The 72,089-nt window shown below is 40.1% G+C and overlaps 1 protein-coding gene across 2 annotated transcripts; it reads right to left on the bottom strand.

Moving 5' to 3' along the window:
* Positions 1–37,512: 37,512 nt before the first annotated feature.
* Positions 37,513–63,642, bottom strand: MSANTD4 (Myb/SANT DNA binding domain containing 4 with coiled-coils). Of its 2 annotated transcripts, XM_063430244.1 has the most exons (4): positions 63,321–63,641; positions 47,206–47,798; positions 42,555–42,656; positions 37,513–39,264 (listed from the first exon to the last, which is right to left on the bottom strand). In XM_063430244.1, exons 2-4 carry the CDS (start codon positions 47,665–47,667, stop codon positions 38,689–38,691), a joined length of 1,140 nt encoding a protein of 379 aa, XP_063286314.1. In that variant the 5' UTR covers positions 47,668–47,798; positions 63,321–63,641; the 3' UTR covers positions 37,513–38,688. The 2 variants fall into 2 exon arrangements, with proteins under 2 accessions (XP_063286314.1, XP_063286324.1); XM_063430254.1 differs by lacking the exon at positions 42,555–42,656 and having other exon boundaries at positions 63,321–63,642.
* Between the last annotated feature and the right edge of the window lie 8,447 nt (positions 63,643–72,089).

The raw sequence follows: 72,089 nt of genomic DNA, 5'->3' as shown, positions 1-72,089 counted from the left end.
TATTTCAGGTGCTAGTTGTTTTGATATGCGGACAGGTTACCATGCCAGAGTCCTTTCACCTTTTTCTTTTTCTTTCAGCGTGAACGTATTCCCTATGGGATGAAGTTTCGTCGTCCTTACTGCTGCATCATGGACATACCAGAGTTTCTTTTGTTCTAATATGTTGTCATTTGGTTATTATGACTTGTTTGTAATTTGATTGTTACTTATATTTTACGCCTCAAAGAAAGAGGAAGTGATGTCGTCATAGACAGGCCCTTTTATGGGCGGCATATCTTTTTTATGATTGGTTGTTACTGTTTCTATGCTGCTGGAGTTTTGAGTAAAGAAAGATATGCAAATATTCACCTCCTGTCATTACTAAAATTAAGATTATTAGTACACTAAAGCTAATATAATCTTCAATTATTGTTTATACGTATAATATTTTTGTAGGTATTGTATTGGAGTAACCTTATTATCCATTTGGTATAATATATTGTTATAATATATATTATCTCTGATTACTTTATTACTCTATAAAATATTATTCACTTCTTAGTTACTCTCATTTAAACTCTGTACCTCAAGCTTATCTCAAAAAAGCTATTTGTTTCCCCTCAAATTCCATATATTTTGTGAAGCTGGATAATAAATTGACATTCAAGATCTTCTGCTGAAGAATATTTGTGGTGAAATGTTGTTTAATGTAATATTTAGGGAGGGTTGCCTTATCTGAAGCTTCAGTATTGCCAGATGACAATGTACGCATAATTTCTATGATCATAAATCTGTTTTTAGAGTAATCAATCAAAACAATATATCTGAAGACAAATCATTAGCTTTTCCAATATAATTACTTGATCAAAAGTGTTTTATTATACAACATGCCAATAAATAGACTCATCCATCTTGTTAGCTGTGAGAGACTCTATCATGATTGAATGCAATAATTAGAAAGGATGGATATAATGAGTCAAACTATGTTGCTGTCTGCTAAGATGATGAATAACGTGTTGATTCTGTAAACTTTCGACCGCGTTCTCCAATTTTTTTAAATTCTTGTTCCACCAGCAATTTCCAGGTTCCGATTTCAGCAACACAGTGCTTAAAACACATTGCTTTGTAATCTATTTTGTAGCAATACACTGTCAAATGCTTATTAATAATATGGTTCTCACAATTCAATTGTTCAAGTAGATCCGTCACCCACCTTAACTTTTTACAGTTCCAGGTAGTGAGGGAACTACTGACTATTTATTGGCTCAACCTTTTTCTCGTTTTGAAGACATATTTTGGAGAAAATCGGGACTGAAATCCCGCAGAGGGATATTTACTACATTTTGAATTTTTAAGAATTAACTTCAAATATAACTCACAAGGTGATTATTTTTTTTTTCGAATATTGGCTGTTTTGGTCTAAAGGTCACTATTCCCTGGTAAGTCCCAGTAATCACTGTTTTATTTAACAACTGTGTGTGTCTTTTTTGGGGGAAGTGGGAGGACGCAAATTATAGCACAAAATAGCGGAATTAAAATAAAAATAAACTAAATGTCAGTCGTTTTTTTCAGCGTTTACATTTTGCCTTGAAATATATAAGTCCCTGATCATTTCCTGAAAATCCAAGTGTAGAGATAACCCCCAATATGTTTCAGCAAATACAATACATAAATTATACAAATTAGATCCCAGAATGCATTTACTGCTAAGTAATATACACAAATATTACTTGAGCACACATTACCACTTATGACAACTGTGACTAAACGTATACATGTTATTGGCAGAAGTGTATTGTCCCCGGCATCTGGTCTCATAAACTTGTAATGCAGCGTGTTTGTGCATCCAACCAGCACATGTACAATATTTAATGACCACACTAATAAAATAAATTCACACGTGCATGTTCTTGTGCATAGCCTGTTCATTTTTGGTTTCTGTGTTAGTAATAATTGTTGGTGTGTGATCTGTACGTGTTGGAGGACTTATTGTGTGCTCTATGCTGTCTATGGCGCTGGAGAGGAAGTATATTGTTTGATCATTCTTCTCTTCCTCTCCCTTTCTACAGCCATTTTGAATTTCAGATCTTTATATGTTTGCTCTGCCCTGACGTACACATGCTGTTGCAGTGCTAATACATGTCTGCTAAATGTTAACATTCTGCAGAATTCATAATCTCTTTATTGCGTAAAGGCATTGATTTGCAAATCAGTCAGCTATATTTCTTGGACAAATTAGTAATTTGATGGGAAGACTAGCAACAATATTGCAGCCTTGGGCATCTGCAGGAAATTTTCCGGGGGAGGGGCATAATTGTAATGACATTCATGCTCTGCCCCTTTTTGACAGTGTCATAAAGGGGAGGGGCATAGTTATTATTAGACATGCAAAAGATTGAGAAACCTGATGCAAAAGATTAATAAAAGCATCAAGTTGCCATTGTCTGATTTGAGTGTTGCAATTTCTAATCTGTTTTAATGTTAACACTATTCAATGCACCCCATTAGTCATACACACATGATCAAGGTACTGTAACTAAATTATAAAATTGACTGCACACAAAGCTACTGCCGCAGCCCTACGTAGCATGCACATCAGTTGCCAAAGTACAAGGAGACACTCACAGCATTAGCTACAGCACCAGAATATCACAAAGTACCAGATTGCACCCACAACACTTCCCAAACCTTATAAATGCCGGTAATAATAATAATAATGGGCCCTGGAGGGGGGCCCTATAAAAGAGGCCTTCTCAGCATCCATTACAGAGTCTGTTATCATTTTTTTACCGGTGTGTCTCTTAACCCCTGTTTTGTGTTTCTTGTTCCATCTTTTGAATGTCTTACCCCTCTTAGTGTATCTACCCCCATTAGTTTACTTTATTCTCCATTTTTTCCCTTTGTGTCTCTTACTTTCCCCTTTGTGTGTTTTACTTTTCCCCCAACTCCTTTGTGTGTCATTGTTCCCTTCCCCAGTTCCTCTGTGTGTCTCAGTCACATCCTGCTCTGTTCTGCGGAGATGGATGGTCTTGGCTTCTGGTATCCAGTACTCTTTTTAACAATTCTTGTTTAGTTTTTCTTGGTTTTTCTGGTTTTCTATTCTGTGTCTGGTTTTCTTTATGCTTTATGGTTTTCTGGGTTCATTCCTGTATACCGTTCCTGGATTTCCCAGTCTCCTGGATTCCTTTATATGTTTGTTTTATGTTGCCACACCCTTTCCTTTTCCATTAATCCTTTTGTTTCAGTTGGTTCCTGCAGGCAGTTGTTCCAAGTCCTCTGCCCTTTCTTTGCAGGTAAGTACTGTGTGTGTTTTATTATTGTTTATTTAGTCATACATATCTAGGCAGATAGGAACCCACCGTAATTGGAGTACTTTGGCGCAGTGGTGGCCATTTATGTATGTCTAAATCTCCAATGTTTTACATATATAGTACTTAGTTATGTCTCCTCTTGTATCTCTTGTCTTGTTTTATTTTTTCTTGTATTCCCAGTTCATGTACAGTCCTGTCCTGTCCTGTTCATGTTACTCTCATGTATTGTGTACATGTTCTGGGTTCTGCTTTCTGTCCTGCTCCGGTTCTGGGTTCTCCTAGTTTTGTCTTGTTTTCCTGTTTGGTGTCTATTCTAGTCTTACCTTGTTTCTTTACTGGATATATATCTACTGCAGAGCCTCCCTATTCAGATCCTTGGAGATCTGCTTATTGTCATCTGGCACCTGGGCTCCGCAGAAGCTGCATCAGGGCCCTGGTATGTGGCCGCACAAACGCTTGTGCTCAACACAAAGGGGCTTGTGGTTACCCAGCACCAGGCACTGATAATCCATTTCCACACAGTGACTCCTACTATCAAGATCAAGCATACTGGGTCCCGGTCACCAGACTGCCACCCCTGACAGTCTCTTGATCTTCTTCCCAGTATTTCCATGTCACTGTCCCCTTCTCCAGCTCCTCGGTGTGTGTCATTGACCTCTTCCCCAACCCTCTTGTGTCCCTACCCCTATCACAATCTCCTGTGTGTCATTGTCACCTACTCCAGCGCCTCTGTGTGTTCCTATCTGCTTCCCAGCCCCCAGTGTGTCATTGCCCCCTTCCCCAGCTCCTCTCTTTGCCATTGTCTTCTTATCTATTCCCTCTGTGTTTCTGCTACCCACCCCATGACTGCTAAATACATATGCAGAGACTGCTGAATACACAGATGCTGAGTACACAGACTGCTGAGTACTACACACACAATGCTAAACACACATACACACAGACTGCTGAATACATACACACAGACTGCTGAATACATACACTCACTGCTGAATACACAAACACACACAGCAAGCAACCCTTCTCATTCAGTGGCAACACCAATGATCCAGTCCCTACAATAGGTTCAATATTAAATTTTTCAAAGGCTAGGATATGGTTATAAGGTTATTAAATATAGAGAAGATAGAGAAGTTTGATATGACCTGCTAGAAAGACTATAGGTTTATCGTGATTCACAGCTGCAGTCTAGGAGTGAGACAACATGTTTCTGACATGTTGGACATTAGAAAAGGGTATACTGCCCAGTGTATTTTGTATGCTTGGTGCAGCCCCAAAACACACTGTGGGCAGAAGTAATGCACCTAGTTAACCCTTTCATGACTGTAACCATTTCCCTTTTCTCTAATTTATCATAGTCCACATATGTAGTAATAGTGAATCTGACTACATGGGACATGCAGCAGAGATGGAACTTAAATTTGTTTTATTTTTTTTAAATAGGGACTAAATCCTTCTACTCTGACTTCATACATGAAGTCCTGAATTATTTTCTATAATCCCTATGCCTCACATACCTAATCTATAGGCTGCCCCCAATGCCTCACTTACCTGATCTTATGCTGTCCCATCACTCACTTCCCTGATCTGTAGGCTGCCCCCCCACATCCCTCACTTACCTGATCTGTAGGCTGCCCCCACATCCTTCACTTACCTGATCTGTATGCTGCCCCCACAGCCCTCACTTACCTGATCTGTATGCTGCCCTCACTTACCTGTTCTGTAGGCTGCCCCCACATCCCTCACTTACCTGATCTGTAGGCTGTCCCCCGTGCCTCACTTACCTGTTCTGTAGGCTGTCCCCATGTCTCACTTACCTGATCTGTAGGCTGCCCCCCCGTGCCTCACTTACCTGGTATGTAGGCTGCCTTCCATCCCTTACTTGCCTGATCTGTAGGCTGCCTCCCCCCCCATCCCTCACTTACCTGATCTGTAGGCTGTCTCTGCAGGCTGGGAGTTGCTGGTTGCACTCTGTACTGCTCCCCTGCGGATTCAGTCAGGAGAGAGAAGCAGGGATAAGATGTAGATAAGATGGTATTTAAAAGTATTTTCAATCTCATAAGAAACATACCAGCACAATTTGAATAATCCAGGGGGGAGAGCAAGTGTCCCCTCTTGCCCCTCCTGCGGACATCCATGATTGCAGCTGAAGCTGCATATCTTACTTTCCTCTATCCTCTTTCAGGGCTGTCCAACTTTAGGTAATCTAAGGGGCACATTTAAAAACAAGACTTATCATGTGTGTGTGAGGGATGTAATGTGTGTTAGGTGTGCAATGTGTGTATATTAATAAAAAAATAAAAAAATAAAACTTCATGTGCCCCTTCCTTTTTCTTATCTTTTTCTCAGCTACGCTCTGAATAGCACAGCTTGCGGAAGGAACATTCACACTCCCGGCTCCTCCTCTACCCTCACTATGCTCTGCTGCAACAAAGTGCCAGTGAGTCATTGAGGGAGATCTTTGTTCTCCCCACTGGCCTGTGTAGACACACAGCAAGGCCGGCAGATCAAAGAGCACGCCGTGGAGATTAAAGGACTGCCAATGAGATTTCATACGGCCATATATTAGACAGCCCTGCTCTATGTTATCAGCAGCGGAAACAGTTACATGGTGCTTGTTCCTGCGTAAAACTTGATGCATGTGAAGGGTGCAAGTATTACGTGGAGTAAGTTGGCTCCAGAGATACTTGTTTTGATTTTATTACAATTCCTGAATCTTTCTTGTTTTCAAAACGTGCACATAGAATTCACACGCTGCAATCTGCATTCATTTGCAACATTTACATTCTATATTCTGCATTCACATTAAGCGCAGGCCAATGAAAGCTGCTGGAGGTGGAGTTTCAAATCTGGCAGCATCATAAAATATCCTAGTATGTTCGGCATATCATACTAAAATGCTACATTTAGAGGCTTTTAGCACTATGACCATTTCAAAACACTGGGTTGGTTATGATGATTGGAGTTACCCTTTGAGTTTTCTTTAACCTAAGCCCCCTAAACCCCTGGAACCCTGTATCCCTCTAATACTAGCCAATTCCCGGAAGGTAACCACAACCCTAAAGCCTCCACTAAATTTAAACCTTAGCAATGCTATTTTTAAATATAATTACTTTTTTGTAGTGTTTTAATGATGCTGTAATCATATGAACACTGCATTATTATAGCGTTGCTAGATTTCAAACTTACGTAGTTAAAGTCAGTATTTAAAATGTGAATTTGCCTCCTTAATTCCACTCCCAATCTCTCTTCATCCCTATCCACTGTTTTTTTCATCCCCCTCTCAGTCTCTCTTCATCTCCATTTTATTTGCCTTAAAATCCCTAATAAACTAAATAAAATCAACATGTGAGGGGTTAATAACGAAGTGGAAGGTTAGGAAGGGAGAAGTGGGGATAGGATGCAGACAACAGCTCTAAGACGGAGGTGGAAGGCTGCTTCCTTACTGCTGCTTAGAAAGAAGCAGAGAGAGAATATCCTTACTGCAAACCGTATCACCTGCTGTGAGATGGCACTAAATCTTCATCTGACTGCAGCTCCTATAATGCCCTATTTAAATTTAGTGATAGAAGAGGATAGTCGGATGTATGTGGAGCGCCAGGAGGTTATTCTAAGAAAAAAAGGACTGCCACTCTTATTACTCACATCTAGCAATGGCTTAACCTCTGGATTTAATTTTGCACGATTAGGCACTGCTACGTAATTCAGCATAGTCAAATCATAGGGACCTGTGTTATAAATTACATCAATAAGTCTTTATATGGCATTTTTGTTTAATATTTTGATAACATTTAACCGGGTACGGTATTGTACAGTATTGTGCTGGTAGTTCATATGCAATCCTGAAATTGTCCTGAAAAAAATAATTTCATGGGTTTTGTGATTCAAACTATACGGCAGTGATAGGAGCACGATGGATAGAAAAATAAACAGGTTGTTCAGTTCTTGCCAGCTGAGTCTTCTCAACTGAAAAACAATATCCCGAGAGCAAATCAAATTAAATCATATGTTAAAAAAGAAATTAGCACTCAATGACAGAAAAGCTTATTATCTTTATTCTTCTGACACCCCAAGTCAATTATTGTGCCAATTCACCCCTTGACGATATTTCCTCTTTTGTAAACCTCATACAAATGTATTTCTCTGAATCCCCTTAACCCCTTAAGGACACATGACATGTGTGACATGGCATGATTCCCTTTTATTACAGAAGTTTGGTCCTTAAGGGGTTAAATAGACACTATAGTCACCAAAGCAGCTTTAGCTTAATGAAGCAGTTTTGATGTATAGATCATGCCTCTGGAGTCTCACTGCTCAATTCTCTGACATTTAGGCGTTAAATCACTTTAGTCTCTGTTTATGCAATAAATTGTTCTAACCACCCTGCATGTGACCTACACAGCCTCCCTAAACATTTCCTGTAAATAATATTTAAACTTCCTTCATTGCATTATCTTTTTTAATATAAAAGAGCTTCATTGGATCATTGTTAAGTTTGGCGACAAATTTCAATTTAGTTTTAGTCATCGTTTTTGGCCAAAAAGCCGTTTTAGTTGTAGTCTAGTTTTAATCGACTAAATCTCAAAATGTTTAGTCGACTAATATCTGATTAAAATTGTTAGTCAACAAGATTAACACTGCATTGGAAAGACCTCGGCTCACGTTAACCATTAACCTCAGCTCCCGTTAACTCTTTCGCTTTTGTATTGGTCTGTATGTATTGTCTTCCACCCCCAAATTGTACAGCGCTGTGTAATATGCTGGCGCTTTATAAATGCCAGTAATAATAATAATAATAATTTAGAATTTCTTATCTCCTGGTCTGTTAATAGCATGCTAGAATCTGCAGGAATCTCCTGTGTGCTATTAAAGTTCAATATATAGAATGGCAAATAAAAACCTCTAAAATAAACACACTGCTCTTCCATCTGAAAAGGAAACCAGATTTTCATGTTGGCAGTGTGAAGTACAGTTGGCAGTGATTAGTCCTGCATAAACAGAAAAAAAAGTGAGTCAACTCCTCAATGGCATAAAATTGAGCAGATAGATTGCAGGAGCATGGTCTGTAAAAATGCTCATTAAGTTAAAGTTGTTTTGTTGCGTACAGTCTACCTTTAAGTCACTTTTCCTCCCTCCCATCCAAAGTCACTTTTCCATACCTTCCAGCAATATGGAGGAAACAATCAGGACCCATATCATGGTGGGCCCACATGGAAAAGGGACGTGACAGCACACTGACAGGCCCCGTGACCTCCTCCCATACTTTAGGACCATACTCCATACCTCATACTTTAGGTCTTAGCTCGAGTGCATTATACTGTGCAGCCCTGAGACAGTTCCTTGTTGCCCCCTGATGTGGGACATTATAGAACTGAAGCCTTTATTTCCTCTCCCTTACGCAAAAAGCCTTATAGCCTCCCTCATCATCCTTACTATCCTTCCAAAAGCATTTTCTCAGTCACCACCTGGCCATACCATTTCCCTAATTCTCCAAACCATATCTTCTCCTTTCTGTGTCGTTTCAAGAAAGAGATAAAGAGAGACAGAAGGGATATATTATTCCATGCAAACTGCATTTATTCAACTTTTTTTTTGGCATGTAATACACTATAGATAATTACGGGGAAGTTAAATTTGCAGAGTAAATAGTAGAAATATGAATCTGTGTAATTATTGGCCAAACATCCTAATACATTTTTAATTAATAACCTGGTAGTAGACTGCTGCTGCATATTCCTTATGAATAAAAAATTACCATGTTCTCTCAGCCTACTCATCAAATATATTAAATGGATAAAGTACGGTAATCGCATACACAAAGAGCTGAGAGTTGAAAGAGTGCCTTTTTTTCCCTCTAAAATTACAATATTTACTGAAAAAAACATGTTTTCACCGAGTAAGGAATTTAAACCATACTCTAGAGAATAGAAAGTAAAAAAAGGGATATACAGATTTTAATCCCAGGTCTATATCTAACATAGAAATTCAAGTCTATATTTCTAATAATATAACTTATAAAGAATGAAAGTCATTCACTAAAATTATATGCTACAGATAACATTATTAGGATTTGGCTTATACCAATATATGTGACCTCTCTGTGGCATGAGGACACGATAAAGTAGTTAGTGAGAGATCGCTTTTCCTGTATGTGTATTTTTTTTCCCCAACAGATGGGGTATTTAGCCTTTACAAGGGATTAGTTTGTAACCGTTTAATTAACTTTGTAAATAATGAATGGATAGCTTACTGATACTACAGTATAACTATAATTCTAATAGTATTTACAGATCCCTTTCTCTCTTTATAAATTGAGTAGCTCAAGGTTATGCCCTAAACTGGTTCTAGTATCGGCAGGACTGAATTAAGCTAACTTTTAGTTCAGCATAAAGTTTTTTTATAGACACATTAAAAGCTTTCATTCAAACACATCTTAAAGTACTGAGTTAGCCAACGCTCACACAGGGGGCTAAAGGACCTCTCAAGGAACTTTCAGCTTTTTAGTTTTAACTTTTATGCACCAACCAATAAAAGTCAAGGTAAGCGTGGTCCAGAGTTCCAAGATAGCGACTTGTGCTTGAGCCTCTAACAGATCGAGAACAAAATTCAGCAATAAACTAGCTAAAACGAAATACTTTATGCCTACATTGATGCGGGCTAAGCCAGAAAAGGCCAGGCGCAACTAAACCCGTATTTGTTACCTTAACAGAGAAGATCCTTGCCTTCAGCGATAGTTTCCCCAGCTTCCATGCCACCATAGCTGGAAGAGCAGGCTGCAGAACCAGTTTTAACAGCGTTGGCCTTGCTGAAGTAAGATGTGTACACAGCAAAAATAAGAGAAATGCTGCAGGGCTTCAGGAAGGATTTCCAAACTGACATCTACCATTTCGAACCTGGAATATGAAACCTGCCAAAAAAATGTAAGACCAACAGGCAATGGCCAACCTGTGTCCCTGGTTTAATAGCTCCCTGTATAATCTACAAAAGATTTCACAAACAAATCACCCCAGTTTCTAGGCAACATTCAGCTGCCTAGAGGTTAACACAGTAAAGGAGTTTAAGCATGCGTGGGATAGGCATAAGGCTATCCTAACTATAAGAGAAGGCCAGGGACTAATGAAAGTATTTAGAAAACTGGGCAGACTAGATGGGCCAAATGGTTCTTGTCTGCCGTCACATTCTATGTTTCTATGTTTCTATGTTTCTTATATCACACTTGCTCAATCAGAGATGCTTTCTAATTAATTCATAACAAATTTGATAGAAAAGGCTATACAACCTCTCCCGCAAGGAAAGTCCCAAGGCACAGATGGCTATACAGTCATATATTACAAGAAGATGGCAACCACACACAACCCAAATATGCTTCATATGTTTAACTAAGGTATATCATAAAGGTGCTTACCAGAAGAAGCCCGTCATACTGTCTTTGAAGCAAGGATATGTCTCCAATAGAGAAATTCATTTTCAGACTGCCTCTCAACAAGGAGTCCATCTCAATTTGTTATAATGTCATACAGAAATCCACCTATATTGGGTATCCATAATACAAAACAGAGATGGGAACTGGAGTTGGGTATCAAGTTCATGGAAAGCAATTAGCAACAGATTATGCAAATCAAAAAAGGTGTTGTGAAGGCTACCAACTGTTATGAATTACTATGAAAAATACTGTTCCGCTGGCAACTGGTGCCAGTTAGATTCTCTCATTTGCATCTGGGTGCTTCTAGGCAATGCTGGAGGGGCTGTGGATCGGAGGAGACATATTTTCATATCTGGTTCAATGGTCCGCTTATAACGCCATTATGAAATGCAGTATTTGCTTGTATACAGGATGAGGGTTCTTATACCTTTATGACTTGAATGGGCTCTTTGGGGCTTATACCAAGTGAGTGTTTCTATTGTACAACAAAAGAAGAAATCTATAATAGTCCAAGCTCTAAAATTATTGATCACAAGAGAATGGAAATCTATCTGTATGCCTGGGCTTTCATAGGTCCTGGATTGTGTACAACACATTTGTCAAATGGGATATGCATCCCATCTGGTGACAGATTCCCCCTAAGCCTTTTGGGTGTCTGGGATTTTAATATATCACTGTATGTCACTGTGTTTTAATTTTACAAAATAAATGGAGTACTGCACACAAGTGGTGTGCAAATTGACAGGCGTCACAAAGTAGGGTGAAAGTAAATTTAGTATTTAAACTAGCTTTTGAAAACTCTAGAATTACAATTAAAGGTTTTTTATTTTCAACGCTGGAGTGTTCCTTTAAATATTGAGAAGTCATATTCTCACGGATACAATCTTTTCTGTATATCAATTTGTAATCTTCAGAATAAAGCAGTGGTCATAATCTGTGTCAAACATAAAGTCTGTTTGTGGCATTAAATAATTATTTTCACTTAGAATGACCATACATTTCTGTACGTACTGACAAAAACAATTATTTTGCTAAATTAGGCCTACTGACATTAATTACTCGAGTTCACAAAATGCAATTTCATGATTATAGCATGAAATTAGTCTGTAGACATGTCAGTGACATTTTCATATTCAACTGCATGAAATGAATAGCAGATGGAAATGCATTGCCATTTAAATTTCAAAAGACATAAATGGGTGCATCCCTCAATGATAATATTAAATATGACCTCATCAAGTTTATGTAATAAAAAAACTACAGGAAAATCAGCCATAGTGGTACATATACCACAGCGTAAACATTTTCCATATCTCTAAGTTTGACTTCAATTTTGTAATCCGGTTCCGAACTCAGAACAAGTCGTAATTAAGTAAATACACACACCAGTGTGTCATAGATTGACGCTGGACAATGTATCACTCTGTACAACTGTTATATTGCTCAATCAGCCAAAGGGTATCATGAGAATTCTTGAAGATGAGTCACATGTTGCCCGGATGTTTTAAAGAGTGAGGGGTAATAATAACCAGTATTTCATTATCACAACAGAAATCTCAACCATATGTCAACATTTTTTTCCAATCAGTACTGTTTTTTGATTCATTATTCTCATTAAATGATTCCCAGACCTAATACCCAGAAGATAATATTGCAGTTTATTACTATGGTCGATTGAATTAGTCACTATTATCTGAAAACAGCACAAAATAATAAATCAAGCCAGTGAAAGTCAACAGACAATGTACGCTAGCCGTTGCCTCGATACATGTTTGCTGCTCTTGGGCTGAATAGAGAAGTATTCCTTATCTAATAACAGTGATAGCGAACCTTAGCCTCCCTCCTGGTACATTTCAAATGATCTTCAGCTTTTTATCATGATTTATAAGTAACAAATAGTTTTTTGGGGTCTACTTCATACATGGCAAAATACGCATGCCCTCTTATCTCTAACCTTGGCCAGAACCAAAACCCTAACTCTAAAAATATTATTTTATTTAATTTTATATAACCGCGAAGTATGTATAAAGGTAAAGATAGCATTAACTTGGGGTTCTGGACACATTCATAAACCACTCTAACACCAAGCTTGCGGTTCATTATTTTCTAGGCTTGCATTTGATTTTAGAAGAATTGTGAATCATCTGAATTCTGTAACTCTGGTTTGCAGGGCCGGTGCAAGGACTTCTGTCTACACAGGCGAAGACACATTTTGCTGCCCCCAAAATTTATCTTCACCTGTCTGTCTAATATTCCCACTTTTGCCCTTCTTACCCATTTTTTTGCCCCTTTTGTGCATTTTACCACCTTTTTCTCTTGTTTTCCCTTTTTGTATATTGTATCCCCTGTCTGGCATTCTTTTTTATGTGTTTTGTGTCTTCTTCCCACTTTTCTTTACCCCCTTGCATCACACACTCCCTCACTCATACACATACACATACACACACTGACCGTTACACACATACTGCTTACACACACACACACATGCACACACTGCTTATACACACACAGACAGTCTCTTACACACTTGCACTGCTTATAAACACTCACTGGCTCTAACAGACACACACACACTGACCATTACACACATACTGCTTACACACACACACACTGCGTATATACACTCACTGGCTCTAACAGACACACACAAACAGTCTCTTACACACTCACTGGCTGTAACACACAGTCTCTCACACACACAGTCTCTCACACACACACAGCTTAAAGACACACACACTAACTTTTACACACACAAACACATACTAACTCTTTTACACACAGACACACACACTAAATCTTACACAGACACACACACTGGCTCTAACATTCTCTTTAGAATGGCAAGATCAGACCTCTGGCAAAAAAAACGATCTACTCCTTTAACCCGTTAACGCCGTTACGACGTTCTATGCCGTCGCGTTTTAAGTGGGCTTTAAAGCCGTTGCGACGGCATAGAACGTCGTAACGGCTTTGAGCCCTGGAGCACCCGGGATACTTACCTTCCCGGTGCTCCGCTTCGGGAGGACTGCCTCACAGCCCAGGCAGCCCTCCCACGGCAAAAGAAGACCCTAGGGGCCATGTGATCGCTCTCAAAGAGCAATCACATGGCCCCTTATAGCTGGCTATGGATCTGCCAGCAGGGGGACTGTCTGAGATGTCAGACAGTCCCCCTGCTGGTAGGTAGTGTAAAAAAAAATATTAGACATGTGTAAAATTAAAATAAATATATTTATATATATATAATATGTATATATATTATATGTATAATATATATATACATATTATATATATTTAACGTCATACATAGTGTATTTTAATACTAATATAAGTACATATATTAGTATTAAAATACACTTAGAATGACGTTACATATATATCTATCTATATATAAAATGCAAATAACCGCAAATATATATATAGATAAATACATATAATTACATAAAAGATTACATTAGTATACACATAGAATTTAAATACCTATAAATGCTTATATATTAAAATTCTACGTGTATATTTAAGTAATCTTTTAACATAATTAGGTGATTTGAGTAAATAAAATTTGATTGACACAGGGAGAAAGTGCAGAGAATTTAATTCGCAAGCACTATATTTGACCCTGTAACTCTCCAAGACACCATAAAACCTGTACATGGGGGGTACTGTTTTACTCGGGAGACTTCGCTGAACTCAAATATTAATGTTTCATACTGGTAAATTGTATTACAATGATGATTTTTTAAGTAAAAGTTATGTTTTTTGCATTTTTTACAAACAAACTGCACTTTTATGGACTATATTATTGTTGTAATATGTTTTGCTGTTTTAAAACACTAATATTTGTGTTTAGTGAAGTCTCCCGAGAATAACAGTACCCCCATGTACAGGTTTCATGGTGTTTTGGAAAGTTAGAGAGTCACATATAAGGCTTGCATTTCATTTTTTTGACATTGAAATTTGCCAGATTGGTTATGTTGCCTTTGAGAGCGTATGGTAGCCCAGGAATGAGAATGACCCCCATGATGGCATACCATTTGCAAAAGTAGATAACCCAAGGTATTGCAAGTGGGGTATGTCTAGTCTTTCTTAGTAGCCACTTAGTCACAAACACTGGCCAAATATTAGTTTTTTGCTTTTTTAACACAAAAACAAATATGAACGCTAACTTTGGCCAGTGTTTGTGACTAAGTGGCTACTAAAAAAGACTAAACATACCCCACTTTCAATACCTTTGGTTGTCTACTTTTTCAAATGGTATTCCATTATGGGGGTAATTCTCATTCCTAAGCTACCACACCGTCTCAAAGGTAACATTACCAATCTGGCAAATTTCTATTTGAAAATGGAACGTTCTATATTTGACCCTGTAACTTTCCAAAACACCATAAAACCTGTTAATGGGGGGTACTGTTGTACTCGTGAGACATCGCTGATAACAAATATGTGCATGTTTGTGCAGTAAAGCCTAACAGTATTATGACATTCACAGCTAAAATGTCAGACGGAAATACATATTTAAAAAAAAATCTTATTTTCTCACATTTTTTTTTATTTTATTCATAATAAATTATGTTCCATATATGAATAGTTAATGATAAATTAAAGCCCTGTTTCTCCTGAACAAAATGATATATAATAAGTGTGGGTACATATAATATGAAAGAGGGGAACTACGGGTGAACAGACATATAGCGCAAATTCCAGTTTTTGTTTACGTTTTTTTTGATCAGAACGTGCACTATTGACTGTGTCCTGAAGGGGTTAAGAGAGCCTTGTGTATCCCAGAAAGGAAAACAAATAAATGTTTTAGACGTAATGTAATTATGTTATTATGAAACTTAGAAAATAACATCCAAAGATACATCTAGTATCCTTAATTTGCAGAGAGCATTTTCATCATTCATACTTTGCAATTTAGTTTAAAAATAAAAGTTTCTTGTTTACAAGGTCTTTAAACAGTAAAGCTTCTGTTGGTTAAGGCAAAAAAAAAAATCTGCAATTTTCCTCCTACGTCATTGATAGAACATTTATCTTAATAATTTAAAATTGAACAGGCTCTCTAATACACCATGTGCATTTTTAGAAATCTGTGGGTATTTGAAGGTCATTTACGAATAAATATTTTACAAGTACTATAGGATTGTTATCTAGTTTCTATCAATGAGCCGTATAAGTCTAATGAGTTAAAATTACTTTTCCGGCCCAAAGCAATGAAATATATAATATGTCTCTGGAAAAAAGACATTAGAATTTTTTTTTAGCATATTGTATATGAATTAAATTAAATTGGATTTAAAAGAAAAAAAATAATTCCAAAGCCTCATTTTGGCAGCAGCATGTAATGTTAGAGCAATATTGCAAACGTTAAAATTGTATCTCCTATAAAATAGTCAGAGAGGACTCAAACATAAGATTTTTAAAAACTTTTCCCAGCACAGTTAATCTCGTTTTGCAATAGCAGAATTTAAAAAAAAAAATAATGTAGCAATACTGCCACCCAGTGGTCAAGTAGCTGAACTAAAATCATTCAATTTTTAGCTTGTATTATAAGTATAGTCAATTTTGCCAGAACACCAAATGTGTCTGTGTAGATATCTTAACTAAATTGATTTTAGAAAAAAATAGGTTTACACAGAATATGGTTAATTTAACTAAAAATAAATATATTTTGTATAGCGTTGCTAAAGTATAATGAAAGTACAATGTATAATGAGAAACAAAAATAAAAATGACAGCTCTTGAAAAATCGACATGCATGAATCTTCAGTAATAGTAACATGAGAATATGTACCGAACATTTTAAAATACAGCAATATTAAAGCATTTACTGAACAATGTATTTTAAACCATAATTATTGTAGTCATTTGGCACAAAAGTTTTTAGAGGTACATTGAATATTCATTTTCCCTACCTGGGGAAGAAGTTGCATTTTAATATAAATAAAAACTGTAGTGTATCTGCCACATTACTGATTACAATTCTGGCTGTCTGATTAAGCTGCAGATTGAAGGTATGTCAAGATTGTGGATTTTTGTTTTTTAAGGTCCAATTCTCCTAGTGTATCCCTCTAAGAAATTCTTAGGCATCAGTTGACATTTCCAGCCAAAGGATGATGTAGTGGTTATAGCACTTAGAGTATGCTTCCAATCTATCCAGCAGATTCAGATGTTCGTTCTCTCTTCCTTCTCTCTCTCTAGTCCTTCTCTCCTCTCTCTCCATGTCTATTCAACAATTTCAACCTCTCTTTTCCTTTCTCTACTTTCCTCTCACTTTTTTCTTTTCTCCTCTTCTCTTTCTTAAACTCATCCCTTTTCTTCCTTTCCTTCTTTCACTTTTTCTTTTTCTCTCTCACAAACCCTCATCCTCAGTTGTTTTATCACTTACTCTCCCTCTCTCCCTCGCCCATCCTCTCCCTCTTACACTCTCTTCCTGTGTCTTTCTTCTTCAGCATCTGTAATCATAGTGGTTACATAACATCAGTATCACTGGGTTGTTATCTGACCAGGACGTCAGGCCAATTGTACAATCCTTTGCCAGGGGTATATGTCAGCTATACATTAAAAATCCATAAATTCTAGAAGACGAATCGTTGGGCCTGAGAGTAGTAGGAATACTCTGTCTCACGGGGTTTGTCAGGGGTACAAAGAGAACCAATACACAGAGAGTAATAGAATAATAAAGATAATGTATACTGGACCTTAGCGTGGCCAGGCTAAAATTTACAAAGACAGAGAATAGTCAGGGACAAGCTGTAGTCAGGGAAGCCAGAAATCAGGAAAAACAATATCACAATAGCCAAGTCAAAGGCTTTTGTGATATAACTCAAGAATATTGGTCTAGATGAAAATGCTTGTTCTTGGGTAGAACATTGGCTTAAAAATAGAGTACAAAGAGTTGTCATTAATGGTAAATTTTCAAGCTGGACAGAGGTAGCAAGTGGTGTCCCTCAGGGTTCTGTTCCGGGACCCCTTCTATTTAACATGTTTATAAATTATCTTGAAAAAAAGCATTGCAAGTCATGTATCAGTGTTTGCAGATGACACAAAACTCTGTAAATTAATACAATGTGAGCAAGATATTACTTTGCTGCAGAGGGATTTAGATAGACTGGGGGACTGGGCACTCAAATGGCAGATGCAATTTAATGTTGAAAAATACAAAGTTATGCACTTCAGCTTAATGAATGCACAAGCAACGTATACCCTTAGGGATAACAACACACGAAAAGTACTTGGGAATTGTTATAGACAACAAACTAAGCAACAATGTGCAATGTCAATCAGCAGTGGCTAAGGCCAGTAAGGTATTGTCATCCATGAAAAAGGGCATTCATTCTCAGGATGAGAATATAATTTTGCCTCTTTATAAATCACTGGTTAGAACACATATTGAATATGCTGTGCAATTTTGGGCACCTGTTTTAAAGAAAGATATTATGGCACTAGAAAAAGTGCAGAGGCGGGCAACACAAATACCACAGGATTAACCTGTCTAATAACCTTGTACGGATCCATGAATCTGGGAGTGAACCTGATTGAAGGAACCTTTAAATGGATAGGTTTGGTACTTAGCCAAACATGTTTATCAGCATGTTTCTTGTAACCGCGGCTGGTTCCCTTATTTACCACTATAACGTCTTAAAGCATAGAACTTAGCAGGGCTAACCATACAGATATCTTAGCCATAATTTTACATAGTTAGTAAGCGATCCTCTATTTAACATATATAAATAATTGAGAATACAATATAAAATAAGGATTGTCTTGGAAGCAATAAAGTTTTGTCTTTTTAGATATTTATTACATAAAAATATAAATATAGACATATGAAATCCTTTACAACAATTTATAGCAGAGTTTATAAGATTAAACTAAATGCTTGCAAATATCATTAATAGATTAACATACCCTCCTGAACATGTCATCATGTCAGCCTCTCTGTCATTTTAAGATGGAGCAGCGTCTGTCTCCAAGTCTCTCCTCTGTCTTAACATTTAAAAGTACACATATTTATACCTTAGGTGTCTTCATTTTAGGGTTACCATAGTTCATATATGAAAAAGTAACACTTCTTTCAGTTTATTCATTTTAGGACCTCCCTTAACTTGGCAAAAATACAAGGCCATAAAAACTCCCTGACTTGAGACAAGATGGCATCTTAAAGTCTGGACATCTTTATCTATTTAGGGTTACCACAATATATGGTGTACTGAAAGAGTTGTAGCATAGCCTTGAAGCTTGTTTATGCATTATTGTTATTGTATTTCGCCTGGGACAAAATGGCCTAAACATAATATGCACTGAAGGTAGGTAAGAGGTTATTGCTTAAAGAAACATCTATGAAAAACAATATGTTCTATTTCTAACACCTTGTCAGTTTGCAATATCTCTTATAGACAAAGTACACAGTTTGAGAAATACAATATTTCATTTTAAAACTTGTAATGTTTGCATTTGCCCATAACATAGGCCTGACTCATGTGTCAGGATGTGTTGAGCATGTTCCCAACTTTTTCAGGTTATCAGTATGTTCATCAACCATCGGCTTTCCTTGTGTAAGAAAAGCCAATGGGAGAACAGTAGGATGAAAGACGTAATTTTTCTTTTTTTAAAAAGGATGTTGGGTAGCATCCCAAACCATGTTGTTATGTGCAAATTCAGCCCAGGGACATAGGCCATTATTTGTGGGATTTGTTTGAATCTATCTTATCCTATAAAAACTCCCACTAATCTCTTACCTGGGCCGTTCTCGTTCAGGTGATACGTTACCATGATTACCACGTAGACTTTCGGTGCGGCTCTTCTATAAGAGCCAAAAATCTTTTCCCTGTATTTACCTTCAGCCACGAAATCCAACCGTTCCGTGCTACCAGCTTACTTAAAACCGCATCATAGTCTCGTTACCAGTCCGCTTCCGGGTTCCTGTCTCACGGCCATCGCAGGTAACGCAAGGCTTTCTCCAGAATGCCCGCGGCTGGTGTTCATGCTATTTCATTTTCATACTGTCAGGATTAACACCGTGACCTCCAGACTGCCAGACGGGGACGCCCCTTTGTTGCCGAAGAGGGATTTGAATCTGTGTCCTTGGCAGTTCTGAACCTGCTCTGTTGCCTTTGAGCCATTTCAGGACTTTGGATAACTCCAGGTTATGTCTGAATTGCCTACAGCACTAGGGGGCTGGACTTCACCTGGCTCAGACCTGTCAATCACTCTCCAGCTGAATCTGATACACTAATCAACAAGGTATAAGACACTGCCCCTCCCTAAGGGCAGTGTCAGTTCAATTACTCTGGTTAGAGAATTGCTACTCCACATTCCAGTGTTGTCCTGACCTAGGATTGCTACTCATTTTGTACCCTGACCTCTGGCATCCCTTGACCTCGGCTTGTTACTCGGATCTCCTGATTTCTGGCACCCTCTGACCATTGGCTTACCTACGACTATTCTCCTGGATTTCCTTTTCCTGTACTGCGACTTCAAGCATTTACCTGCACAGCCCCCGTGCACAGATTCACAGGCCAGGTGAGTTCTACCTTGACCACCTCGGCCTGTGTCTAAATGCAAGGGTGAGCATTTATCTCTGCATGTTGGACTCCCAGCAAGGTAAGCCTGACACATACGTACGATTTTTGGTGCATCATAGGAGCTTTCGTGCCCTTCGCGGTGTTCGTGGAAACCAGATTTCGTATTAAGTCTTATGTTTCGTACGCATGCTAAGCTACCGAACGTTCGCATAAACTGTCCGTTCGCATGTGTATGTGTTGCTTAACACTTAGCCCTTACATTTCGTATGTTTCTCAGGCATATTCGAGAGTTTGAGCCCTTAGCAATGTTACACAGAAACTGTTTGTTGAAATATTTACAGTTTCGGTACTTTCATGTCACTTAAGTGCTACCTTATCTATAGTCTGATTATCATGATATTCATTTCACATAAATTCACATCTCTTGTTTGCTTAAATCAGGGATTTTGCAAATTACCCCCTTTTTTCTTTTTGGGTGTTATCTACTAAAATGGGTTTCAACTGGTGATAATTACATACTTCATTGAACTTATTTAAACTAATTTATGGCTCAATATTCATTTATTCATATATGAGCAAAATACATAGCGTTCCTCTTCCTAAACTACTTTTGTGGCCCTCCTGATGTTCTCACATATCTATCTCTTCAATTACGCTCTGTCTATGTTAAGGTACTTTTATTAAGTTTTTACATTTTACATTACATCCTGGAAAACACCACGTTGTCTGTGTTTTCATTTGCTAGCAGTCTAGGTTACTCATATGCCCATTAGTCCTTGGGGGATGGCGTGGGGCATTGACCCTTGTATGGTCCACAATTTGCATACATTAACGTTCTGACGATATAATTACGATTTAAGTTCTATACGTTGTAATTTCAATTCCTGCTTAGAATCCTTTCTATACTTTCCTGATATTAGAGGATACAGCGTATTTAAGCTTCTCACAGGTATTTCCAGCTCCTTTAATATATTTTATTATTATCCCCCGTATTATTATTATACTCATATGTATACGTTTTACTTTTCCTCATAGATCTCTATTCAAAATATTTTCCTGCTTCCTAGGAGAAGCATACTTCTGACACCTTTTTTGGTAGGTGAATTGTCCTATCGCCCTCTTTTTACTTTCTATTTTACTTACCCCTCAATAATTTTGTAAATTCTTTTTATAGGTGTATACTCCTGGTATTTACCCCTTTTTCTGTCATTAGGCTACGTTATTTCTTTCAAGGTTTGTGCCTTATCCTCACACATTACGCATCAAAAGAGTCAAGCCCACGCCTAGCAAAGTGAACTGGCTTATAGGTTTCAGGTGCTAACCTTCACTTTTCTTACTCATATTGGCCTCACATTAGCAAGACCAGGCGACCTGCCTCAAACCAGAGGCTTGCCCACACGACCCCACATTATAGTTATTGTCTCACAGCCCCTTCTTTAGGATGTTAATTAGTTAGAAGTATTGATTCTCTTAACATCACCCAGAGGCCAACACCCTGCCACAACGTTTCGGTGGCCACGTTCCCATCGGTGCAAATCATAGCTAGAGCCTCTCTCTGCCACATGGCAACTAGCAGGGCCTTATCTATCAGGGGGTAAATTAATTCTTCGCCTAAAGGCACTGTATCAACCAGTCAGTTCTATGAGTTGGTACTTTGTGGTATGGGTCATTAATTGCTTATTTTATTAGTTTTAGCATGTTTTAAGCCTCTGATCATAAAGACGACCTGCCTCTTCCTGAAACTCCCGCTATGCCCTGCACTGCCTCTCGCCCCAGTTCCCCTGCTGAGTCGCTCACCCCTGCTACTCCCAGGTCCTTGAGGTCATGGACTATACCCAAGTTCGCCGCCGAGCTGCGCAAGAGGTGCATCCCCTTCCCTGCCACTGAAAGGAAGGCGGAACTCTTTAAGCTCCTATCCACTCAGGCCAATGACCTCAAACCCAGTGCAAGTTCTCAGGGAAGAAGTTTTGACGGCATGGGGAAAGTGCAGGGCAGGATGTCTACATTGATTGCCTCCATGCAAGTCATAAGTGATCAGCTGACAGCACTTGAAACAGCTCACCCTATCCCTATTCCCTCCACATTTCACATAGTCACACTCGCACATTTGATCCCCACCTCCATCAGGAAAGACATCATTGAGAGTAAGGATGTTAAGTTAGTTTCTCTACTGATTGCTTCGCAGGACATGGTAGAGAACAAGACCTAACTACAGGGATTTGTCAGGGATCAATCCCTGAGTTCGTACTCGCCTTTGGTCTCTACAGAGACATCTTATGTCCCGTGTATCCCCAGAGGTGAGGGGAACTGGATAATTACTTACACAAGTTGGTGGATTTAGGGTACAAGTACGGGGGCTTTTCTTGTTATGAATATCACAAGTCGATGTTAGTTACAGCCGCAGCAGTTCTGGCCCAGTTTAACATTCAAATTGACTGGAGACGTTTGGATACTAAGCTGTTCTGCAGGCATTTTGCCGGCTTGAAGCCACCAGCTTGTGCAATTTGTTCATCCTTTTCCCATTTCCCAAACGTTTGCCTCTGTGAAGCTGATCCATCGATATCCACCACCCCTGCATGTACCACTCTTGTTTCCTCCATAGGTCAAGATTGGGGTCAGAAGGACAAGTTGGGCAGACCCCTTAAAGGTAAAATTTTAACATTATACAAATATATTCAGGGCCAGTACAAACCATTATCTAGAAATCTATTTATAAACAGGGCTATACATAGGACACGAGGTCACACATTTAGGCTGGAGAAAGTAGATTTCATCTAAGGCTAAGAAAAGGTTTTTTTACAGTAAGAACAATAAAGATATGAAATTCTCTGCCTGAAGAGGTGGTTTTATCAGAGTCCATACAGATGTTTAAACAGCGATTGGATAAATACTTCCAAAAACATAACATACAGGGATATAATTTCTAATAAGTGGGATAATAGCTGCTTGATCCAAGGAGATATCTGACTGCCATTTTGGGGTCAAGAAGGAATTTTTTTTTTCTAGTTTGCTGCAAAATTGGAAGCGTTTCAGACTGGGTTTTTGCCTTCTTTTGGATCAACAGCAAAACATATAACTTGATGGACGCAAGTCTCTTTTCAGCTATGTAACTATGTAACTTTTTTCCATCAGGAGGTTGTTCAGGTGCTTGACATGGTTTAGCCAAGATCTCAGAAATCAGAGGGGATTTAATTTTGATCCTAGTAATGTCTATGATCCCTTGTTTAGGAACAACAGAGGACACTAGTTTCAGGACACACTCGCGGTTTGTATGGACGAGACAAAGCACCTGCTTTGGAGTTTTGACCCAGGTCTGTAAGTTATAGAATTGGTAATTGAATCTAGTTGAGAAATAAGACCAACTGGCTTGACTTGACAGATCTTTTAGCTTCTCTAATATAAGATAATTTTCTTATGATCTGTTAAGATAGTTATGGGAATTAAGGTCCCTACCAACAAGTGTCGCCATTCATTTAATGTCAAAATAATGTTGTATCTTTTTTCTGTATCAGACAGAATAATATCCACATGGATGCAAGGATTGAACTGGACTTTTGTTTTGAGACAGTATTGCTCATATTCTGTCTCAGAAGCATCTACCTCTAGTAGAGAAAGTAGGTTGGGGTCAGGATGTATCAATATGGGGATGTCAGGGTTCTTATCTGGTGTGAAGTCTGGTATGCAGAGATATACGCTCACCCTTTCAAATAAACACAGACCAAGGTGACCAGGCCTGTGAGTCTGTGCACAGGGGCTGTGCAGGGATATAACTCCAAGTCGCAGTACAGGCAAGGACAAACAGAAGAGTAGTTGTGGAAAGCCTAAGTGAGGGGATACCAGAGGTCAGAGAAAACGATAAGAAGAGCCAAGGTCAGGAGCCGGGAACAAACTGGAGAACACATGATCTGGATACTCAGAAACAGGAACCAAAAACGTGAACCAGAGACAGCAAGACTAAGGCCAGAGTTCAAATCCCCTGTTGGGCCCTTCTGGGGTGACCACGTCTGGATGTCACGGTGAGAACTGTGACAGGGGGCTGAGGCAAATTAAGTATATATGGTCTCAAAAGTAGTTAAAGCATCAGGTGTCCATTTTTGGGGAATTGACACCCTTTTTAGTCATATTGATAAACCATTGATAAACCGTCTATAATAGTTGGAAAACCCTTGAAATCTTTGTAATGTCTTAAGTCCATTGGGTAAGGGCCATTTGAGTATGAATTCTAGTTTAGTAGGATTCATACTGAAGCCATTTCCTAATATAATGTAGCCAAGGAAACTGAATTGTGAATGATCAAAAATACATTTCACTTACTTACAATATAAGTCGTCTTGTAATTGTCTGGTCAGTACTTTTAAAACATGTTTCTGATGTGTCTTCTTGTCTTAGGTATATATCAAGATATCTTCAAGATATACAATAACACACTCTTGTTGAACGTCTCATAACATATTATTTATTAGAAGACAGCTAGAGTGTTACATAGCCCAAATGACATCATCGTATACCTGTAATGTCTGTATCGGGTGTTGAAGGCTGTCTTCCAATTGTCTCCTTTAAGAATTCTGATCAGATTATATGCCCTCAAATCTAATTTGGTGAACACCTTTAGTCTGTGAAATAGCTCAGTTATCAAGGGTATAGGATAAGCATTCCGTACAGTAATCCAGTTTAATCCTCAATAATCTATGCAAGGTCTGAGATCACCTTCTTTTTTGACACAAAGAAAAATCCTGCCCTAGCTGGTGAAGAAGACCTTCTAAGAAAGCCAGAAAGCCTTTTTTAAGTTCTCCTTTATATATTCCTCTAACATAAACTTTTCTATAGCAGAGATGGAAAAATACAGTACCTCTAGGAGGCATAGTACCTGGTATTTGGTCAATGGCACAATCATATTGCCTATGTGGCAGTAATGACTCGGCTTTTCCCTTATCAAAAACTTCTTTCAGATCTAATAATAATAATCTTGGTCTACAAGATACTACTCTCTTTTGGTGCTCTTCTTACCTCTTCCAGCACTCTTTCAGTGATTCTTTCTCTGGCCCTGCATCTTCTCCCCATTCCCTCTCTGTTGGTGTTTCTCAAGGGTCTCTCCTTGGTCCCCTATTGTTCTCAATCTATGCTGCCTCCCTTTATAAAACTCATCAGCTCTTTCGGCTTTCAGTATCATTTTTATGTGGATGACACACAAATGTATCTGTCCTCTTGACTTGTGTCTCTGACTGTCCTTCTGCTATTTCCAAGTAGATGGCTGCTCATTTCCTTAAACTTAACCTGTCCAAAACAGAACTTCTGGTCTTCTCTCCTTCAAGTGTTGCTACTCCCTTGTCAATTTTCCTCCAAGTCAATGGGGCTGCCATCAGCACTACCTCACAGGCTTACTGCCTAGGTGTTCTATTTGACTCCAACCTCTCCTTCAACCTTGATGTTCAATCAGTTGCCAAATCCTGCCGCTTCCATCTCAAAAACATAGTGTGCATCCACCCCTATTTAACACCTGATACGACTAAGGTGCTTCTCCATGCCGCTGTCCTGTCTCGCCTTGACTACTGTAATCCACTTCTCAGTAATCTAACCAATCAAAAGACTGATTTTTTTGACTTGTGATTAAGGAAGTGGTTGGAGGTATACACTGCAAATATGTGTTCTAAGTAGCTTTTACAGTTGACTAAATAAGAGACTTTGTTCTTGGACTAAGCGTCCAGGATATGCTCACTGGGCATGTTTAAATATGATGGACAGAAGGTGAAAGGCGTGATCTGAAGAACTCAAGAGTGGCGAAACACATCATCAAGCTATACATAGTTACCTCATTATGTAACTATATCTTTAATGCATGATGTCACAAGTCCCACCCCTTGAAAAGAGCACATCACCTCGGAAAGCCAGTAGTACCAGTGGATGGCAAAACCAAAGGGCGCTGTTACCTGTTGTTTTTGAAAAGAGTTTCTACTGAAAATAAAGTTGTTATGCTGATGTTCCAGTGGCCCATCAGTTTGTGAAGTAGGCTACATCTTTGGAGCTGTAAGGAATGAGATGAAGCACAGATAGCCTGAGTAGTCTCTTACCTGCTCAATGCCTGTGAGTGTTATTAGAATATTATTTATATTGGACATACTGATTTGCAATATTACACAATATTTTTTTCTGTCTCTTCTTTTTTTGCATAATGTGATATTGCCTGTGTGTGTGCATGTGACTGTCTGTGTGTGACTGTCTGCTTGTGTGTGTGACTGTCTGCCTGTGTGTGTGACTGTGCATGTGTAACTGTCTGCCTGTGTGTGCGACTGTGTGTGTGTGTGACTGTGTGACTGTGTGTGTGTGACTGCCTGTGTGTGACTGTCTGCCTGTGCGTGACTTTGTGTGTGTGGCTGTCTGCCTGTGTGTGTGTGTGACTGCCTGTGCGTGTTACTGTCTGCCTGTGTGTGACTGTGTGTGTGTGGCTGCCTCTGTGTGTGTGTGTGTGTGTGTGTGTGTGTGACTGTCTGCCTGTGTGTGTGAGTGTGTGGCCGTCTGCCTGTGTATGTGGCTGTCTGTCTGTGTGTTTGACTGTCTGCGTGTGTGTGTGTGTGGCTGTCTGCCTGTCTCTGTATGTGTGGATGTTTGCCTCAGTGTCAGTTACAGTGTCAGTTACTGTCTGCCTCTGTGTGTGTGTGCATCTGCTAGTGAGTGAGCGAGCGAGCTTCTGTGTGTGTGTGTGTGTGTGTGTGTGTGCGCGCGCACATCTGCTAGTGAGGGACCCTCTGTGTGTGTGCGCCTGCTAGTGAGTTTGTGTGTGTGTGTGCCTGCTAGTGAGTGAGCTTGTATGTGTGTCAGTGAGCTTGTCTGTAGGGATTATATGTGTGTGTGCATGTTAGTGAGCTTGTCTCTAAAGAGCAGGGGTGTGTCAGAGCCTGTCTGTGGTGAGCATGTGTGTACAGTGAGCTTGTCTGTAGTAACCATGTGTGTGATCATGAGCTTGTCTGTAGTGACCATATGTGTGTCAGTGAGCTTGTCTGTAGTGAGCATGTGTGTGTCAGTGAGCTTGTCTGTAGTGAATCTATGTGTTAGTGAGCTCTTCTGTAGGGAGCATGTGTGTGTTAATTGGCTTGTCCGTAGGGAGAGTGTGTGCGCATCAGTGAGCTTGTCTGTAGTGAGTGTGCGTGTGTGTGTGTGACAGTGAGCTTGTCTGTAGTAAGCTTGTGTGTGTATTAGAATTTGTATGTACTAAATTTGTGTGTGTGCCAGTAACCTTGTCTGTGTGTGTCATTGAGATTGTCTATCAATGAGCCCATTTGTGTGCATCAGTAAGATTGTCTGTGTCTGTGTGTGAGTATGCTTTACTGTATAATTTAATTACCCTGAAAGAACTAATATTTTGAATTAGAAGAAGAAGAAATGTATCAATAATATATATATAAAGCTGTTGTACCTTGCACTCAGGCTTGAAAGTTGTGTGACCGGGTGCATCACCAGGGCTCCAGTATCCAGGCAATTGAAATAGTTGGCTGCACTCTCAGCACTCTCAGATTTCCTTAAAACGTAACTTTTATTGAAATATTTAAGAGAAGATCAACGTTTCAGTCCCTCTTGTGGACTTTCATCATGATCATTTACGTTTTAAGGAAATCCAAGAGTGCAGCCAACTATTTCAATTGCCTATATAACACCCTACATAGCACAATGATTTATGGGGCAGGCATAGATTTTTTTCCAGGGCTGCTTTGTATCCCCAGTCCGGCCCTGGGTGTACCCGGTGCTGTACAGGTATGGGGGAACCATAACATACATGAACAAGTACATAAACAGAAAAATAACATTGCAAACAAAGTACATACAATTGTTCCCACACAGTGGGCATGGTTGTAGCAGACCCTGGGTTACCCGGCTGGTTACCTCCACTATTAATGAATGAAGAGACCCATAACCCCCCCCCCCCCCAGTAACTGGACGACACACAGTTCCAGGGGTACAACAACAACTTTATTGGCCACATTTGGCTTTATACTTTTCCCCATGCAAGGGGTGGATCACACACAAAGACAATGTCCCCTCCCAGGATCCTCCCCCCGTCGTATAACAGATCCGAAACCCCAGTAATTTTTTCCTCTGTTCCCGCCACTCAGTGTCCCCTCCCAGGGTCCTTCCCCTCCCAGGGGTCTCCTGATGGAAACGGAACTCCAGTCCCTTTGTCCCCTGTTCCCGCTACAACTCCTTAGGGTTTCCTACCTCTTCATCCCATGAGCCCTGTACCTGGGAGCCCCAGCGTGGGAAAGCTTCCCGCCTCCTGGACTCCCAGTTACAGAAAGCCCGCCAAACCGTCATTGTCCCCAAAGAGTGTCCCCACCAATCTCAGGGACCACCAGAATAGTAACCACCATGAACAGCCTCCGCTCGCGGGGTCCCTGGATGAAACCATGCAAGGGAAACATCTCTTTTCGGGACACGAATGCTCCCCCTGACCTCCGCTCGTCTATAGGAACGGTGGCCACCCAGGAAGCACTAATTAATTACTTCCCTTGCGGTTTCACACTTATGTTGCGAGTTGCCAACGTTCTAATTGATTGGTGCGCAGATTTCAAGGGGCACAGGGGAGGTCTTCACTTGGGAACTTAACGAGGAAGGAAGCAATGCACAAATGCTCCCTCTGGATGGCGTTAGTCTAATGAACCAGCCGCCACCCAGGGTAGGCACGTGCTGAGGCTTCCCTTAAGATTTGTGGTTTTGACACCTCGTTACGAGGTGCGAACGTTCTAAGACAACATTCTAATTGGGATTTTGTGGTGGTCCCCATTCGGGAGGTGAATGGATTCTGTTCTTCTCGGCACTCCCGAACGGGAAGCAAGCAGCTCAGACGAACACATAGAAGGCAATACATGACTAAGATAGGGAAAATACACGAAAGGGTTGTTAAGACAGTAACACATATCACAGAACAACCTGGTCAATTTACAGTTTAGCGGCGGTCCCGCTACAATGGTATAGCAAGTGTATACCATGGGGGCAAGTGGAGGACTGAGACAGGTCCTTCATTGAGTTGCCAGGTGAGGCCCCACTAAATGGTTAGTGGTTTCGCTTCTGTAAGGCGAATTAGCTAAAGAGATAAAGGTTTTTTGGGGGGGGTGTTTGTAAAAAAAAAAAAAAACAGGAACAGGATAATAAAGCAGAACGTTGATCCTTATGGTCTTTTGCATCTCTTCAGACCAGCGCATGTAAATGCAATGACCAAAGGATACAGCGATTATCTATTTCTAAACATTGCTACCACTTTATAAATAGGCTGAGGGTCGGTAAGTTAGTTATATTAATACTATGCTTGTAAAATTGAGGACAAACAAAGTGGTTTGTAAAGGAATGAAAACATTAAGATGATATCTTATCTGGTTTCGAGGGTAGATTCTTGTAGTGGCTTCATATGTCCAAAGTTGCAGTGAGTCTTGTTGGTCTTGGCAAAAGTTCTGTGGGAGGAGCAATTTAGGCAATCTTCCATTCAGTGGACACTTGCCGAATTCCGTTAGTGGTCCCCGCTGCATCAGAATCTCGTAGTTCCCAGGATTTGAGCGTGAGGAGGCCATCTTGCAGAAACTTGCAGTTTCTGTGGACTAGTAGCTTCATAGGGTATCCCCACTGGTACCTGATTTGGTTTGTTTTCAGGATATCCATGACAGGTTAGAAGGATTTGCGTCATCGGACTTTTGCAGCTGAGAGATCCGCATACACGTGAATAGGTTGGTATTCTTGTGGAAGGTCTTTTGATAATCAGCTGTTACACAGTATGATTTCCATTATGTGGAAATAGTGTTCTCTTAGGATCACATCCCTGGGAATGGAGACAGGGAGATGTCTGGGTTTTGGGACCCTATGAATTCTATCCAGCAATAGCATATCTGCTGGTATGTCTGGTGCCAGGGATTGGAAATAGCCGTTTACATATGTGTGCAGAGATGAGGAGTCCACCGCTTCAGGTATACCTCCTTGATCGATCTTCAGCATCCATGAGCTTGGACTCCATGGTGTTCATGGGGTCTTCAAGTTTTTGTACATGGTTTGCCATATCATTATGAGCTGTGGCAAAATCTCCCTTTTTGCTTTCCATATGTGAAGTTCGCATCCCCCAAGTCACGCATTTCCTTTTGGAGTGCTTCTACACTTGTGGTTCAATTTACCATCAGTGTGTATGAAAGGGACTTCAGATAGTCCATTATGAATTGTCTGGTGATCCCTTCCCCTATAATAGGGCCATCAGGTTCGAGATGCATGCTGCTGTTTGAGGCTGAGTCGCCATTCTTGAGGGTCTGCCTGCGAAGTCTGTGAAGTTTGGACGGCTTTGTGACTGAAGAAATTCAGTGTTTCTGCCTTGTTGTGGGCTTTTTTGTGTTTGTCCTGGGACATGTTGGTCGCCGAGGTGAGGTGCTGTTATAATTTCGCCATAATATGTTGTGCGGGGTTCAAATGCCGGAACTCTGATTCAAGTATCCATCTTGTCTGTTGGTTGGCCATGCCCCCCATATTGGGGTTATTTTAATGTTGTGGCTGGTCAGTGTATCAGTGTCATTGTGTGCTACTGAGGGCTTGTTTACAATGTTGCTATTTTTTTAGTAACCAAATTCTTCTCATATCTGTGCCCGCAGCTATTTTTACAGATAGATAGACAGTCACTGGAGGCAGTCTTAGTCCTGCAATGTAAACATTGCAGTTTCTCTGCAACTGCTATGTTTTACATTACAGCACTAAGTGCAATAGGGACACATGTACCCAGACCACTTTAATGAGTTGATTTGGTGAAAGATATTCTCTTTCACTTTTTTTTTTTTATTTGTTTGATTCATATGGTTTAAACCCCTGGACGATACTGGTGCTGTCTTTTTTTAGGTGGTGACATGGGAACTTTGTTTTTGTTTTGAGTGTGTACAAAAATTTAACAACAAGGTCCTAAACCTGGTGGTAATTTGTAGGTGCTACAATCTACTGGTTGTTGTTAATAGCTGCAGTTTGAAACTACCGTATTTACTGAGAAGATCTAAACTCAGAGGCCTTATAGTTCTCATGCCATTGTCTGGGTCCTTTTATAGACAGAGTTAATTCCTATCCAATCATTGTGCAGTCCAGGAAACCAACTCAACAAAGGCACAAATGAGAAAGCCCAGTAATGTTTGCAGAGTGGTGTAATATGGAATCATGTTTGATATGGGATATGTAAAAATATATTGTTTTATATATACATAGCAATATTTTTTTTTAAGGAAATGTATGACCCCTCTCTCTCATTAACACTTATTAGAGGCATGCCCCGACTTATATTAATTAACCTTGTATCCATATTTACCAGAGAATGAAAGAAATGAAATAAAGGCAGCACCTGTTTAATATAATAAACCTTTACATCCTGGGTAAATATTTGCTTAATTTCTAGGTTGGGGCATTGTGCTGATCATTTTATTTCAGATGTGAGGCCTGCCCCAACTTAGGTGGGGGAGAAGAGAGAGCAAAACATTCAACTAGCTCCGATACAGGGCTGGATTTACAACTCAGGTGTCCGTGGATATAAGTATCTCCCCCCCATAGTAAACATAGTAAATAAGATTTATCACAGATGTTATAAGTGGCAGTGTGGCATTCCAATCCAGATCTGCACAGATGTGTGCAAGGGCCAGACGATCGCACTTCCTGCACTTACAGTCACACACACTCAACAAACAGCAGCACACAAATACATATGGGCTCCTGAATGGTGCACAGAAAGACCTACAGCAAGCACCTACCTGAAAAGACTGGTATTGCTGAATGCAGCCCCTCTATTTAGCTCAGGTCCTATGGATTCTCCATAGGGACCTGTGCCTGGTGAGACACTTCCAGCTAGCAAGTGAGGAGGTTGGCTGCCTAGTTGCAATGTACCTCCCTGGCTGGCCACCGAACAGAGGCTCAGCTCATTCTCATGGCGCCCCTGCAGAGGCCCCCAGGAAGAAGAGAGAAAGATAATCTTCCGGCTGCTGCATGATGCGTCTCTGTGGAGCACTTCACTTGACATGAGGAGAGAAAGATATCTCCACCAGCATCCCCTGCACATTGACAGGTACAGGATTATCACAGTTAATAAATAGAAATTGATTTATAGAAGAGGTCTTGTAGGCACATGCCTACTCTGAATGTTTATAAATACGACCCTGCTCGTATATAATTCATAATATATATTTGAGTTCTTACGGGTCTCCACTGTAGAACTGCGAAGATAAATGTAGCAAGTCTTGTGTATGTCCAGTGAATATCAGCGTTGTTGCAGGTATAAAGATGACGTATTAATCCATATTGATAAAGCCGTATTGGCGAAATGCGTTTGTGGAATTTTACTGTGTATTTTAAATATATTAAAGATTATTTGGACACTTTTTATTTAGTGCCATTTAGCTTTTTTACACTGTATATTATTTTGTTACCTGGCATTTTTTATTACCCTGGACTCCAAGTAATCCGAGGTGGGGATAATACCACCAGCGCTATCTTCAAGGAGCAGTCGGTCTGCTCCTCTCTTGTGAGTACCATTTTAAACATATTTTTAATCACTATTTTACCCAGTGAGCACTATTGGTTGTTTCTCTTTTATCTTTGAGCGTGGAATACATCACTGACGGAGGAAATTTTCCCTATATCCCATAAGCGGGGATTGTACTGCTGTACGCCTTCGAAACTAGAGCGAGTTATAGCTCTTATAAATGTGAGTTTTATACCAGCTTTTAATTTTGTATCCATTTTACTACCAGACGTATTGCACTATCCTGTTTTGTATCTGCTTTATCTTTTCACATACGAGTCAATTCCCAAGAAGGAGAACAGCGAGGAACTTTCCCCTGACCGAGCATCTACAGATTTTTCATTCTCCATAGGAGCATCTTCTAGATAAGACTTTCTTTTTTATTTGGACTAATTTTTTGTTATTTCCTTTGTTTTATTTCCTAAGGGTTTTTGAGGGATTCCCTTATAGGGTTGCTGCCTTTTTGTTATTTAGCGCTTACTCTCTTTCTCTGTTTTATAAAGATGACGTAGACCTGCCTTTTGTTGGTTTAGCAGTAATGCCAAAGAAACATATATATAAATCTATGAAACCTTGCATTACCTGCTGACCATTAAATTATGTTGTGGTTTCCATAGTTTTCAATGAGGCTTATTGTCTGTGATCAGATTGTCTTTTTTTGTATGCTTTGTATTGTCTTTTTTTTGTATGCTGCCATAAATGTCTGCTAGGGAACAGACATTTACAATACAAAAAAAAGAAAAAAAAAAAGCAAAGAAAAAACAAGCGTTATTGCGCATCTTTTACTAATAAATAATGAATACTTATGACACATTAACACATTTAAAAAGACTTTAAAGCGTGGTCTTTCTGAACATGACATTTTATTTCTATTTACAAGGTCTAGTAATACACTGATGATGATAGTTTTTAGTTAGTTGCTCTAGACATTAGTATACCTCAAACATTAAGAACATGAACAGGTGACTAAACAAAATAATCATACAGAAAAGATCCTTTTTTTTCACATTCATACCAACAGCATTGATATGCAAATCACTTTATTCAAAATAAACATGGTTTAGTATGAAGAACTGTTCTCAATCTAAAGAAAAAAAAAAACAGAAAAAAACAACACACAAAAGCAAGCTTAAGCAATGAAAATTGCACTGGCATATATATTTATACAGATATTGTACAAATATTATAATCACACTGTCACTGGTCAAATTATCTTGAAATTCACGTACAGTAATGTCATATGTTTACATATGGTGTCTTTATTTCTGAATGAAAAGGTGCACACAACAACTATAGATGACTCCATATTAGTTGTTTTTTTTTTTTTCCCCTTTTCTTTTTTTTTTGTTATTTTTTTGTTATCTATTTCCCGGCATGTAATTATGCAATTCTACACATGAGAATAAAATTCACAGCTTGGAAAGGTCTAATTGTAATTACAAAATCACGATTTTACTTTAAATTTCCATTCTCCGGTAAACTAAGTATATACCGTATTTATCGGCGTATAACACGCACTTTTTTCCCCTGAAAATAGGGGGGAAATCGTGGGTGCGTGTTATACGCCGATATCCCATAATTACTTACCTGTCCTGAAGCGTGGGCCGGCTTCACAGCTTGCACCGCGGTACAGGAACTTTAATTTCATGTTCCGGTTTCCGGCGGGACTGAAAGGAAGTGTGCACAATAGTGTGCACACTTCCTTTCAGTCCCGCCGGAAACCGGAACATGAAATTAAAGTTCCTGTACCGCGGTGCAAGCTGTGAAGCCGGCCCACGCTTCAGGACAGGTAAGTAATTATGGGAGGGGAAGTACACTATGGGAGGGGAGGGGAGGGGAGGGGAAGTACACTATGGGAGGGGAGGGGAGGGGAGGGGAGGGGAAGTACACTATGGGAGGGGAGGGGAGGGGAGGGGAGGGGGGGGGGAGTACACTATGGGAGGGGAGGGGGGGAAGTACACTATGGGAGGGGGGGAGAATACTAGGGGAGGGGAGGGGAGAATGGGAGGGGAGGGGGAGAATACTATGGGAGGGGAGGGGGAGAATACTATGGGAGGGGAGGGGGAGAATACTATGGGAGGGGAGGGGGAAAATACTATGGGAGGGGGGAGAATACTATGGGAGGGGAGGGCGGGAGAATACTATGGGAGGGGAGGGGGGAGAATACTATGGGAGGGGGGAGAATACTATGGGAGGAGAGGGGGGGAGAATACTATGGGAGGGGAGGGGGGGAGAATACTATGGGAGGGGAGGGGGAGAATACTATGGGAGAGGAGGGGGGAGAATACTATGGGAGGGGAGGGGGGGAGAATACTATGGGAGGGGAGGGGGGGAGAATACTATGGCAGGGGAGGGGGAGATTACTATGGGAGGGGAGGGGGGGAGAATACTATGGGAGGGGGGGAATACTATGGAAAGGGGGGGACACTATGGGATGAGGGGGGAACACTATGGGATGAGGGGGGAATACTATGGGATGAGGGGGGGGAATACTATGGGAGGGGGGGAAATTTCCTGGAATTTCTTTCTAAAAATGAGGTGCGTGTTATACGCCGGTGCGTGTTATACGCCGATAAATACGGTATTTACCACGTGGAATACTGCACCGTTAACGGTTTCTGTGTTAATACTTAAGTAAAAATACACATACGTCATGGCATGTTTTGGCTAAAATATCAAATTTACCAACAAATAATGCACTTCTTAAAGTTTGTTTTGTCTGGTTAAACATATCACGGAGGAAATTTTAAATCTAGTTTTTTAGTTGTTCTTACAGTTGTTGCGAAAACAGATTTTAAAATGTTCTAAAACAAATGGATTCTTACAGACAAATGAAAAATAAAGTTGTGTGTAAAAAAAGTGTAGTTTAAAAAAAATATACACATTCAATATTTCTAAGTTAATGTAATTTTTTTTAAGTATTTTCTACAAGAAACTAAATTACCATATTAATATATTTTACTATATTGTTTGAAATGGACTAATCTAGCATCTACTTTCATTTTACCTCTAAGGTCTTTGGACAGGCACAGCTTTTCTTTCTCTCTCTATTAACTATTAGCCATATTTCACTTTTATTTTTGCTATCATTTTAAAAAGTGTCACACACGTTAGTTGCACCGTGTTCCACATAAAACACAGTTTTACAAGTAAAAAAAAAAAAAATCAATGTGATTCAGTCATTGTTTTGTCATTTGTCAATATGTAATATGTGTGATGCCATCTTAGAGCCCACTCAAATATTAAGAAGGCAGACCTATGAACAATAAAGTGATAGCAGCGTTGGAAGCAAATAGAAAGATTTTGAGATAAGACATCAATGAATTTACCTTCCAACAGAGATATGTCGGCACCAGTGCTAAAATATGAAAATATTTCAGTAACCAAATGCACATAGATGGTCTTACGCTATCCTATAGCTAGCCACATACATTTAAGTGACCCTTGTTATTGTGAGAACATTTTCTCTACTCAGGCAATATCTCATTCCCTGACACTCTGCCTTCTGTCTAGGGTAAAGAGAAATGAGCGTGGTCTTGGTATAAACACTGATACTGGGATACTGGTATGTTGCATTAATGATTTGAGGACAGACTAACTTCAACAATGTTTGGTCCTAAAAAGTAGGGAAGCCTACCCTGATAAGCAATCAACTTCATTCTAAATGAAGTAGAGCTTGCTCCAAATGATACAAGAGTAACATATCCCCAATTTTTGGCTCCTGTCCAGCCATCTGGAATTTGTTCCTGTGTGTCCCTCTTCTTAGGACACCAGAGCTCTGTTCCAGATAGGTGCAGTTTAAATGCGTCCTTAAATATACTATCACTGTGCTACAATAATTGTAAGCTTGGCATGTATTCTAACACAAGAAACACACTGCATTTTCAAGTGGCCCTGCCTAAATCACGTCATCAGTTGCATGCATGGTATCCACCACCTACTGTCTCGCCATCCTGCTTGTATATCTACCAATGTTGAGAGATATTGGAGTAAAGGAATACCTCCATAATCACAAAAACGTGCATCTACATCTCCAGAGGAGGTTAGGGCTTGGAAGCTATTTTTAAACTGTCTGCACTGGCTCCTTAGGAACTAAGAAACAGACAAGATCCAGTCCAAATCTTCATTTAAAAGTAATCTAGTAAATGGAAGGAGCTACCAAGGTAAGACTAAGACAATAAGAAGGGGGTCAACACAGGACACTACTGCTAGACTATAGCTGTGAACACAACAGCTGTATATGTTCCAGAAGCAGACTGCAGGCTAATATAGACAAATGACAATAGCCACATGTATCTGTAGTGTGTATTATTTCAGTAAAACGCATTCACATGCTGCTTCAGAGAAGTCACATTATGGCAGGAAAGTAAAGACCTTTATTTGGGGATACTAGTTCATGAAGACTGGTTGAAATTCGTTGGAATCTGGACTCTTCTTGTTGATGGAAAATGCTTGTCATAACAACACAATTGAGATAAAACTTATTTGAGATATTGATTAGTGGGTGCAACTCCATGCTATATCTTAGATGTATTTTCATTCATGATGGCAGTTACAAAATTAACTTTTTTTTTCCATGTGATCAACATATTTGCAGGACATTTTGCTAGCAAGATGGATCAAGTGATATTTCTACCAAAACCTGCAAGCTCTTAAAATTTTAGTTAAAATGTTTAACTTGAAAATACTACAATATCAAATTTTGCTACTATGAATGTAAAATGAAGATGCTTTAATAAAGCACAAAACAAAAGAAAAAAATATGGTGTTTTTCTCACAGATTATTGAAGCACTCTAAACACCGGTTCGACACAAAACTGAGGAACACCCTCCACAGCATCCTACAAACCACTTGAACAAGCTGCAGTGGTTATGGTACTTAGAGTGCCCCTTTATTATTAAAGTGACGAGAGGCATTTAATTAAAGCTATCACCACAGTTCCCTCTAAGCATTCTTGCTTAACGGATAAGCACTGAAATAGTTATGAAACTATTTTTTTTAAAGCATTCCAAAGAACACAGAGGGAACATTAACAACACTGGCAGGCTTTTTATTTTGTATACCTCTTAACAATTAGAAATATAAAAGTAAAAGAGGGGGCATGGTTGAAAGAATGGAATATATGGCATCCCTGGTGATGTGTGCCAACAGGAGTGTCCAAAATGGGGGGGTGCTGATGCACGAGATCGGGACGCAAGCTTGCTAATCAACCAAGCAGGACCGCAAACATGCAAAGCACTGTGGAGGCTTTCTTGCTTTGGAAGAAATACTCTGTAATGGCCATCCAGCAGCCCTGATTGTGCTTAATACTATGGTAACATGGCACTTTTTAGAGACTTAAAAGGGGTACCAAATCTAGACTGTCCACCCTGATCTAATACTCTTGGTAGGTAAGTCAAATGATATTGTATCCAACAAGGCTGTTTTAGAACGAACGCTGGCTTGCCGGACGCACCTAAATAGCTTTATTAAATAGGTGACATTTTCACTATAGCAAAGAAAAAAAAAAAAAGCGGTGCTTATAACACAGTGGCTATTCATCCCTCAGTCAATTATTTGAATTAAAGACCAAAAATAAATAAATGAGGCATGTATTTCACAATTCAGTTGATAAAATAGAGGAGTATTGGAGGAGACGTGGTAACATAGCTTTCTAGAATATTTGTAGCTATTTGTCCCTCTTTAAACAGGTGACTATCTTGGTCTTGTAGCACAATACCTGCAGGTGCAAAAACAGTCTAATTTCACTAACAGTCTCACAAACTTTCATTTATGCAGGCACATTGACTTTCTGCAGCACACTGACACTGAGGTCAAGAGCAGGAGTACAACATCCCAGCCTAAGGCCCTGCTGGTCTACAGAAGCAGAAATCTAGACAGACAAAGCAACAAAGACAATGTCAAAACGGCTGTACTATGAAACTAATTTAACTAAAGGGCTACTTTTACTGCAGATGCCCCTCTCTTTGAATCCTAAGCCTCTCTTTTTCAACTTGCAGACGCTCCTTTTCTATGTGGAGCTTCTCCGATTCAAATTTTAATAGCTGCAGCCTCTCTTTTTCTAACTGCAAATGCTCCCTTTCAAGTTTTAATTTTTCAGCTTCTATGTCCAGTGGTTGCAAAACAGTCTTTTCTGCCTGGGCAAAATCATTCTCTAGATTTGGCTTTTCAGCATGCATAACCTGCAGTCTCAATTTTTCTCGTTCGATCTGCAACCTCTCCTTCTCAAGCTGCAGTCGCTCGTGCTCCATGTCCAAGTGCCGGAGCCTCTCTCTCTCTATTTGCAGTCTCTCTTTTTCTACCTGAAGCCTCTCCACTTCAATGTTTAGGCGTTGCCGTTCTAACTCCAGTTTTTGCTTCTCCAATGTCACCAACAGATGAGAATCTTTGTATGGTATTCGGGTTATGGAGCTTAAGGTCCCAAACTCCTCGATTCGGGGAAATTCTTCGGGTAGGTCATTCTCCTCCCTGGAATCAGGCAGAACAGTGGACAACATTTCATCTTCTTCCTCAATCTCAAACTGTGAAAATAAAAAGCACAGAATGGTGATGTTTGTAAGAAAACCATTTTGTGGGCTACAAATTATATTTAAAAAAAAACATCCTAAATGTAGACTGATTTGCCTGTTAATACAACAGCCAGAATATATTCTTAAAACCTACTGACCACTGGGTGATGTCACATCATACGATAAACCTCTACATGCAGGATCCCTAATCTCAGTGCAGGACACATATATGGGCTTCTCTAAGATTAAAGAATATCTAGCCTTAGCGGTAATTTAAAATATCATAACAAATACATAAATCTGTAATGTGTATTGGGGAATATAGTGCAACTGAGGGTTCCCTGGATACTAGAGCAACAAATGTAAAAATTATTATGATATTTCCAGAACCCCCCATGCAATAAACACACACTCGAACAATTAGACAGGTATACAAACACAAAAACATTTTAGAATTTGAGGTTGAAACTATGGAGACCTGAAAGGTATATTTTTCAAAATGATTTATCCTATCGTTTGTACTTTATATAAAGGCAATATTAATGTTCACAGAGCGAATAGACTAAACAATTATAACCGGTAGTAATCTACCGGTAGTTCAAATCTTTGGTGCCCAGCGTTATTTTGGGTAAAATGAATCAACTTTGTCTTAAAGTATCTTAAGTATTTTTTTTTATTTTTTTTAAATCTTCCTTTAAAAGGACACTCCAGGCTGCCACATGACTTTTAATTAATTTCTTTAGGCTTTCAAATACATGAAAAAATGTTGAAACAATATCCAGTATCTGAAGTCCCTCTTTTGCGCGTTATCTATGCAGCCGATCACATATGTTTCCATAAGAGCTTATCCTATGAGCAGTGTTTTATTGGAACAGCAACATTTTCAGGCATTGCAGTGTAATAGTCAGTTTATCTATTGGAGCTACTAACTGACATACAACTCCCAAAAACATAAATCATAAAATCGTATATAGTAGTATTTCTGTAGCATGCTGCAGGTTGGGAGATAGGAGAAATTATCAAAAAATACCAAAGATTAAAGGGACACTATAGTCACCAGAACAACTAAAGCTTATTGCATTTGTTATGGTGAGTACCTTCAGGGTTTTTGCTGTAAGTACTGTCTTTTCAGAGAAAATGCAGTGTTTACATTACAGCCTAGTGATAACTCCACTGGCCAATCCTCAGATGGCTGCTAGAGCTGCTTCCTTGGGCAGTGCTGTAGAGTAAGCAGCACTGCCATTCAGTGTCTCCACCCTCTGCATGCAGACACTGAACTTTTCTCATGAGGAGATGCTGATTGGCCAGGGCTGTGTTTGACTTGTGCTGGCTCTGCACCCGATCTGCCTCCTTGACAGTCTTAGCCAATCCTATGGGGAAGCCTTGTGATTGGCTCAGACCACCACTTCTGATGATGTTAGCAGACAGAGGCAGTTCACAGGCAGGGCAGCAGCTTCAGAGTTGAATACAATTAAGATTTTACTATATTTAGGGAGGCAAGTGGGGGCCACAGGGCCTAGATGGTAGTTTTAACACTTTACAGTCAGGAATACATGTTTGTGTTCCTGACCCTATAGTGGCCCTTTAATGAAAGGATAACCATCCGGACACATATTGCACACAATGTGTTAGTGCTTTGATTGACTATGATTATTTCTCTGTATCTCAAATAAAACAAAATAGTATTCCATGCTGGTAACATCTCGCTTATCTGTTGAATTTTGTTATATTGCTTATAAAGTTCCCTAATTCAGTTAGCTTAACATAAAAAGATAAAGATTTGTCAAAATGAACAATAAACACTAGAAAAAGTTAGGCTGGTGGTACACTGTTGAGGAAAATGTGTACTATATAAACAAATACAAAGATTAGAAGGAAAGAGATCAAGAAGACAAATCAGTGGTGAAGAGGTCAGTTGATGATTAAAAAGGTATTGAACAATGGATGATCACGTACGATAGTTGTGAAGGTAGCATAACGAGAAGTTAAACAACCTAGTAGTAATAGGACACTCTAAACACCAAACTAAACACTCTAGTTTTGGTGAATAGGTCATGCCCCTGCAGTCCCACTGCTTACTTCCCTGCTATTTAGGAGTTAAGTTGCTTTGTATATGCAGCCCTATGCAGTTGCTTTGTACATGCTACTTACACAGGCTCCCTATTACTGAAAAACAAAGTCTAAAACACAGTGTGCATCATTTAGAATTATTTATACCCTGCTCTGTTAATAGCCTGCAATAGCCTCCTGTGTGTGATTAAAGTTTAATTACTACAGGAGATAAGAACTCTAACCACCATGAATACTTATGCTTGAGATGCTGCACACACTGAGATATTTGCACTTGTGTGCCAGGGCTAGTTACAACCCCAGCACACGTTACATCCCTGGCAGCCCGGAACTCAGGGCAAAAAGTAGAAACAAATGCTTCTGTTATGGTGAGTAAGGCAGCACTGGGAGCTTATCCAAATTTAATCCTTTATTTTTAGTAGGGCATTATAAGTTAAAAAAAACTGACCCAGACCCGGACAAGGGGTAACTCTTTAAGTTAACACTGTTTTGGTGCTTGGAGTGTCCTTTTAAATAAATAATTGCTAATACTGCTATTAAAATAAGTACATCTATTATTTAATCCTCTCTAAAATGTCAAATGTAACTCCCAAATTTGCACTGAAAACATTCAAAACACATAATCGCTATGAAAAAAACTACAAGGACTTTTCCAAAATGACATATTATATTTCGATAACTGTGAACAAATATGGATACATTATAAAAATGGTTATGGGGAGCAGGTTCAAATTGGGTTCAGGGCAGGTAACGATAGCATTTTAATGAACTGGAAAAAATAGCAAACTTTCATGTTACCCTTGCTAGGAGAACTCCTTCATCTTTCAAAATAAACAAGGAGTATACCCAGGTCCAAAATATTGGCAGATATTTGCCATTTTGGTGGAGTACTGGGTGTGGAGAGGCTGAGTTATAGATCACCGCGTTTTGGGAGATAAAAAAAACCTGAGGCAAGGCAAGAAATCTCCCAGTTATGAATATAAAGCCAAACCTGACGCTTTTGGGGGCATAAAAACAAAAATTATCATGGTTGCATATTGTAAAAGTAAAGGTTTCATAAAACATTTCTGGTTTATTAGTTCTGCTTATTCCTTTCAACAATTTTATTTCTGTTATAACATACCTATAGGTGTGGACACAGGTAGACATCTAAATCGTTTGGTCTGTAGTTTAATAATTTGGGAGTGGGGCTGAGATGCACATTGATCTCTCCAACATTACGGGTCACATACCTGCTCATCACTAGGCGTCTTATTATACAGAATTCTATTTTGTCGAGAGTTGAGCTGGATTCCCAAGCATGGATGTGACACTCGCTTTTTCCAACTAGGACCCTGTAATGCCAGAAGAGGTCAATGTTTGTATTTTTGTATTCAGAGATAATTATTGAAACTTACAAGCTAATAATGATTTTTGGTATATGGTTAATTAACGCTAGTCCTACTTTATGCTCAAATAAGGCTACATTTTGTTAATCTTAACTGTAATGGTATGCATCTTCTAAAATAAATAAATTAATAAAAATAAATAATTAGAATTAGCTCATAGAACACAATTTAATGAATAGGTCAATTCCACCGCTAAATGTAAAGTGAATGCAATAGATTCCAGCCATTGTTGGAGTCCAATACTGTGTAAGAAGCAGAATGCCATCGCTAATGGAATTCATCAACATATAAGCTTTTAATTTTAAAGGGGCACAGTAATCATACAACTACTGCAATTTGGTGTAGTGTAATTGTTTCATGTAGTGTCTCGTTGTTGTCCAAAGATTTTATGTCAAACTGTTTAGGAGGGATTTGATAAAACCAAGGACTCTTCCCAGAGACCTCCTCCTCCTTGGATTCATTGATAATGCAGAACAATTCTATGTGGTCAGCACAAATTTTGTCAACCCTGGATAGCATTGAGCTGGCCATGCAGGTTGGATATTCGCTCAGCCAATCTCTGCTTTGCAAGGTCAACAAAATGAATACTGATAATCTGGGACCCACTTCATAGTATGATATAAACCAAGGGATGGTGACCAGACACTCTAGTCAAAACAACCACTATGATATGCTGCATGCTCATTTAACTGTAAGAAAGAGTGGTAGATGCGCCATACTCCTTGACCTTGCCATGTTTAATGTGTTTTTAACCTATTTTATGTGTTGATACTCATACGGTTGTTGAGATTACTTTGCAAACTGGATATATTTTGATTAACTTATTTAACCTTGATACAATTTATAATTAGCATATAATATTAAATATACAACTTATTTTTAGCATATAGTATTCAAGAAGGCAGCCTATCATCTGTTTCCTTTTTTTCAAAAGAAGTTCGATGTCATATCTACAAATTTTACTCACAAAATGATTTACAATCTAGGTTGTTGAGGGTATTGAGAAATAAGAAAAATAATCAACTCATATTTTAAATCCTAGATACTTTGGAAAAAGTGGAAACATGAATTAAATTCTAAATGTTTTGAATTCTAAGCAACACATTTCATGATGGACACAAAAAAGATATTTTAACCCCTTAAGGACACATGACATGTGTGACATGTCGTGATCCCCTTTTATTCCAAAAGTTTGGTCCTTAAGAGGTCAATACACATGCATAAAAAGCGGGGAGAAGGTACATAAAATTAAGTTTAAAAAAAAATAAAAATTATATTCTATATTAAGTGTAGTAAAAAATAATGCTTACTTTAAAGAGCCAGGTTTTATTTTCTAATGATAGCGTTTTTATTATTATATATTTATATATTCACTTTAATAATTGGAAATGTAAGTGTTAACCTTTGTTAGTGTAGTTATGTATTGGTAAATACATCTTAAAACCCCATAGTCTGTCATGTATTCAGAGTTGGTAAAGTATAGAACACAGAGGTAAAGAGCCTCTATTTCCCTGAATCATTAGGTCTTTTTTGCATAGAAAGAGGGCATGGACTGAATTTCTGTGGCTGAAGGTTTTCCTAGGAATCATCATGTGGAGCAGTTTATATGAGGGATTTGCCTATGTCTGCTTCTTGGACATTAAAATCAAAGTAGGCTCACTCGAGCCGGACTTTCTTCACTTCTTACACCGGTCATCATCATTTTGTCTGTCAATAAATCACTTGCTGTTTTATGTCCCCACTGTTTAAATGTAAGGCACTGAAAAACATACTGCGGCTATAAAAATGTTATTATTTTACAACAAGCATGATGTAATTTATATTCACAGAGCATTTAGGAAGCCCTTTTCATGGCTGCTATGTTTACTGTACTTTCAAAACAAGTCCCAGCACTGGGACGTAAATGTGGGACAAAAGAGGACAAAGGCAAAGATACTGCTAATGAGGTAACATACGACAATACGCATGCACTCACCATTGCCAGCCAACCAAGTATGCAATTAATGATGCCGTGAGCCTGCACATTTGGGGAACCTATATGGTGTCCTCATAAGTAGGACACGTTTATGTAGGAGAAAAATGTTGCAACCCAACAATATGCTAACTGTTTCACTTGATTAAAGGTTCCATCATGTTCTGTCTAGTGTGATGTGGATTTTTAATTATTGATACACTTTCTTCAAAGTTCTTGTTCAGGGTGCAGGAAACCCAAGCTAGCGTGTACCTTTAGCTGGAATGCTGCAATTGTTTTGGAAATGTTTCTAATAAGCAAATTGCTTAAACTGTTATAATTGTTATTTGTACAACTAGTAGAACATTAATACTTCTGTACTACATATACTTGTCGATAATATTAAAATGTGCTAAAAAATATCTAAAAAGGAAAAAAAGAAACTAAAAACCTAGCATAAATAATTCCTATATAGCCAGGCTCTCATTTGGACAACAAATTACCATTTTGAATTATCTTAATAGGTGTATTCACTGGCTCTTTAACACACCCTTCAGTAATGGAGAATAGAATCATGCCCCAGAGCCTCCTGGGCCAATCTAGAAAATTCCCCGGTGTAAATAAATATTTCTATAACATAGACAGTGACCTTTCAATAGTTCTCAATTTGTTTTCTCACAGCATCTCTTCCAGTTACAAACTGCTTAGACAAACCCAACAATTGCTTCTCTTCAAAACTAATTCAAGACACCTGGCTTTGCGCAATGAAACACAGATTTTATCTCATGTATAACATAAGTTATGAGGTCACCTTAGAAGAAGCTGATAATATGCGCCCCGTCAAGTAGTCACATGCCAGGAGACCGCATAAGGCTTCATAAAGTGAGCAGGTCTCTCTGTAGACTACAGTTACCATTTAAATTGACATGATCATGTACCTGTCGTCCCACTCATATTAATAAGCAAATTACTTCTCTGATACATTGGGAGGTTGCATTTTTACATACTGAAAAACAAACTGAATCTGTATCAAGATGGAACGCCTTACATTAACTAAAGACTGTTTTGGTATATTAAAAACAAAAATAACAATAAAACAGGCCTAGTCTAGCCAGAGTATTGGATAAATGTGTTTCCAAAATATGGTTAAATAATAAATAAAGACTGCATTCAGAGTCCTATTTACGGAAAGCGGGTATAATCAAACTTGATGCAGTTAATTTGATTGTTTGAATCCTCACTAATTGGTTAAATTACAGGTCAGATATAAGTAATAATGTCTGTAGAACACATTAGTAAAGATTACAAATCATAATAAAATAATCTACAAAGTATCTGCTACAGGGATATCATGTACACGAAAAAACAAATAATGTAGTTCACAGCATTGCATACAGAAGAATCATATGCTATTGCAGAAAGTAATTTTGTTTGGTTTTAATTATAAATGCTTGTGTGCTAAATAATTCCGTGGCCCACAACTGCTCTTTTATTTTTAGCAAGAAGCACAACTTGGTTTCAAGTAATATTTTTGGGCAGGAGATTATTGTTACAGAGGTCAATGGGTTTGTGGATGAGTTTGTGGACCACCACATGTGGTACTAAAGACATGATTCTAATTACTTACATTAAGTTAACGTTTTAGGACATTTACATCTAAACAAGGTCAAAAATCTTTTATAACAGTTTGCATAGGATACATCCTAATAGCTCAATTGAATTGTAATGACAGCATCTATTTGAGCTGGAGTTCATAATATTGTATTTTTTTCCTATGAAATTTCCAGACAATGATGTTAAATGATTATTAGTGCTCTATATATTACAAATATTTTATTAAACATTTTACTTTATCAACCTTTAGTTCAGTGGCACAGCTTTTTCAATACTTTTTCTCTTTCCAAACAGCTCAGTTATTTAATCATTATTATACTGTTATCTCTCTTTTCATGTGTGTGCCACCATCTTTGAATTTAAATAAACACTATGGGCACCCAGACCACTTCATGTAACTCTCTACTATATCAGGCAAATGTTCTCATAGAGTCCATCTGATTGGCAGTGTGAAGCCGTGCATGCACACTAGCCTCCCAATGGAAAGAATTGGATTGGTTGACTCTTGATAATCTCAGCCAAGGAGGGGACAGCCGCAGAAGAGCAGTATGGCGTGGGAAAACAAAGTAAGTGTACGCTCAATAAGTTAACTTGTAATACACATTTGTATTGTATTCCTTTACGTTTTATGCTATATAGGGTTAATACCTGAACAAGGAACTGTAAAAAGAAACAAAAACAAAAACAAAAAAACTCTTGCTTCGCTCTTAATTTAACCTAAAATGTATCTGGTCAATCCCAACATTTGGTCAGTATACAGCCCTGTTGGTATTAGGTTTGGAGAAAACGTACTAAAGCGTGTGCTGAAGTGTCATATGCTTTTTGCTTGTTTTATTTCATGCGTCATATATTTCACGGATTTATAGTTTTAGCAAAACCTGATGCTAAACATCAGTGTTTTATAAGTGGATACAAAAATAGCAATCTTACTTCAAAACTCTGGGGTTCTTCTTCCTCTTCAACTTTAATCTCCGCCATTGATTCGTTTGCTTCTCTAACATCAGAGACATTTTTCCACTCCAAACTTGACTCGCTTGTTAATACACTTGGTTTGTCATCCATGTCATCATTTATAGAATCATCCAAGTCTGACAGGGGTAAATGGAAGCCAGAATTTCCCAGCTTGACATCTGAATTGAGGCGTTTCCTTTTAACAAGAGCCCTCCAATCAAGATATCTTCGCTTCACCTCCGTTCCTGTTCTTTGCTCTCCTTCGCCCAGTGAATTCACACATTCTGCTATTTCCTCCCAAGCTTTGCGTTTCATTTCATTAATTGTGGTATTAAGCTGCTTGGAAAAAATTACATCTCTTCTTTTTTTAATCTCCTTGAGTAAAGTTTGTGTTTCCTGAACACTAAAATTACTTTTTCTCTTTCTTTTTAATTGTTTCATTATTGTAGTTTGCGGTGTTACGCTTTTGCACTTGTTAGATGTATCAATACGCGACTTCCGTTGGAAAATCTGGGACAGCTGCCTCTTTTTATGTAATTTTGCCAGCTTAGACCTTTATAGTTTTCCTTTTCCTAAAGATAGAAATTAAAAAAAATACTCCCATCAGCATAAAAATGTGTCGACAGTGAAGATTTAGATAAAGGATAATTTGCTACATTTCAATTTATCCCTGAGACATAATCATTTGATCATACAATATTGGATTCAATTCAGAATTTTGGAATATACCAATTAATAGTTTGATTTGCAACATTGTGGAATATGATAGCACATTACCAAAATAATAACCAGGCTACCTACAAACTCTGCAAAATTAGTTGCCTTAAGATATTCAACTTCTTCTACTAGGGAAAGAAACAAGGCAAACAAAGCTAGGCAAAAATGAAAGATGCAGGAGCTCAAAGGAAATATCAGAATTTAAAATGGAGCCAAGAAGGGAATAAACAATGATACCCTCACCTCTGCCTAAGAAATATTTGTGTGTGTGCCCACAAAAAAATACAGCCCATTACTACTTCACAGAAACTTTTTCAGGGTCCTACAAAACCTACAGGTAAACGGTGACAAATTTAAACAAAATAGACAAGAAGTATTGAAGTTCAGGAAGCTAACAGCCTAGATGGACAGTTGATGGAGTAACTGTCCTACAAGCAGTTCTCGTACTCTCCAGGACAGCAACTACGCAACATGTGCTGTGGTTACTCTGCTTGCCAGCCAACTTGCACTGACTAGAGGAGTATAAGAATGAATGACTGATGAATTAGCAATGCAGTAATAGTAATAAAGCTAGCAAGTTGGTACCATGGAGATGATTTCACATTTGGTGCTCAAGCAGGGTCCAATCATAGCACATGATTTAGGAGAGGTTGGGAGCTGGAGCAAAGTAGTGTATTTAATCAAAACAACGGAATACATAATTTATCTCTATGATAAATGATATATTTATTGGATATCGGTGGATTAAGTTGAAGCGAGTCTCTCCTGACAAGTTCACTTCAAGTAGTGTTGAAATCAAGAATTCAGATGCGTGTGCGCAATCCATTCTAGAAGGCAAAGGGTAGTGAAGATGTAGGTAGGTTGATAGGTAGACAGAGATATTTGGATTATGTGAGGTTTTGATTGAAGATACCAGAGATTGATTGGAGATGTTAGTTAAGGATGGAAACCAAAACAAAGGAAATTAACTAAGTATGTTGCAAGGGGATGAAATCAAGGAGAAAGGTGGTGTGGCAACAGAAAAGAGTAAGTCCAAAGACATCTGATGAAAGGTTAAAGATCTGAGGAAGCAGTGCGTGGGTAATGAAAAGAAAGCCTCATTGAGGTAAGCTCGAGGTTTTGTAAAGTATTTAAGATTTTCATCAAAAGAGAAGAAAAATTCTGAGTATGTTTCCAATGTATGATTGCAAGGAAAGTAATAGTGACCCAATAACAAAAACAAAAGTATCCTTTCCACAGTAAATATGTAAAAGACAGCAGTAGAAACCCAGTGTCCACTAGGAGACACATGTGAAAATATATGAAGAGAAATATTCAGGAAAATATTGCAGCTTGTGAAATAGAAAATATGCGAGAAGAGAGAATAAAACAAGTAAACAGTTCGAAAATAGAAGAGAAATATCCTCTTTTATCAACATTTTATGAAGGTAGGTTACAAAGTTGTTAGTGGTTAGATTAATGGAGTGTGGCGTGGTGACTGGGTTGAATATTGAGTAAGAGGTTTAAAGGAGGTGCTTGGGTTTGTAAGATAAGATGGTAAAGAGTGGGAAAAAGTAAGGTTGCTAATAATGAAGAGGGCTGAACATAAAAATATCTTTGGAAGCAATGAGCTAATTTTGTATTCCAGATGAATGTTTGAACTTTTAAGCAAAAGCTTTATTTTGCCAGATCAGAGAGATTTTCAGGGATGAGCCGAATTTCTCACGTGGGTCATCGCAAGGTTGATGTCAGTCATTTGAAATATAATATTTGAGTAAAATAAACCTAGATTTAATAGTTCAGAGATACAATATGTATAGGGGAATAGTTTATTGTGATTTCCTACTATGCATTCCCATCTGGGATTAAATAATTGGGCGGAACAAAAGAACATGGTAAAATAATAAACTAGAATATAACTATTGTTTTTTTTTTGTTTTTTTTAATACTAGTGTTTGTGGAAACGGTACTCTTATTGCTTGTCACCCAATATATCATCCATACTGTTAGAACGATATTATTTTAGTTTGCACTAGCCATATTGAGGTGTAAAGAATTAAAAATTACTACTACGAACTTCCTAATTTTATTTTAGTAAAATGTAAATTCTAACTTTTAAAGTGTTTCTTCATATTTTTTCTAAACAGGCAGAATGGGATTGAAAGATCTGAATTAATAGGTATCATAATTTTGGACAAGTACAGACTACTCCCGTCATGTTATTTTAGAGTCGGGAGGTTTCCATTGAGGTTAAGAGAATCTCTATTCCAGACACATATTCTGTTAAATGGAAAAGGCACAGAGTTTGTTCATTTAACAACTACATCCTGTCTACCAATTTTTCATTCAGCCAATGTCCTGTCATTAAATATGTTGATCTATAAATTCATAGTGTGTTCGTATTCTCTCCTTCCTGATTGACATTCTGCTATTTAAAGCTTAATCTCTCAAAAACTGAGCTTTTACAAATCACCTTCATCTGCAATACCCAAACAACCTTTATAGTCAATAATGCCAAAGTTGTGCCACCATCCCAACAAGCTGCCCTGAGTTTCTATTCAACTCTAGTCTTTCTCATCCATGTACAAGGTAAATACTGGATCTTTCACCAATGGAACACCAATGCCTTATTTGTTCTGCTCACAACCTACATCTCTCTTCTTCTCTCATAACTTCCAGGAGCACGCCCATGCTACAGCTATAGTCTATCAGCGTTTCCTCCACAGTCCACACTTTTATATATACCCTGAAAACCAACCTAGCCAGAGACATTTAATACATACTTCCATAATAAAGTAAAATACACATTTTTAAAACCTACAAACTCCCTTATCCTTCTTTAATCTTACCCATCTTTCACAATCTTATTTTAGACTAATGCAGTCTCCTCAACTTCTGTGTCTATCACTGACTCCACCATTCCATTGTACTGTAAGATTTTAAAGTGAACCGTTAATGGAAATTTTCACTTACCTGAAACTGCTTCCATAACATATACCATATATCACAAAGATACATGGTGTTTTCAATGTAAAATATAGAGACTTACTCACTGTTCTACCATTCCAGCACCGCTTCATGTAACATTCACCTCTGGGCCATCCTCTGCTCCACCCAAGCAGTACAAATATAATCAGAGAAGTGACGTCACGTCACTCCGTTCCTATACTCACTAGTCAAAGCTAGAAGCGCCGGCTAGGGAGTTTCCATAGCAACCAAAGTGCATGAGTTGCAGTTGCTATAGGTGGAGAGCAGAGGCACCTGTGGGAGGTCTTTTCTGCTCTCCCTTGTCTCCCTTGTCAGCATGCCAAAGCATTAACTGACAGATGGGGGGGGAACAAATGTATAAATAGTTTTTCTCCTAATCTATACATTTGTTAGCAAAACCACTAACACAATGTATAGATATAATCCTATGCTCAATATAATGAGCATGAGTTGTTTGGGTTATGACAGGTGCCCTTTAAGAGAAAAGTTCACTCCTATACTATTGTTGCAAAAAGAGAAAGACCCAGTGTGATAAAGTGATGTTAGGTCACTTGTAAAACCCACGTCAAATGTGAAGAGCAAAAGCTTACAGATTGGCATGTTAGTTGCTATTTAGTCAGTATTAATTGAAAAGAATATGATGGGGAGAACAACTTAAAAGGTGTGATGAGTTGAGCAATGGATAAGTTGGGTTTAAATTAGGGCTTAGACAAATCACAAACAAATTGCTCATAGATCAAACACACGCACGGACACACAACACTCACAGATCACACAAACAGTGCTCACACCTACACAAACAGTGCTCACAAATCAAACACACAGTACTTACAGACTGCACTCATGCACAGACTAGAAAAGTGCTCACAATTGAAGATTATGTTAGCTTTAGTGTACTAATAATCTTAATTTTAGTAATGACAGGAGGCGAATATTTGCATATCTTTCTTTACTGAAAACTCCAGCAGCATAGTAACAGTAACAACCAATGAGAAAAAAGATATGCTGCCCATAAAAGGGTCTGTCTATGACATCATTTCCTCTTTCTTTGAGGCGAAAAAATAACATATAACAGTAAGACAGTGAACATATAAACAGATTAAGTTAACAATTCAATAACATGGTAGTAGGATAAACTTTGGAAGATCCGTGGTATGGCTGTGTTGAAGGTGATTCTTTATCCCGCAGTAGACATATTCACGCTGAAAGGAAAAGAAAAAAGTGAAAGGTCTCTGGCGTGGCAGTATGTCCGCATATCAAAACATTATTCTGAATACTAATGGTTATAGGATGGCTAGTCTACAGTTAGACCTAGTACTGTATAATACAACGTGAACCAATATGACAAACCTGCCATCTACCTGATGTAATCTGATAGGTTATACAATTCATACATAGTTAATAACTAGCGTCTAGATCAGACCACATATATCGACAATCGTAAGTATGCTTAACTGAGCACTAATCCCTGATCCCGTCAGATCCAAGAATAACCTGGGTGGGATACTATAGGGTGGGAAATATTCGCCTCCTGTCATTACTAAAATTTAGATTATTAGTACACTAAAGCTAACATAATCTTCAATTTTACCACATGACAGGAGGCTTCATATTTGCATTTTTAAAGCTTAGAACCAATTAGTGTGAAGGAAGCATGAGATGCATGACGGAAGTAGAAAGTCCTGAAAGTGCTTTCTCGTGACCAGTCTGCGCAGCGCATGATGTCGGTTAGGGAGGCGCCCGCCGTGAAGGCTTGGGATGCAGCCGCCCCCCTGACCGAGTGTGCGCCGAAATGAGCATCAACTCCTGCCAGCGCTAGAAGCCAGCGGACCCATCTAGCTAGTGTGGTCGAAGACACCGGTCCGTGAGGTCGAACGTAGGAAATCAGCAGTTGGCCCTTCGAATTGTTTCGAAGGGGGGCTGTGCTTTCCGTATATCTCATCAGCGTCTTAACTACGCATAGTTTGGGGTCTGATCCGAAGTACGGATATGATACAGAGGTGGAGTCCGATTTAGTCCGTCTTGTAATGGAGAAGGTAACCCCTTCTGGGGTGAGGGAGAAGCCGTCCACGTCGAATGCTCTGACGTCTGACACTCGTCGGAACGAGACGAGGCATAGCAACAGGGTCAGCTTGGCTGAAAGCTGTTTCAGTGACAGATAAGGGTTATCTGGCCAAGTCCTAAGGAAATCCAGCACCACGTTTACCTGCCAGAAATTAGAGTATTTGGGTGCTGGAGGTCTCGTTAGTTTAGTGCCCCGTAGTAATCGGCATATTAGTGGATCCTGGCCCACTGGTCTGCCTTGTACCGGGACGTGTGCCGCTGATATGGCTGATCTGATCACGTTGAGGGATCGGTAGGATCGCCCTAGCGTGAATAGATGGGCTAGGTAATTAAGGATCAGCGTGATAGGGGCATTAAAGGGATCGGAGTTCCGTTCCATACACCAATCACTCCAGGCTGTCCAAGCGGATATATAGGATTTCCTGGTGCCTGGAGCCCATGAGTCCCATAGGAGATCTTTAGTCGATTGTGATAGGTCGTGTACCGCCCAGGAACCCCTGAAATCGTCCAGGCCACCAGTTCTAGTTGTCCGTCCAGGATGAGGGGGTGTGGTTCTCCCCGAGGCCCTGTCAGAAGTAGTGGGAAGACAGGGAGTAGTAGGGGGTGTCCGTGGGACATCTCCAGGAGGTCTGGGAACCACGGTTGGCTCTGCCAAAGGGGGGTTACCAGTATGAGAGAGATCCTGTGGGTGCGTACGTATCGTATTACTCGTGGTATCATGGAGAATGGTGGGAAGGCGTAGGCTCCTAAGGTGGGCCAGTTCTGTAGGAATGCGTCTGCGGCTTCGCCCTTCGGGTCTGGAAGCCAACTGTAGTATCTCGGTAGTTGATGATTGGTCCTGGAGACAAATAAGTCTATTGTTAGCGGGCGTGTCCCCCGTTGTAGTACTTGGAATATCTCCTTGTTGAGTTTCCAATCGCTGGTGTCTCGCCAGTGGCGTGAGAACCAATCCGCCGTCAGGTTGGAGATTCCTGGTAGGTATTCCGCCTGTAGTGTGATGTTCCGTCATAGGCAGAAGCTGTAGATGTCCTTTGTGGCTTCTGTCAATGCCCGAGACTTCGCTCCTCCCAGGCGATTGATATATTGCACCGCAGAGATGTTGTCCATGCGGAGCAGGATACAGCAATTCGATTTGTCCTTGGCCAGGCTGCGGATGGCGAAGGATCCTGCAATCAATTCCAGACAGTTGATATGAAGGTTGGTCTCCTCCTCTTGCCATGGGCCTCCCGTGGAGGCGTCTGTGCAGTGAGCTCCCCATCCCCACAAGCTGGCGTCCGATTCCACGATGAAATCCGGGGACGAGCCGAAGATCGCCTTGCCATTCCAGGCTTGTATGTGCAGTAACCACCACCGAAGTTCCGTCTTTACTTCCGACGACAATGGGATCCAGTGGTCGTATGAGTGTCCGGTGCGGAGGTACGCCGCCTTCAGCCGTTGCATGGCCCTGTAGTGTAGCGGGCCTGGGAAAATCGCCTGTATGGAGGAAGAGAGGAGCCCCACAATCCGGGCGAGCATCCTGAGTGGTAGTGTGTCCATCCTCAGAACCCGTCTGATCTCTTTCCTTATCGAGGCTATCTTTGCTGAGGGGAGGCGTAGGACACAGTCTTTCGAGTCTATGTCGAAGCCGAGGAATTGAACTGACTGGGAAGGAGAGAGCGCCGATTTTTGTCTGTTCACCACGAAACCCAAAGATTCCAGCAAGTGAACGACAAATTTCGTCTGCAATCGTAGTCTGGAGGCCGATTCGCAAAAGATTAGTAAATCGTCCAGATATACGAGACATCGTATGCCTTGGGTTCGAATGTGAGCCATCACCGGTCTCAGGAGCTTCGTGAAGCACCACGGGGCCGAACTGAGACCGAATGGCAGACATGTGAACTGGCACGTCCGTCCTCTCCACAGGAAGCGGAGGAAACGTCGGTAGTGTACGTCTATTGGCACGGACAGGTACGCGTCCTTGAGGTCCAGACGTGTAAACCAATCGTCCTTGATGAGGAGGTCCTGTAGCAGATGGATTCCCTCCATCTTGAAGTGTCTGTACACTACAAACGAGTTTAGTTGCCGGAGGTTGATAACCGGTCTGTAGTCTCCAGATTTCTTTTTGACCAGGAAGATGTTGCTTATGAAGCCTCCTCCCTCTGGCGCGTATTGTACTGCGCCTTTCCTGAAGAGCGTGCGGATCTCCTCGTCTACCAAGTGTTCTTGTTCCTTTGACATGTGAATCGGAGGAGGGGTTCCGATTTGAATGGGATCTTCGAAGAAGTCTATGACGAAACCTCGTACTGTCTGCAGTACCCAGGGGTCCTTGGTAATCAACTCCCAGTTCTGAAAAAAAAGGGACAGGCTGCCTGCAATAAAATGTGAAACATTTAGGGATGTATGTGAACTCACCATTGGAGAAGCGGCCGCGTCCTCGGCCTCGAAATCCTCTAGATCTCCCAGTTCCTCGGAACGCATAGGGTCTCTGCGTCGTAGATGGGAAGAAGCTTTGGGATTGTGTGAATGGTCTGGAACCTGAGGACCAAAATCGGCTGGTGGCACGGTTCCGACCAGCCCTTCCAAAAACACCTCTTGTAGTTGGTGTATGAAAAACTTGTTTGAGTGATGTTTGGGCTTTATTCAAAGTGGTGAATAGGTTTACGTGTTTTTTCAATTCTGCGATGAAGGCATCGCCAAACAATTGTCCTTGGGCTTTCGGCCCGAATTCCTTCGCTCCGAGGTCTAGGAGCTTGTTGTCGATGCGGATTAAAGCCGATTTGCGCCTTTCTGTGCATAATGCGGCGTTAGCGTTGCCCAGTAGGCAGACCGATCTCTGAGCCCATTCCCGTATGATATGGGGATCTAGTTGGGAGCCCTGGCTGAGGGCTAGGTCTGCGAAATAGAGTATTTTCGCAATGGGGCCGAGTAAGTCCAGCAATTTATCTTGCGTCGCCTTCATGCCTTTCTCCACCCCTTTACGGGGGTCTCGGCCTGAGCGGGACATGAAGACCATCACTGTATTGTCGAATTCAGGTGTAAGTGCCACCTTATCGGGTAACAGAGGTCTTGGGCATTCGGCCCGGAGGCGTGCTCGCACTTCTCGTTCTAGCGGTCTGCGCAGCCAGAAGTGGATGAACCTTGTCAGGTGTTCAGGTAGGTTCCATTCGGAGGACCGCGGATGTCGGATGGTACGTGGGTCAAAGAGTGGATTCCCCTGGTCGTCCATAAACACCCTATCTCCGGTCATATCGGTGTGGGTATCTTTATCCTTGTCTCCGTCGGTGGTGTCTAGGAAGGTCTCCTTAACATATCTCGAGGAGGTGGGAGGTAGGTCCTGCCACTCCTCTTCTTCGGAAAGTGAATCATCCCCTTGCCACTCGTCAATCACATCTAGGGTGCGCGGTACGTATGATTCCTCTTCGTCAGAGGATTGAAGCGGTTGGGGCAGCAAAGAAAGAGGAAATGATGTCATAGACAGACCCTTTTATGGGCAGCATATCTTTTTTCTCATTGGTTGTTACTGTTACTATGCTGCTGGAGTTTTCAGTAAAGAAAGATATGCAAATATGAAGCCTCCTGTCATGTGGTAAAATTCGCATCCATACACACACACACAGTACTAACAGTTCACACACATACAGACTACTCATAGGTAATACTGATGCAAAAATGTTAAAAGATCACACTGATATGTGCACACTGCTCACACGTACAAGCAAGGAATATAATGAAGACGTTATACGGCGCTCACAGATCACACAGTGACCCATAATTGCATCTCACTCTCAGCCCCTATCGCAGCCCTGCCTGCCTATCCACTTGATGATGTCATTTGAAGAAGGATCTGCTGATTGGACAGAAAGCAGCCAATAGAAAGCTCCTTTCACAAAGCACTCTCATGCTGAGTTTTTCAGAGGAGATTTTTCTCTTATGTTGCGATCACACAGTACAGAGCACTCACAAATCGTAAAAATATGAAAACTACATATTTGTAATTTGACCCTACAACTTCTCAAAATCTGGCAAGAGGCTGCATGTAGGGTGTTGTAGTATGCTGGGGCAGTTGAAGAATATAAATATGGGGTCTTTATAGTAGTGGGATATGAAAATAAACTGTATGTGAAAAACACACACAATTAAATGAAAAGAAGGTTGGTGAATAAATTGTTAAATGGAAAAAGTGTACAAATACTATTTTACATATCCTGGAGATGAGGGGTCTACTTTCTACAAATATATACTTTTATTTAGTGTCTTAGATTCTATGATTCCTGTTCAAAGTGAACGTGTAATAAAAAAACTTTACTTACCTTAAATCAGCTTCAAATACATAGAATACATCATGTATCACAGAAATACATGATGTATTAGATGTAAAGTATCAAGATATACTCACTTCACCTGTGTTCCAGTACCGCCATCTTCTGACCTTTGTGGGTGTTACTCTTCGTGTAGCATCCAACTCCACTCCGTCCTTCTCCAGTCATCAGTGATTTGCCCTAACTAGGGACAAACCTCCCGTGTGAGGCTTCATTGTACGCATGCCAACATCTGAACTATACTCGCTAACCAGCGATAGCAGTGTTGGTAGGGAGTTTCCATAGCAACCACAACACATGGGCTGTGGTTGCTCTGCTTGGGAGAGCAGAAGTACCACCTGCAGAAGGTAATTTCTGCTCACTTTTGCCAGGCAAATCTTTAGCCTAGAGCCTATGCGGAAGAGTTAACTGACAGGTGAGAGAAATACATACTTTTTTCCCAAATCTATACATTTCCTAGCAAAGCTGATGCATAACAGGTACCCTTTTAAATTATAGTGTTAGCATACCTAATTGTGGAACGGTATACTTTTAAAAACAGATTTCAATCCTTGCAATACTTGTCATATAACTGTCAAAAAAGTAATTAAAATCCAGGGAATATGATGCATTTAACAATCAAGACCAGTGGTGTATCCTGGTTTTGTGCTGCCCTAGGCAGCACAAAACTCAGGCGCCCCGCCGCGCGCCACCCCCACCCAACCTTTACCCCGCCCCGCATTCTAAATACGCATACACTCGCTAACAGAAACACACACACTCGCTAACAGAAACACACACTCGCTAACAGAAACACACACACACTCGCTAACACACTAACAGACACACACTAGCAGACACACACTAGCAGACACAGACACACACACTAGCAGACACAGACACACTAGCAGACACAGACACACACACACAGTGTCAGACACACACACACAGTCAGACACACACACACACACACAGTCAGACACACACACAGTCAGACACACACACAGTCAGACACACACACACACACAGTCAGACACACACACAGTCAGACACACACACTCACACTAACAGCCACACACACACTCACTAACAGCCACACACACACACTCACTAACAGCCACACACACACACACACTAACAGCCACACACACACACACACTAACAGCCACACACACACACACACACACTCACTCACTAACAGACATACACACTCACTCACTAACAGACACACACACTCACTAACAGACACACACACTCACTCACAGACACACTCACACTCACTAACAGACACTCACTCACAAACAGACACACACTCACTAACAGACACACACACACACACACTCACTAACAGACACTCACACACACACTCACTAACAGACACTCACACACACACTCACTAACAGACACTCACACACACACTCACTAACAGACACTCACACACACACTCACTAACAGACACTCACACACACACTCACTAACAGACACTCACACACACACTCACTAACAGACACTCACACTCACTCACATTAACACTTTTTTTTTTTTTACTTTAACCCCCCCCCCCAGCCTCCTTACCTTTGGGAATGCTGGGGGGGGGGGTCATCTTTCTCCCTGGTGGTCCAGTGGCTGCTGGGCGGTGCTGCTGGGCGGCCGGCGAGGGAGCACTCCCCCTGAGCTGTCTGCTCAGCTCCCTCGCGCGCCGCACAGTGAGGCTGGGAGGCGGAGCCGGAATATGACGTCATATTCCGGCTCCCAGCCTCACTGTGGCGCGCGAGGGAGCTGAGCAGACAGCTCAGGGGGAGTGCTCCCTCGCCGGCCGCCCAGCAGCGCCGCCCGACTGCCCAGAAGCAGCCCAGCATGTCTGTTAGCCGCAAGGCTAACAAGACATTTGCCTTGGGCATTTGGGGGGCGGCTTTTTTGCCGCCCCCTGGAAAATGCCGCCCAAGGCAAATGCCTTGTTTGCCTCGCGGCTAATACGCCCCTGATCAAGACTAATAAGTATTGAATTATACTTGCATATTTTGTTATGAAGTTATTATAAGAAAAATTGTGATTTTTTTTTTCATTTTTTCCTTATGTTTCAATATTTTCTTCATACATAATACGGTGTTATAAATACATATAAGTTATCAGAGGCGGAAAAAAGCTGACCTTTGAAAGCTAATATAAAATACAGTATTTACTCGAATCTAATGCACATCTTTTTTTTGTGAAAAAAGTTTCCAAAATTCGAATGCACATTAGATTCGATGGCGCATTACATTAGGGGCAAAATTCGAAATTTTCCAGCAAATTGCATTCCGGTGAATTCAAAGTTGCGGATTCACACAGGCAAATTCACACAGGCTAATTGCGTTCCTGTAACACTAAAACTGAAATACCATCAATGTTACTACATTTTTATTGTAGCACAATGTTGTATAGCAGTATCCTCTTCAAAAATTGAGGTGCGCATTAGATTCGATGGCGCATTAGATTTGAGTAAATAAGGTATTTATGAATTAACTTCATCACCAACAAAACATATCTAAGTAACTTAAAGAGTTAAGTTATTTAATGCAGAGCTCCATGTAGAAGGATACCAGGTACAGACTTGTCTGCACACACTGTATACCTTAGGTACACAAGATGCCTCACATATGTTTTCTAAATTCCTGTCAACAGGTGGCACTGTCCTACAAATGCTGCAGTTGCAAACCACAATTCTCATTGTATGAAATGGAAAATAATCTACCTTCATATTTGTGTAATTAATCAACATTCATAAATGGTCCATCTCTTTTTTTGTGCGTACTACTTTGCATATTCCATGATGGGTGATTTGCAAACAAATGCAGCATTTACACAGTTCTATATAAATCCGGATCAGCTGAGAAGCAGATAAATAACAGAATGGGACTGTATAACCAACTCTAAGGCCTAGAAACAATGTCTGAATGCTATAGTATTCTTATTTAACACAACATATTTTTTGAATTTGGGTTCTTTACATTTATCATTAACATTGTGCTTAACAAAATGTTAGCCTACTACTAGAAAATACATTTCTACAGAAAACGTACAACATAATTGTGTACATTACATGTGCATTGTATACATTGTACATAAATCTTTAGGTAGCTAAAGCTTCAGTGTGTCCCCTATTTTAAGTCCAATTTTTTTTTTTTTTACATATTAGTGTAACTTTTTTCTTTTTTTTTTTTTTAAATCTACCTTTCTGTGTTTAGATCTAGAAAGAAAAAAGAAAACATCTAGTTATTTTTGTTACAAGCTAGAGCAGCCGAGAGGCACACAGTGGTCTGCATTCATTTAGTGTAATGAAAGAGGCTGCACTGTGCAAATGGAGATCACGGTTCCTCCTCGTCTAAAACATCAGGTTCTGCATGAATAGGCCCACACTGTGTTAAGCAGCTGATGAATGTGTGGGTGTGTGTAATCTGTGTGTATGTATATCTCACACAAACAAGACAGAAAAGCACGAATGGCTCTTGAATGTTGAAAAAATAAATTGTTGAAGATTTACTAAAGGGTTAAGCAGAATGAACTCTCAGTTCTATCTGCATACCTTTACCTAGATACATATAAGGAGTATTAGAATATATCAAAATCTGAACTCATCATGTAAGTATTGTGACTAATAATGGCAGTGTCATACGGATGGAAAAATAACTGCAGTAACTACATATGTATATCCTATTGTGTGGGTTTTGAAACGGTTTACAATGTATTACAAGTTAATATCCATACCATTAAGCATGTTGAAGGAAAATTTATATAAAATGAACTGAGATTCTTGATTTCACAATATTTTAGAAGTAGCATTTGCATGTGCAAGCTGACTGTACATTAACAGAAAACACACACTGTACAAATATTAAACATTAACAATGAGTAGATCAGAAAACCGATATCACTGCAGTAGACTACGAACAAACAGACACATCACAAGATGCAGAAAATCTTACATAAGATGAGCTACATCGATATGTCGTCCTATTTAATTCAGATTTACATAGCGTAAACATCGTAAAAAAGTCAAGACTATAAAGAGAAAATAATATTATGAATTACATTATACGTGTTAGCAAATCGAAACAGTGCATCTGCAAATTTCTAACAAACACATTTTAATGATGTAATTTCTCTACATATCCTGATGTAGTTAAGCTGTGTAAATTAGCACAACAATGTAACTCATGAATAAAGAAAGACCAATTCTGGGGCAAGGTGATAAATATGGAGCAATCATTGTAGAAATTGATGTTGACTGTTGCTCCCTTAGACCTTTGCTACAAACATATAGTCAAGTATTTTAATATTCTACACAGATACTGTTACTGTGTAATAGCATTTGGTCCATTTTTTATTTTGTGTAGTATGTGTGCATTTAATCTAACTCAATAACTTTATTTCTAAAAAAAATATATATATATATATACCACAGTGATCTACAATAGGTAGATGAGACATAAAAGTAACCGTGACAAAATGGGTCAGCTAACCTGCAATAAGAGTTGATGAGATGATAACAAAACAAGTTATTTGATTGTATAATATGCTTCTAAAATTGTGTAGTAAATGCATGCATTGATTGCAGGCTATGTCCCTGTAATTGTTTAATATGCACATAAGGTACACTGATTACAGACCATGCCCCTGTAACTGTAGTAAGCGTGATATGTGCATTAATTCGAATCTAAATCATGTTAATATACAATAAGTAGAGTTGATCCCTTTTCCTTGGTAAAGAAAATTAGCATTAGTGCAATCTTGTAAGCATATAATACAGGATAATACAATGACATTTATGCTAATTTTACCATGTAGTAAGCATGTAATTTGTATGTACAGTTATTGCAGCACATGGTTTTGTTACTGTGTAGTATGTAACACATGCATCATTGCACTACACCCCCAAGTTATTATGAGGCAGGTATATGTGCAGTGATTTGCCAACTTAACAATGTAGTTAGTATGTAACATGTACAGTGATTACAGTTCATACCCTGGTTACTGTTCAGAAAGTATAAAAACTGTTTTCATTACTCTACATATCCCCATTATTCCATAGTAGAACTGTGTACATGGACTGCAGGCTGTGCCTTTGTTACTGTGTTTGTAACATGTACATTGGCAGCAGTCTGTTCCATTTTAGTTGTGTTGTATAAGTGTAACATGTTTCATCTGCATTGTTTTAGTATTGTGTAGTAGATCTGCATGCACTGATTTCTCAGGTTACAATGCAGTCATTATGTGACATATTTATGTCCTGCAAGAATATAACTTGCAATCATTGCACTGTGTGCATCTGTTAATGTGTAGTAAACTTACATGCACTGATTGCATGTGTTACTATGTAGCAAGTATGTAACGTGCATGAATAGCAACGTGTCCTTTGTTGTATAGCATGAATCTAAGCATGCACAGCAGCTCTATTTGTCTCTGGGGGTGTGTAGTAAGGCACTTTAAATACAAGTACCCTCAACCGAAGTGTTAATTGGCATGCACTAAGTATGTAGCATGTACATTAACAGTAGTTTATGTCCTGAAAATATGTCCTGCACTATGTATCCCCCTGTATCTGTGTAGTAAGTCTACATGTATAGACTGTTCATGTTACTATGTAGGAAGTATGTAACATGTACATAAACAGCAATGTGTTTGTGCAGTCCTTTGTTGTATACCATGAATGTAAGCATGCACATAACTGCTCTATTTGTCTCTGGATTTGTGTAGTAAGTCTACATGTAAAGACTGTCCATGTTACTATGTAGTAAGTGTGTAGCATGTGCCTGGCTTCCAAGCAGTATGTGCAGTGAGTGTGCAGGGCCCCCCCCCCCCCATCCAGGCAGTGGCCCCCAGAGCCCTGTGGGAGCCCTGGGAGCAGCAGCCTGGGAGCTCCTCCGACATGATGCAGTTTACAAAGCAGAGCTGGGGAGAGCAGGCAAGATGGCGGCGTTGGAGCAGAGGGGGAGTCAGGCGGAGAGGCCATGCTCGGCTCCTGCTCCTCCAGCCGCCGGCTCGGGACTGCTCAGCAGGCGGCACAAGGCTCAATCCGGCGGCTCTTACCTGCTGGGGGGGTCGGCGATGCGGGCAGGGCTGCCGCGGCTGCTGCCCCTTGAGATGCAGAGCTGAGTGCTATCTATAATGTCCCTGAGGCTCCGAGAGCAGGGATGCCCAGCCCCAAATAATAGGAGTAAAGGAGAAGGGGGGAGTGGGATACTGCTAGGCACCGGCAGACAGAGGAGGGGGGATCCACATAAACCAGCTAGCAAGGGGGGGATAGGGAGAGAGAGGCAGCCAGAGCAGACATGGGGGGAGGAGGAGGCAGGGCAAGGCACACATTGCAGGATAGCTTACTACAAGGAGGGAGAGGGGCACACCATGCTGGGAGGGAATCATGGGATGTGTAAGGGGAAAGCAGACACAAAGGAGCTGCTGTGTGCACACTACATGTACAGGGAGAATACTAATGCTCTTTAGTCAGCCAGGCTTTGTACACAGTTCATGGGAACCGTCTCTGTGTAAAGAGAGAGATTTAGAACACCATGCAGCTGGGCTGGTCAAGTTGTAAGGTTTAAGTTTGGTTCTGAACAAGAGTTACATTGTGTCAGCTTGCAACGTTCTATTTATTTGTAACAAGTGAATTGAGCAGAGTGCACACTGCAGTAGTATAACATGACTGTTTTTTTTTTGTTTGTTTGTTTTATATACAGGTGACATCAGTTTGCACCATTTCACATAGTTTAGGACTTTAGTAATTAGAAACTCGTTTTAGGAAATTAGTCTTTATCTCCACTTCGAGACTGTAAGCTCTGCAGACCAGGATATTAAATGAGGGAGAGCGACTTTACACACTTTTCTTTTGTTTAACAAGATAGAAATGCACGATTGTCCCTTGAATGTAGAAAAATAGTGTTGCAAATTTACTAAAAGGTTAAGGCAGACTGAACTTTCGGTTCTACCTTTTTGTTTGTCTAAGCGTAATGGAATAGCATATAGATCATAGAGGTTTTATTAACATTAAAGCCCTTATGCTTAGTCCAACTTAGTGAACAACCACGTCACATACCTATATTCTTGTATCACCTGTAGAGTGACAATTTATCCCACAAAATAAATGGAAAGTCATACATATATCTTTTTATGATATTTTTTTTTTCTTTTTAAAGCAACTATTGTTTGACCATTGGTACATTTCATAATACAAAAGCTGTATTGCATTCCTGCATTGACTCTAAATTGGTTTTACAAACATACAAAATTAAGCCCGGCACTCAAACACCCACTACTCCTGGGTGGCAGCAATGACTATAGTACACATCAGCCCCAATACATACGACAAATACCAAAGAAAAAAATTACTTGCACAGTATCCCAAGCCCTTTGCATATTTAAATAACTGGAGTTTTTTTTTAACTCTCACTCCAATGGTCATTTAATTGTGGAGCTTACACTTGAATGGCCATTGGAGTGAAACAAAAAAAAAAAAAAACGTTATTTAAATGTGCAGAGGGATTTGGGATAGTGCTCAAGTAACTTTTTTTTTCTTTGCTTTCTAAATTGGTTTTACCTAGCTAAAAATCAAGTAACTCCAACCGAAGTTCCCCATAACCTTAACCATACCTTAAAAGCATGTTTTTCAACATGACCATTGAAAGCTGAGAACTCTATACTACTGGTCATACAAACCCTTACTAGTTAGGGTTTAAAGGGGCACTGTAGTCACCAAAGCAACTTTAGCTTAGTGAAGCAGTTTTTATGTATTGTTTATACACTGCTCAATTATCTGCCATTTAGGAGTTAAATAGTTTCTGTTTGTTCAGCCCTAGCTACGCGTCCCTTGGCTGTGACTGACACAGTCCGCATGAAAAGAATGGTTTTGTTTCATTTTCAATCAGATGTAACTTACTTTTAAAAGTTTTTATCTCCTGCTCTGGAGCTTTTATCTCCATACAGGAGTCTCCCTGAGGGTCTAGCAAGTTATAAATAGAGCAGGAGATAAACATTTTTAAAATTAAACAGAATTTTCAGCAAAGGAAGTGTAAATATTAGATGATTTTACAGGAAGTGTTTAGGAAGGCTGTGTAAGTCACATGCAGGGAGGTGTGACTAGGGCTGCATAAGCGAAGTGATTTAACTCCTGAGTGGCATAGAATTAAGCAGTGTGACTGCAAGGGCATGATCTATACACTAAAACTGCTTCATTAAGCTAACGTTGTTTTGGTGACTATATTGTTCCTTTAAACACATTTTTATTGTAGTTTAATCACTTTTTATGTAAGGTCTTTTGAGCTAACATAGTAAATATGGGCATAGTATCTTGTTGATCAAAAGGGAAGTCTGAAACTACCACTTCATATGTCAAAGCAGTTACTTAAAAACACTGCAGTAGGGAAATTGAATGGTTGCTAACACAATGATTCTTTAACCCCTTCTCTAATATGTTCTTACTAATGCATGGAGCATATATAAGAAAATGGGGGAACTAGAGGCAATAGAATACACTAAACAATATGATATAATAGGCATAACAGAAACATGGTGGGATGAGACACATGACTGGGCAGTTAACTTAAATTGGTACACATTATTTAGGAAGGATAGAAAAAAACAAGAAGGGTGTTGGGGTATGTTTGTATGTCGACCATGAGTTAAAGTCAAAACTTAGACATGTGCAGTGTGATGAGGAAAATGTAGAAGCTTTATGCTTAAATATCTGCTTGGGGCAAATTGTAAACCACCTAATGTAAATATTAATGAGGAAGAACAGCTGTTAGAGCAAATTGGAAAGCTGCAAATCTGGGTAACACGTTAACTATTGGAGATTTTAATTACCCGGACATAAATTGGGATTGAGTGACTAGTACTTCAGCATGGGGAATCAGGTTTTTGCATTTGTTAAATGACACCTTTATGTCACAACTGGTACAAGCATCTACGAGAAAGGATGCTTGTCTGGATCTCGTTAAAACAAACAATGTGGATCTTTTGACCAACATTCAAGTAGGAAATAGTGATCACAATATTGTAATTTTTTTAATAAACTCAAAAAAGCAAAAGCATGTGGGGTGTACTAAAACGTATAATTTAAAAAAAAGCCAATTTCAATAAGATTAGGCAGTTCTACAACATATCAACTGGCATAAACTCCTTAGTGAAAAAAAACACTGAGGATAAATGGAAACTATTCAAACAAATATTATAAAGGTACATGTCTCAGTATCAGGGCCGGACTGGGAAAAAAATTCGGCCCGGGCATTTTTTTACCACAGCGGCCCAATAAGAAGGGGGCGGGGCAGAGAGGGTGTGTTTTGTCATCACTAATGACAAACACGCCCCCTCTCAAAGTGAGCATGTTGGTTCAATGCTCTTCCAGGGCAGAACATGCGCAGAGCTCTGCTGAAGAGCTCTAGCATGAGAAAAAAGCCCTGTATTTGTTCTGCACAGCGCAAGCAATTTTAATAACATGCTTGCACTGTGTTTCCTTGCAACTTGTCTCTGGTGTCTCTATAAATGGAGACCAGGAGACAAAAATGCCAGGAAAGAGTATTGTGCATGTGTTTGGAGCCTGCTTGTGGTAGTGTGTGTGTGTGCAGAGTGAGCTGATTGTGGTGTGGTATTGTGTTATAAGGTTGGTTTTAGGCGTGTTGTGTTTGTGGTGTAATGTAATGCATATGTGGCTAGGGGCTGTAGAGAATGTGTGTGTATATGGGGATGTAGCAAGAGTGTGCATGCAGGCTATGGTGTGTGTGTGTATAAGTGATGTAGTGTTTGTAGAGAGTGTGTGTTTAGGAGTGTAGTATGTGTTTGCTTACAAGGAATCTAGTGTGTGTGTGTATATATATATATATATATATATATGTTTGGAAGTATTGTGTATGTGTGTGGTGCAATGTGTCGGGGGGATTCTGTGTGTATGTGAGGGGTGCAGTATGTGTGTATGTGAGGGGTGCAGTATGTGTGTGTGTGAGGGTGCTGTGTGTGATTGATTTGTGTGAGGGTGCTGTGTGTGTGGGTGCTGTGGGTGATTTGTGTGTGTGGGTGCTGTGGATGATGTGTGTGTGAGAGTGCTGTGTGTGATGTGTGTGTGTGAGTGCTGTGTGTGATGTGTGTGTGATGTGTGAGAGTGTGATGTGTGTTGTGAGAGTGCTGAGTGTGAGAGTGCTGAGTGTGAGAGTGCTGAGTGTGAGAGTGCTGAGTGTGAGAGTGCTGAGTGTGATGTGTGTGTGAGAGTGCTGTGTGTTAGAGTGCTGTGTGTTAGAGTGCTGTGTGTGATGTGTGTTGGAGTGCTGTGTGTGAGTGTGCTGAGTGTGATGTGTGTGAGAGTGCTGTGGATGATGTGTGTGAGTGCTGTGGATGATGTGTGTGAGAGTGCTGAGTGTGATAGTGCTGTGGATGATGTGTGTGAGAGTGCTGAGTGTGATAGTGCTGGGGATGATGTGTGTGAGTGCTGTGGATGATGTGTGTGAGAGTGCTGAGTGTGATAGTGCTGTGGATGATGTGTGTGAGATTGCTGAGTGTGATAGTGCTGGGGATGATGTGGATGATGTGCTGAGTGTGATGTGTGTGTTAGAGTGCTGTGTGTTAGAGTGCTGTGTGTTAGAGTGCTGTGTGTTAGAGTGCTGTGTGTTAGAGTGCTGAGTGTGATAGTGCTGTGGATGATGTGTGTGAGAGTGCTGAGTGTGATAGTGCTGTGGATGATGTGTGTGAGAGTGCTGAGTGCGATAGTGCTGTGGATGATGTGTGTGAGAGTGCTGAGTGTGATAGTGCTGGGGATGATGTGTGTGAGTGTTGTGGATGATGTGTGTGAGAGTGCTGAGTGTGATAGTGCTGTGGATGATGTGTGTGAGAGTGCTGAGTGTGATAGTGCTGGGGATGATGTGTGTGAGTGCTGTGGATGATGTGTGTGAGAGTGCTGAGTGTGATAGTGCTGTGGATGATGTGTGTGAGAGTGCTGAGTGTGATAGTGCTGGGGATGATGTGTGTGAGTGCTGTGGATGATGTGTGTGAGAAGGGATAAAATAATAATGTGTTATAAAAGGGATAATATAAAATGTGTTTTGGGGGGTAAATAAAAACAAACAAAAATAAGTAATGTATGTCCCCCCCTCCCTTCTTACCTTTTAGCCTGGGAGGGGGGGACCGGCACGCTGGTGAGTGGGATGGGGGTTCAGGCACTCTGCCATCATCCATCCCTGGTGGTCCAGCAGTGAGGATCTCGCGAGAGGAACCCGGCGGAGCTGCAAGATAGAGCTCCGCCGGGTTCCTCTGCTGGCAGGCTGGCTCCCACCCTCTCTCCCCGCCGGCGGCCGCCTTTGACAGCATGTGGGCCGGTGAGGGAGATCTTTGATCTCCCCACCGGCCCTCCATGGAATATAGCGGGGCGGCGCTAGGATAGTGCCGGCCCTGCAGGGGCCGGCCGGGGAGATACTGTGATCTCCCTGCCGGCCTCGGCCCACGGCCACCGCGGCCCACCGGGCATTTGCCCGGTGTGCCCGATGGCCAGTCCGGGCCTGCTCAGTATGTACCATTGGGTAATAAATATAAAAAGAAACACATTGAAACCAATGTGGCTTAGTAGAGAAGTAAAACAAGAGATTACAAATAAGAAAAGGGCATTTAAATAGGACAAATCAGAGGCATCCTATATAAGATATAAGGAAGTCAATAATGCTTGCAAAAAGGCAATTAAAGTGGCAAAACTAGAAAATGAGAAATTGATAGCCAAAGAATGCAAAACCAACCCCAAAAGATTTTTCAAGTACATCAATACTAAAAAAAACAAAAAATGAAAGTGTAGGTACACTGGAAACAGTGTAGTTAATGAAGACCAGGAAAAGGCAGGCAGACATTTTAAATAACTATTTCTCTTCAGCAAATATTAATGAGGATCCTATGGCAAGATATATGCAAATGATTGCTGCAAAAAATTGCAGGTAACTTGTAATTGGATGACTTGAGACAAGGTGCTTCAGCATTTAAATAAAATTAATGTAAATAAATCTTGGGGACTGACAGCATTCACCCACGTGTACTTTCAAGATTCTTTTGTTTGATGAATTGTACCGGAGGATTGGAGGAAGGCAGATGTCGTTCCTATATTTAAAAATGGTTTGAAATCCTTGCCTGAAAATTATAGACATGTGAGCTTAACTTCTGTGACTGGAAACATAGTTGAAGGGCTATTAAGGGATAATATTATAGAAATCAGTGGAAAGAACTTTATTAGCAATATTCAGCATGGTTTTATGAAACATAGGTCATGTCAAACAAACCTAATTGCATTCTACGAAGAAGTTAGTAGAAGTATAGATCAGGGTGTTGCAGTGGATGTGATCTACTTGGATTTTGCCAAGGCATTTGATACGGTTCCTCACAATAGGTTAGTCTTCAAACTAAAAGAAATTGGTCTAGATGAATATTCTTGTTCTTGGGTAGAACATTGGCTTAAGGATAGAGTACAGCGAGTTGTCATTAATGGTACATTTTAAAGCTGGACAGAAGTGGTAAGTGGTGTCCCTCAGGGTTCTGTTTTGGGACCGCTTCTGTTTAACATATTTATAAATGATCTTGCAATAGGCATTGAAAGCCATGTTTTGGGGGGGCAGAGCCAGCAGCACAATGGAGCAGACGCCATTTCCAACAGCTCCAATCACTTAGAGCAAAATCCAAGCAATATCGTCAAACTAAAAGCCCATCGGCTGAAACAGGCTATGGGTACCAACTCTAGGCATTCTGCTGAATCCGCAAATGCCTTTCTTGCAGACACCGGGCATAAAACACCGCACCAAATGCTCTGGGGCCTACCACGCATGCGACCAGGACCTAGCCAGAGAATTAACAGTGTGGCTCGGGTCGGGCTCCCAGCACATAGAGGCAGACTTCTACACCCCGGAAGAAATCGGACGGAGGTCCCAAAAACTGACCCCATGCATTTTCAAACCACAATGGGACATAGGCAGTATGCTACAAACCCCTCCACCCGCACGGACCCGAACTGACGGGGAATCTTCACCCGCAAGGTCTGAAGATGAGAACTCCGTACACAGCATGGCCACAGCCGACACAGACGGAGAAAACCCACAGACCACAGGAGAATCAACCCCAGCTACCAAGCAGGATATCCAGACCATGCTGGCTGTACTCCAACACAACTTGCAGAAAATGTGGCAGGCAGACCTGAAGGGGCTAGCGGCTGATGTACAGGTGGTGACATCCCGCACTCAAGCCACAGAACAGGAAGTGACAGATCTACGCCAAGACTTAAACGCACTGAAAGATACAGTCAGCCAGATGCAAACCGCACAGTCCAATATTACCAGGCAAGTTAACCTGCTAGATGACAGGGGCAGGAGAAAATATGTCAAGATCAGAGGGGTATCAGAAGCAGTACCACTAGAGGAACTCCCCCACTTTATAAGGCGCTCAGTGGCCTCGCTCCTACCCAACAGGCAAACAAAACACTTCACGTTTGATGGTGTATATCGCATCGCAAAATCTTTGCAAGCACCAAAGACAGCTCCACGCGACCTCATCTTGCGATGCCAATCTCTTACGGATAAAATAGCCCTAAAGGCAGCCATTAAAGGGAAAATGCCCCACAACTTCGAAACTTACCAAATCACCTTCTTCCAGGACCTGAGCAGAGACACACTATCATGGCGCAAGAGCATGCAGCCCATAACCACTACCCTACAAACGGCAATACTCACATACAGGTGGGCAACCCCTAGAACTCTCTGGGTGACCAAGGACGAACAATCCTACAAAATCTCTAACCTGGGAGAAGGTCCACGCTGGGACTGTCCAACAGCACCACAGGGCTACCCACTATGCATCCTGGGCCCATGACCTGAAGCCGCAGCCAATCACACAACCATTTTTTTTGTTAATGTTGTTACTGTTTATGTTGCTCTTATCTCCTTATATTTCTGATTTATAGTTTGACACCCTAAGAACGCACAATACTCCCCTCACAGACGCTGAAGCGCTGCCCACCCACTTGTAGACCCACCGTAGACTACACTGACTGGGTAAAAATAGCTGGCTATGTGGTGCTACGCCACCCTCCCCCTCCAATACCCTTGAGGGATGGAGGAAAGCCGGCAAGGGAACGGCAAGAGTACCCCCTTTACAGGTACCCTATAGAAACTACCCGAAGCAGACCAACGCTCTCGCTCCCTCACAACCCTAGCAGGCACCGAACAGACCATCACCACACTAGTGACACACTCGCCTAGCTGAGATCAGAAACCTTTCTCATTGATACACAATATGGCTAAACAAAGTCCCCGGCTATACAAGAGGGCTAACCAACCCACTCGTGAACATAGGATGCCCTATACTACCCATGGTAACCCCCTCAGGCGGTACCATACCCACGACTTACCTATAGCACTAGAAGGCCCCCTCTGGCAACCTATGACAAGTCCATTTGACCATTCCAAACACATAGAGCAGAATAGATCCCTATCACCGACTAGACCACTTCAAAAAGTGCAAACCATCTCTAGGCCAGGCATGTCCTGCACCCTACTGACTAACAGCCTATATGTTACCGTTATGGAAATGTTATGACTAATCATTATGCACTGAAAACAAAAATGTGAGCAGAATATTGCATTGCTGCAGAGGAATTTAGATAGATTGGGGGACTGGGCACTAAAATGGCAGATGAAATTTAATGTAGAGAAATGCAAAGTTATGCACTTTGGGGTCAAGAATGCACAAGCAACTTACACTCTAAATGGTGGTGAATTAGGGATATTTACACACGAGAAGGATTTGGGAATTGTTATAGACAACAAATTAGGCAAAAATATGCAATGTCAATCT

Source organism: Pelobates fuscus, chromosome 1 (genome assembly GCF_036172605.1).
Source record: "Pelobates fuscus isolate aPelFus1 chromosome 1, aPelFus1.pri, whole genome shotgun sequence".
NCBI lineage: Eukaryota > Metazoa > Chordata > Amphibia > Anura > Pelobatidae > Pelobates > Pelobates fuscus.
Note: the sequence above shows the minus strand (reverse complement) of the source record. Positions and strands in the feature narration are given on the sequence as shown.

What these genes read in the sequence shown, in the direction of transcription:
- MSANTD4 (XM_063430244.1), bottom strand. Translation starts at nt 47,667, where the DNA reads ATGAAACAATTAAAAAGAAAGAGAAAAAGTAATTTTAGTGTTCAGGAA. An exon ending in AAGAACCCCAGAGTTTTGAA is followed by an intron (nt 42,657 to 47,205) that starts GTAAGATTGCTA and finishes CTGGCATTACAG; the next exon opens with GGTCCTAGTTGGAAAAAGCG. An exon ending in AGACGCCTAGTGATGAGCAG is followed by an intron (nt 39,265 to 42,554) that starts GTATGTGACCCG and finishes TTATTTTCACAG; the next exon opens with TTTGAGATTGAGGAAGAAGA.